This window comes from Sciurus vulgaris (genome assembly GCF_902686455.1).
Source record: "Sciurus vulgaris genome assembly, chromosome: 6".
Lineage (NCBI taxonomy): Eukaryota > Metazoa > Chordata > Mammalia > Rodentia > Sciuridae > Sciurus > Sciurus vulgaris.
This window is the reverse complement of record NC_136466.1, coordinates 30,902,748-30,974,836: the sequence shown is the minus strand read 5'-3', so window position 1 is coordinate 30,974,836 and position 72,089 is coordinate 30,902,748. Positions and strand designations below refer to the sequence as shown.

The 72,089-nt window shown below is 43.4% G+C and overlaps 1 protein-coding gene and 1 long non-coding RNA gene across 7 annotated transcripts; one reads left to right on the top strand and one right to left on the bottom strand.

Annotated features, from left to right (window-relative positions):
* Positions 1-42,862: 42,862 nt before the first annotated feature.
* Positions 42,863-67,780, bottom strand: SLC22A5 (solute carrier family 22 member 5). 6 transcript variants are annotated; one of them, XM_079146072.1, is made up of 10 exons: positions 67,114-67,780; positions 60,251-60,354; positions 53,787-53,941; positions 52,598-52,769; positions 51,338-51,464; positions 49,486-49,586; positions 47,542-47,756; positions 45,922-46,104; positions 44,582-44,636; positions 42,863-44,221 (listed from the first exon to the last, which is right to left on the bottom strand). In XM_079146072.1, the coding sequence occupies exons 1-10, from the start codon at positions 67,504-67,506 to the stop codon at positions 44,134-44,136; spliced, it is 1,593 nt and encodes a 530-aa protein (XP_079002198.1). In that variant the 5' UTR covers positions 67,507-67,780; the 3' UTR covers positions 42,863-44,133. The 6 variants fall into 6 exon arrangements, with proteins under 6 accessions (XP_079002198.1, XP_079002200.1, XP_079002197.1 ...); XM_079146071.1 differs by having other exon boundaries at positions 42,864-44,221; positions 44,582-44,717; positions 67,114-67,777; XM_079146074.1 differs by lacking the exon at positions 44,582-44,636 and having other exon boundaries at positions 67,114-67,779.
* LOC306664925 lies at positions 60,668-64,394 on the top strand. The gene is made up of 2 exons (XR_013764859.1): positions 60,668-62,448; positions 62,509-64,394. It is a non-coding gene; the product is annotated as an uncharacterized lncRNA (long non-coding RNA).
* Positions 67,781-72,089: the final 4,309 nt, after the last annotated feature.

Here is a 72,089-nt window from a genome sequence, read left to right as displayed (position 1 = left end):
TGCATCTCCTCACCCAGCTTCATGTTGGTACATGACGGTACAGTGTACAAGTCCTAACACCTTGGCTCTGTGTCACTGCTGAAGGAATGATACCTTTTCTCTTTTCTCTGGGACAGGCAGTGACCACAGTTGGCAATGAACAGTCACTAAGATATTCTCACATGACTGGTCTTAGGTAAAACCTCTGAAGTGGCACCCAGGGTCCTTGCTTATCCCCGTTCCCTGCCCTCACTATCACCTTTCCCACCTTTGCTCTCACAGGAACTTAAAACTCCAGGTAGGACCAAAGGGGTTCTTGAAATTCCCAGATGGCACACACAATTCTGGATGTTTGTGAGTTTTCCTGGGAAAAGGTTCTATCTATTTTATTAGATCCAGGAGGGGTTGTATAACCTCAAGTAGCCTAAAACCAACTGGACCAAGCCCTCTTTGAATAGAAGCACATTGGTTGGATAAAGTTCATATATTAGTGAGTTATGTATCTTTAGCTAATTGCATTTCAAAAAAAAAAATCTGGGGAAGGATAATGTTAAATCAAAAATAGATTTCAAATGACAAAATTGAGGTTTGGTTGAAACCTGAGTGGGGAAGGATAACATTACGCCTTTCTCCCCGTAGTAACACCAAGGCCACTGGAGTGGGGACGGGAATTGGTGACTAGGAAGACCTGAAGGCATTACTCAGATGAACCCAGTTCCAAGGTTTGAGAAACCCTCCAGACCCTCAAGGCTGCTAAGACTCTAAAAGATAAGGGAACGTTCCCATCATGGCTTAGGAGCCCAGCAGCACTATTTCCATTATCGTATTAGGTTGTTAAATGGGAAGAGCTTGCCTAGAGCACTTGCTTCCTCCCCAAACAGCCAAGCCCCTGGGAGACCTATGTCTGCTCCATCCTGAGTCCCCTGCTCTCTCCTGGTGACATGGACACAGCTGCCCATAGGAGGAGCAATCTGGGGCATCCTCCTCCCTCCCTCTACAGCCCTCTCCCACACACACAGCTGGGCCCTTCCTCCCCTGCACTTTCTAGAAGCCAGAGCTCCCCGCCACCCCCGCACCACTCACATTCAGGAGGAAGTGATTCTGCAAGGCCTCCCAGGAACTTCCAGGGCTGGCTCAAGGCACCAGACTGTTAAATAAGTGGGATTTTTTCAATGCTTTCAGAAACCGTTGTTTAAAAAGATATAACCATCCAAACTGTTTATGTAACCCTTGGGAAGTCTTAACAGATATGATTCCCTATTCATAATTGTGGCCAGAACTTAAAAGAAAAAAAGGAGGGGTTGTCAAAATCAGAGAGGCTGTTATATTATAGCTGTGGGCTTGCACCACTGACTTCAGTATTTTGCTCTAATTTAAGAAACCTCTTTTTATTCACTTTTCTCTTTTTCTGGGTTTCCTTTCCCTTGGTGTCCACCGCTGTGTATCATATGCTCCTGACAGTTTCTGGGAACATGAGAACTGTCTCCCTGAAATGGAGCCCAGAACTTAGGCTTGAATAAGAATTTTCAGAATGGCAGAATAATACTAAATGCTGGAATTCATTTAACCGTCTAACAATATTCGATTCTTACTGATATTCCACACCTACACCTTTAGGAGTCTGCCTCTGTGCTGTCCTCACAGGAGATGGGCGTCATTTTACTTGGTCTAACTTTTAAGGGTTCAATCTCTGCATCTGTGGCAACAGAATCCACAAGACCTCTGGAGTAGGGACAAGAGTTGGTGACTAGGATGTATCAAAAGACACGAAAGCATTACTCAGATGAACCTCAGCTCCAAGGTTTGAGAAACCCTCCAAACCATCAAGGCTAAGACTCTAAGAGAGAAGGGAACGTTCATACCACAAATCCCAATTATAGGGGTACTGCAAAGTTCCTGAGGTATAATCTTGGTATGAAGGGAGGATGTGGGTTTCTTTCTAGAATCATCTTGGGGTCTCCATTATTTAGCACAACCTGGCACTCACAGGAAAACATCCTCCTCTGTGTTAGAAAGGCTGTTATTCTTTGGAGTAACAGTGATTTGGCCCATGAACCTTTCTGGTGACAAGGGATCTGTGAGAACTATGCCTTGCCACATGCATGATTAGATAGCACCTGGGGGGAGGATCTGAAGCTTCGAAAAATGAACCTGTGTATCCAGAGATAAAAAGCCCTGGGTTACAGGTTTCTTCATACTGCAAAGTCTCTCAGAATTCCTAATCACTGCCCAGCTGGCTCCAACAGCCCAGGCCTTGCCCAGAGGTTTCCATCCTACGGTTTCTCCCTATGGAAGAAGGCGGAGGTACCGGGCCCTCATGCATGATGGACAAGGCCTGGGGTTCCCTCTGAGGGAACAGTTTGGAGGGGTAGGGAGGGCATGGTCACCCCAGCTTTAGCCTGTTCCCACTCACTGAGGGACAGTGTCAAAGGGACATCTCAGCACACTGAAAGAAGAGTGGAGATGGGGCCGCATGGGCCAGCAGTGCTGCCTCTCTGTTCTCTCCACATCTGCTCATCCCCACCAGCCTGACTCTCATCCCCCACTGTGCCTACCCCAGAGACTCTTGGCTGCTCCTCACAGGGACGTTCTTTAACTGGCAGGTATGGGAAAGAGGAAGAGGAAAAATATCATTTCTACCCTCCAACTTCCCCCACCCATGAACCTCCATGCGGACAATGGAGACATCTGACCGGAGATCCTTGCAGGCTCTTCTAATACCATAAGGAGACCAAGTCATGGGCAAATGCAAAATCTTAACTCATGGGCTGGGGCTGTAGCTCAGCGGTAGAGCACTTGCCTCACACGAGGCACTGGGTTTGATCCTCAGTGCCACATAAAAATAAACACATAAAAAGATATTGTGTCCATTTACAACTAAAAAATTTTTTTAAATGTGTGCTTTTAAAAAAAAATCTTAACTCATAAAGCTGTCGCTATAAAAGGGAAGACCCTGTTAGGTACCCACCTATTGACCTGAGACAATAGAATGATTACTTATGCTGCAACAACAACAACAACAACAACAAACACCACCAACAGCACCGCTGGTGTCCTTCCCCCTTAGGTAAGATATGGAGACATTCTCTAGTCTTAGAACTCTTACTTGGCACCATACTGGGTGATTCCCAGCAACAGGAAACACCCTCCCCCTCCCCCTTCCCAAGATTACAATTAAGGTCCCAGGCAATTCAACAAACATTTATTGACCCTTTATGGATGCTTCCAACCCATTCCAGCAGCTGGAATTCTGCATCCTGAGGTCCTTTGGGAGGAGTAGGGGAAACAGCTCAGTTAGCATTACTGTGTGCCTACACTGTGCCAGGTTTAGGTTGGAGGGGACAAAAATCCGAGGGAGAAAAATAAATAAATAAAAAGCAGCCAAGATACTCTAACCTGAAGAAATACTAATCAACAAACAGCACAGCAGGAGCAAGGACTGATTAAGTCTGTATGATGGGGTCTGTGACCCAGAGAAGGTTACAATTCAGACAAGTCTTGAAAACATTAGGAAGCAGGGCACCGTGGAACACAGCTGTAATCACAGCAATTTATGAGTCTGAGGTAGGAGGATCACAAGTTCAAGGCCAGGTTGGGCAATGTGGAGAGACTCATGTCAAAATAGAGAATAAAAAGGACTAGGATAGTATAAGTCAGTGGTAGAGCATCCCTGGATTCAGTTCCCAGTATGGGGGAAAAAAAGGGGGAGAGAGAAAGAGAGAGAAAGAAAGGAATGAAGGAAGGAAGGAATGAAAGGAAAAGAAAACTTTTTTTTTTTTTTTTTCTGGTAAGGAAAAAAAAAAAAAAGGAGTGGCATTCCAGTCAGAAATAACTGAATGTGCAAAGGTCAGGGTTAAGGGGTGGCATGGACAATTGGTCATGTAGTCAGGCCAGTTGCGTCAGGGCATGGGGTCTGGGAGCAGGGAAAGAGGAGATAAGGCTAAAAGGCAGACTGCAGTTTATGGCAGCCAAGGACACTTGCCATTCAGAGAACCTGTTGCACAGAGTACAGGAGCTTGGCAACCTGCAACTTCAGGAGCTGCAGTACCACTGAGGGCAAGGCCACATTGCCTCCTGGGCAGCTCCCAGCTAGCGGCAGAATATGGCAGGAAGGCTGGCACCAGGTTGTTTCTGCCCAAAGTGGCATTCTCTGGCCTGAGCTACCCACTGGGCTTGTTGAGATGTCCTCAGAGCTGCAGCCCAGTCTGAAGTTCTTCCACCTGATTCTCCTTCCTTCCCCTCTCCTCTCCCAGGAGCTGGACAGTGACTGCAGTCTGAAGGCTGCCCTTTTTCTCTGCCTACTTCTGCTTCCCCTTTGTCTTTCACAGGTGTTACCAGCCTCATCCCAGGAAACTCCTGCAGTTCCGCTTGCTCTCTGCTTTCCAGAGTATTTGAACTGGCTGAGAAGGAGCTGGGATGAGTGCTTAGGACTTAGCACCGAGAAGCCTTTGAAGTATTTCAAATAAAGAAAGCCACAATTAGATCTGACTTTTATCAAGGTAATTCCAGCGGCAGGGTAAGGAACAAAGAGGTGGGGGGAAGAAGAGGCAGTGAAAGTCTTGGGAATGTGGCTCAGTGGCAGAGCACTTGTCTAACATGTGCAAGGCCCTGGGTTCAAGTACCAGCACACACACAGAGCAGAAAAAGAATCATTTAAAAGGGCTTTGCACTTACTTGGTGCAAGATTTTGATGAGGGGTAACTGCTGGAAGCATGTATAACTTACTATGTACATTTCCCCCTGAACTCAACAATCCCAGTTTTAGAAATCTATTTTATAGGAACACTAGTACAAATTCATTGGAAAACCTGATGTTCTCCCATAAGGAACAAGATGAAATAATAGTACATCCACGCAGCAGAATATATACTACCCAACATTTAAAAGACTACAGTGGGCTGGGGTCGTGGTGAAGTGGTAAAGTGCTTGCCTTGTATGTGTGAGGCACTGGGTTGATTCTCAGCACTGCATATTAATAAATGAGTAAAATAAAGATCCATCAACAACTTAATGTTAAAAAAAGACTACAGTGGGTTTCTATGTACTGCCTTAGAGAAAGATGTACACAATATATTGTAATCTGTAAAAAGCCAGTTGCTGAACAAAGTATATAGTACGATCCCATTTTCATAACTAATACTATGTGTGTGTGTATTTTTTGATGTTCATTTTCCCTTTTATTTCTTATTCTGGTTATTTATTTATTTTTATGATGCTGGGATTCAAACTCAGAGCCCTATACACAGAGTTACATGCTCAATCATTGAGCTATGACCTCAGCCCATATAGTCTGTATATTTATATATATAGGCTATATACACATAAAAATATGTGTATATTGGCTGTATATACACATAAGTACATATATTCATATTTAAAAGACATTTGTATAGAGAGGTCTGGAGGGAACTATACCAACTGTTTACAGAGGTTACCTCCTGGTGGTGGTAGTTATTTTACTTTTTATTTTATATGATTTTAGACAGTTACAGTAAAGAGAATCTGGGTTTATTTTTGTGTGGTTTGGTGCTTTCTCTGTTTTCTCATTTTAAAAATGATGAACATGGTTCATTTCTCTTCCATATCAGAAACAAAATTTTAATTTAAAAAAGCTTCACAGCTACTCAGAAAGAAATATACAAATTCTTCATATTGCCTTTCCAAGAATAAAAGAAGGCTCCTGGGATCTTTGGGAGGGCTTGTCCCTAGCCTGGTCAAGGTGAACAGAAACCACTGGAATTGAACTGAACGCAGAAAGGCAAAGTTCAAAGGGCAGATGAGACCTAGAGGCAAGGTGGTGGGAGGCAGGAGGGGAGCGAGCGTGCGTGCCCAGCGTCTTCACAGTGGCTCCGCCACAATGGTGGGGCAAAACAAGAGAGGGTGCTGGCTCCTGTAACAGCTTGGGAGAGCATTTGGGACTAGAAACTCACGACCCACCAAAGATTAGACACTCGCTAACTGTATGAACCAATGAACTAAAATGCTAAGTGTAAACAGTGAAATGATTTTTAACAAAAACTAAAAAAATCAGTGAATTACTGATCTAATCTCAGTAAGAGAAAAACTTGAAATAGAAGATCAAATAGCATTCTAAGAGGCTGGAAATTTTATCTATATTGAAAATGAGCATCAAAGCTAAGTACAGTGGTGCATGACTGTATAATTCCAGTGACTTGGGAGGCTGAGGAAGGAAGATCCCAAGGATCCCAAGTTGGAGCCCAGTCTCAGCAACTTAGGAACTTAGTGAGACCTTCAGCAACTTAGCGAGATTCTGTCTCAAAATTAAAACAAACAAACAACACTCAAACAAACAAATGAAAGGGCTAGGGATGTAGCTCAGTAGTAAAACTGGCCCTGGGTTCAATCCCCAGTACAAAAAAAAAAAAGTCATAAGTTGGTATGAAGTCATCATCAGAGGTCCTGACTTCTAGCTCATCCACACCTCTCATTCTCATGGTCAATGGTGGGTGTTGAGTGCTAGGCCATCACAACCTCATTTAAGAAAGGAAGTGGGGAAAGTGTGTGGGTGAGTATTTGTTTATTTATCTTGGGGGGGGGGGGAGTACCAGGGATTGAACTCAGTCACTCGACCACTGAGTTACATCCCCAGCCCTATTTTGTATTTTATTTAGAGACAGGGTCTCACTGAGTTGCTTAGCCCTTGCTTTTGCTGAGGTTGGCTTTGAACTCGTGATCCTCTTGCCTTGGACTCCCAGTGTGCCACCATGCCCGGCCACACTTATTCCTTTTAAGGGCCATACTGAAGTCCCACATGACCTTTTTTTACTTACATCTCATTGACTAGAACACTTGATCACATGGCCATACCTAGCTGCAAAGTTGCCTGGAAAAACCGTTTTTTCACTGTAGTAATAAAGTTGGCTGGACAACTGGCTTGTTACTAGGAAAGAAGGAAAGACAAGACAATGAGCAGGTTCTAAGATACATGTGAACAGATTATCAAAAGAAAGCAAATGCAAAGATTTTAAAAGGTGGTCCTACTAAACCTTCAAATCTTATGTAAAGTACATGATCTCCCTCCAGCTGAGATCTTGAAGGGCTGGCAGGACAAGCCAGGTGGACAGTCAGGAAGTAACCTTTCTCTTAACAACCCTGAGACAGTTGCTCATGAATAGGAATTCCAGGGTTTAAAATGCCTCCATCCCACTGGGCAGCTCAGGGGCCCAAGGACAACTTCCTGGCTATTGTCCCCAAGTCTCCCCCCCAGCCCCAAGTGACACTGGATTCTAAAAGTTCTGGAAAGTAGAGAAAAGTCTACACCCAGGGATTCTTAACTAAACTATGGCTAGAATTAAATTTTAGGTGTTTTTGAAAGTTCCCAAAAAAAAAAAAAAAAAAAAAAAAAAAAAAATAGTACCCTCATGAAACTGAATCAGCAGTTTCAGAACTTAAAAAAAAAAAAAAAGTCCCTCTGTTCTGTATTAGGGCAGGTACCACAGTTAAGTATGAAAACTGGTCACAAAAATAAGAACCAGTGTTGGGAAATGGGGGCAGCATCAGGCCACCCTAAGTTGCCTCTTTTGATAAATTCAGGACTTTACTTTGACCCCCACAGACCATGATGTCAATGCTGTGTCCTTCAGAAAGCAGAGAGAAGGATCCTGGAGAGCAGAGGGCATGACAAGTGCGGGCACCCAAAGTTTCTCAAGTCCCCAGTTCTAGTTCAACAGGCATCATGCCCTTTCTTTATCTCAGACTGCCACAGGGAGTCTCATTTTTTATCTGACAGCTGACCCTTAGCTCTCACTTCTAATTTTGGCATTTTTTAAATGGGTGTGGAATGGGACACAAAATGCCAGAATAAACAGATATTTCATGGAGTCTAGAGAGGTGGTCAGCAGTTTGTGGGAAGCAATATGATCTGATGATGAAACATGAATGTACTTTCAAACCAGGATTTGAGACCCAGCTCTACTACTGACCATCTGTGTACCCCTGAACATGTCTCTGAGCCTCAGGTGTCCTTGTACTTTTTTGTTCTTTGTCTTTTTTTGGTACCTGGGTACACCAAGGGGCACTTAGGCCAACATCCCTGGCCCTTTTTTATATTTTATTTAAGGCAGGGTCTTGCTGAGTTGCTCAGGGCCTCACTAAGTTGCTGAGGCTGGCTTTGAACTCGTGGTCCTCCTGCCTCAGCCTCCCGAGCGTTGGGATTGCAGGCAGGTTCCTTGTCTTAAAGGGGGAGTTATACAGTCTTTACCTCATAAAACTATTGCATAGTAAGGTCCTGTAGGACACAGATGCCACACTCAAACTGGGGCTGTTTACAAAGATATGGGAACAGCTGAGGGCAACTAACAAGGGAGGGTGAAGCACTGTAGGCTAGGTGTGAAGGACAGGAAGAAGTAAGGGAACGCAGACATGAGAACTACTGGAGTGGACATCGGCAGGAGCCAGAACTCCAGGGGGAACATGCAATTGGCCTTCAGCAACTGGATGGGGACCTTGAGGGAATAAACTCTTTTTTTTTTTTCTTTTTTTTTTGTCAAGTGGGGTTTATTTTCTATAATCTTCTCTTATCTTTGATTTCACTGTGCTTTGTCTTCTATTTTGGTGAACTCTTAACCTCATCTTCCCATGTCCTTGGATCTCTGCTGGTGCTCACCATTGGCGAACCTGACGAGAAAGCCAGAGGCAAAGGAAGTGGGTGATGTGGCCGATCAGGTCAGCTCCCAGCACAGAGTGGGTACAGAGGTGGAAGGGTAGATCTTCAGGGGCAAATGGAAGATTAAGCAAAGTAGAGAATGTGATGAGGTTAGCATATGCTGAGAACATAGTAAGTCCACAAGTCCCTAATGCATGTTCATTTTATTTTTGGACTTTGGACTCTCTGTCTCTCCACGCCTCTTTTGCTTACTGCTTACTTCCTGGTTTTCAACAGATCACAAATGGTTGAAGTGACTTAAAGTAGCCAGGTGTTGTTTACTATATTGGAATGTTTATAAGGAGTAATGCACGTGTAAAATGGATAACCAAGGACTCCGGGGACTGGGAATGAGACAGAGTAACAAAAGAAGGGCAGTAGGGTTACAGATGGACCTAGTAGGTTAGAGTAGGTTAGAGATGAGGATGGGAGAAAAGCAGGCTGAAACGAACACACAGGATCACCTTACTTTAAAAACAACTACGCATTTACTGGGATGTGATAACATCTCCTTTACAAATGTGTAGCCCAGTGAGACTTGCCAGAAAGGGATTTTGCAAAGAAGGTCTTCTTACCCTAAATGTAAAGCCTGGGTTTACTTCTAGATTAACAGGTTTTAATTCAGGATCCCTGCCAACCCAAAGAACTAAGGAGTCCAAATGGGTTCACCTGTATATTTTACTTGCCATGCCTCTACCTGGGTGCCTGGTACAGGCCTCTCTTCTCTCTGATTTGAGAAATGAATTGCTTAGAGTGAATGGTCCTTTCATGAGAAGGTCCCTTGGAGGGAAGTGGGGTGCAGAGAGTGGCTCTGAGCTGTGGTTCATAAACTCAGTGTCCTGTCCTTAAGCCTTCACCTGCTATTGACTTGCTCCTTAGTAACCTGTCCTAACACCACAAGCTACTCTTGGGTGTCTCATTCAGTCTCCAGAGCAAAGTCTTCTGTGTCTGGTCCCAGAACTGTCATCTCCAAGACCTTCCAGTATCTTTCTCACATTCGTTTACCCTGCCCTTCAGGCCCTTTCACAGAGGCGTGAGAGAGGAATATACCCTCTGCCTTCTTCTGGCTAACCTCATTATCCCTTCAAGATGGCTCAGGTGTCATCTCCTCTGGACGGCCTTGTGGACAGCATCTCCTTCCTTCAGTGCCCACGGCGGGAAGCCATCTGCATGCTCCTGTTAGCCTCTGCAGTTCTCTTGCCCACGGCACTCACCACACTGCCTTGGTTTTATGACTAACTCTTCCAGTACGCTGACCACCCCTTGAGGAGGGGCTTCATGTTTTCACTACCCAGTAGAGTGCCCAGCACACTGAGTACCCAACGGAGGTTTACTGAATGAATGTTTAGCGCCATAATTCAGAAAACAGGAAAAGAAGTGCCATGTACTCCAAAGCACCATCTTAATGAAGCCACATGTATGAGAATCTTTTCCTCTCTTTCTGTCACCCTGGCTTTCCCACCCCTACTGCAGACAGAACAGGTGACTGGACCTCATGACTATTTCCTTGCTCTTTCTTCACTCCTCTTTCAGGTATCCCCTGAATGCCACCCAGTGCAAAGCAGTCACTTAGTCACTTGATCACACATCAGCATGTTTTAGCTTGCTAGACATCACTTATTGCTAGCAGGAACATTTTATTTGCATTTGTTTTCTACTACTAGTCTGTGGCTCCATTTGAGCAAAGACCTTGTCTGTTCACTTTCATATGCCCAGCATCTAACACAGTGAGAGGCATGGAGTGGTCACTAAATCTTTTTTAAACGAGTGCATACTACTCTCATTGCATGCCGATTTAATTTGACGTATATCTTCCACCTTTGCTGCCAGATTAGGTGCTCCAGAAAAACACAGAAGAGCTTAGACAGCTGCCTCCTCATAGTGTCAAAGGGTAGGAGAGAGACTTCGGTTCCCCTTCCCAGGCCAAGGTGGGATAATGCTGCCTGCTTGCAGCCTCCATGTGGCCTGCACTTCCCCATACCAGGCCAGATGCAGAGAAACCCAGTCCAGCTGTCTGTAGGCCACAGACACGGGGAACCTTCCTCCAGTTTTCTGCGAGAGTAGCTCAACTGCCCATTGCCCAGAGGACAGAGGAATGTGGTCCGAGTTCCAAGTTGGCTTGGAAGTCAGCAGGAGGCCAGCACAGTGGCCACTCCACAGAGGACCAACCTCTTCCTTTTCCCATTTCCCCACCCTGCAAGTGCACATAGCTGCCTGGCTGGGAGGAGCAGAAACTGGCTCCACCTCCTGCAGCTGGGCAGACAGGGTGGCTCTCTGGCTTCAGGAGCTGTGGCCTTGCTCCTGCCCTCTCACCCCTGCAGAATCTGCTCTGCCACGCAGAGGGCCAGGTCTGGAATTTTTCACTTGCCCCTGGCACTTCCTCGAAGCCCTCTCGTTTACTGGAAATCATAAACTGTGAGAGATACCCTTTATCACACCCCAAACCCGGGTACTCTTAATAGTTAATGCTGGAGGCTGAAAGACTCCAGAGACATTGGCCTCCAGGTTTACTCCCAGTGTCTGATGTTTGCACCCGATAATTGAGGTCAGGTTGGTTTCGTTTAAGTCACCTGATTTGTTTCAAGGCAGGAAGGTGTTGGGGCCCACTTGTTGCAGAGACCAGGAGGTGAGCACAGAAATGCTGCAAACCAGCTTTGGCAGCAAAGGTTGTGTTTTCACAGGCAGCCAGCTCTGGAAGTATCAGGCTCAGCTGGCAGCTCCGAAATGACCCTCCAGGGGCCAAATAAACCCCCATGTTCCACTCAGAGAAAGCTCAGGGACACCCTCTAAGACACCTGCTAAATGGAGCCACTTTGGATACTTTCTGCAGTAGGGTGGGGCATGACTTAATTAGTTAACAAATGGATTAGCACACTAAATAGCCCACCCAGAAGCACAGGTCAGTTAAGGGTCTAGGAATCATAGTGCAGGCCCCACCCTACCCAGACACCTAATCTTGTTCCAGGCTTTGCTTGATCTCAGGTATTTATCTCCTGGTTGTCATGGGAGCTGCTCAGATAAACAAGCAGCACAGCCAACCTGGCCCTGCTGCTTGCCTCAGATCTTCCTGAGCACACTGGGGCTCCCTGGTGGTCACGGGCTGCCTGGGCGCCAGGCTGCCCAGCTCACATGCTAGAGTCTCTCATGTGGTCTCTCTAGGCACACAGCTCTCATGTGTTCTCTCTAGGTACACAGTAGGTACTCAATAAATGCTTACTGTCTAAAGGATCATAAGCAAAATAAATTCTTATTGTCCTTAGCCTCAGAGGTCCCTAGATAAGCATATCCTGTCACCACAGGGACTGCAGGCCAGGACCAAGTGCTGCCAGTCACGCAGCTCATGGAGTGATCCTGTAATGGAAGACAAACCCCAGGCTTGGAAGTAAAATAAACTATAACAACACTGTCAGGAGAAGTGGTGCCTGGGGTCTGGGCTAGTGCAGTGGTAGAGCGCTTGCCTAGCACGTGTGAGGCACTGGGTTCAATTTTCAGCACCACACAGAAATAAATAAAATAAAGGCCCATTGATAATTATATATGTGTGTGTGTGTGTGTGTAAATATACATATATACATATATATATACATATATATATATATACATATATATATATATATAAATAAAAAAAAGGAACTAGTAGTGCCTGGAAAAGGGAGAGTCCCCCTCCCTTTTGTAGTCAGTCTGTCTTTAGGAAACTTCATTAACACCATTGACTCCTACCTTTTGGATTGTAAATAACTACCCCCAAGGGATCTAACTACTCCCCTTTGAAGCCCCTGTGGAGGCTTCAGGCCCAAGGATAGAGATTTATAGAAGGAGAGGAGCCAGTTCTTCCCCTTATCACACTCTGCTTCAGTAAACATGCTTCCTACTAGAAAACCTGTTCATGACCATGTATCAGGTAGACTAGAAATTTTACAGCACCAAATAGTTTATAAGTGTTGTGAAAAACTGGAGATGGGTGGTCACAATTTGGAGTCTAATCTCCTCTGGGTGCACCAGCGTAAAATAAAGTTTGAGTTCTCTCACTCTCCTAGTGCCGTTTGCCGATTCTTGCCTGATTCCCACAACAATCCCGCTGACCCACAGACCGCTTCTCCTGCTCCCAGAGTCAGACAGGAACAAACTTGTGAGGAAGGAACCAGTTGCATGCAGCTTGGCAACAGCTGGACGGCAGGCAGGGACCATGCCTGGCTTCATGCATACTGGATGACACACACCACAGTCAGAGAGGCAGCAGATCCTGCCACCCACATGCTGGTGGAACATCACCCTCTGTGTCTCCAGGTTTCCACCAGAGAACTGAGTGCACTCTCAGAATGGATCTCCTAACTCTTGAGGATGAACAGCTAGCTAGCCTCAAGGAGACACTGCAAAGGGACTCAAGGAAGAAGCTATCCCTGCAGACCCTAAAGAGAAACAGCTTGAATGCTTCTAAAGTAGGACAGTTTTTCCCCTTTGTGATGCACAGCTCAGTCAGAAAGCGACTTGGGGAGTGAGATTAGTCCAGAATACCCAGATGAACTCCCAAAGTCACAATTCAGCCACTGCAATGTTCAGGTGGCAGTAGTACAGAGACCAGTGTGGGCCCTGGAACAAGGACGTGTGAAGTTCAGGTTGGCTGCATGACTCTAGTGTGGTCCTAGGCATTACTGAACCTCTCTGTTTCGTCATCTGGACATTATGTAAATTAAAGGGGACAATCTACATACGCAACTCTTAGCATTGTAAACCTTCAAGGCATTTTTAGCTATGGGACTATTTTTTCTTTCAAGGATGCTGAACTCAAAACTGAAAATATGCAGAGAAACCAACAATATGGCATTGCACTTCTGCAAACTTAATTATCCACCCAGGGTAGCAGAATATCACTGCAAATAACAATGTAGCAAAGAGCAGTTTGAGATACTGGGTTCAGTCATTCTAGAATCCTAAGTCATAGCAAGTGCACAGCCTCCAAGAGGCTGGGCCATATATGTGAGCTGTTTTCACCCACAGACTGCAAGAGTCCACTGATATGCCTAATAATGATGATTAAAAATAGCTTCCCACGTGTGTGCACATGCTATGCAGTTCCCACAGGTTATTTTATTTAATCCACACTGCAAATATGTGAGGTAGGTATGCTTACTCCCATTTCACAGATGTGGAAACTTGGAGTTGGAGAGGCTAATTTCCTAAGCACACCCCGACACTCACCCACTCACATGCACCAAGGGGCAGAACTGAGTTTCAACCCCAGGCTTCACTGCATGTGGACTTCTCCCCTGTGATACCCTGCCTTAAGCAAAGTGAAAAGTGCTTTGGTTCCCTGGGAAAACACACGTGGGTCGTCCTTAAATCTACTTTGTCAGGAGCAAGGGCTAAGACTCCATCTAAGACTAGTGGGAACAGTTCTCAAGCAATAGTGTGACCAGGACAGCTGGAGAGATGTCTGATGCCCCTGCCCCACAGTGCAAAAGTTGGTTCCTCTTTCCAAACAGTCTGATGGGAACAACTACTTAGGGAGTCCATGCCTCTTCCCACACCCAGTTCCCTGGCCTGAGCCCAAGTCCTGGCACAGGAGGGAGGGCCTGCCCATCTGCTTGTTCCCCACTCTGGGCTCCGGGAGGTCTCTGATGCCCCAGGGAGGACTACAGATCTGGCCCACAATGGGCAGGTGTGGGGGAGAGGGGTACTTGGAGCACCCCTCAGCCCCTGCTTGCAGAAAACAAAGAGAGAGCATGCTCTGTCCTCTGTTCCTGTGGATGCCCCTCCCATAGAGGCTTTCTAGGCCCAAGACTGAGGTTCCTGCATGCTGAGGAATCCCTGTCTCCCCATCCCCTACAAAAGCTAGGACCCTAAAGCATTAGGCATACAGCTGTTGATATTAACTTTTTTCCTAGAAACCAAATTGAGTCCAGGATCCCAGGGAGAGAGCACTGGCCTGGGACTCCCTAAGCGCTGGCTCCTACCTCCAGCTTTGCCTCTGACTCTCCACATAACTGTAGCCAAGTCACTTAACCTCTGCAGTGGAAGTTCCTCCCTGTTGAGGGGGATCAGCGTGTCAACAGCATCGGAGCTGACATTCCAAGAGGTTTTACTCTGGGCCACGCGCTGCTGAAAGCACCGTCCACAGCATCATCACATCTCTCCTCACGGCACCCTTTGCAATAAGGACTGTCTTCCATCCCATTTTCAGATGAGGGAACCATGAAAAAGGGTGTTAGGGGACGCTCCCAAGGTCAGAGTTAGCAAAGGTGGATCTGGCTGTCAGAATCGCGTTTTCCTGTTCTCCACTACAGACGCGCACAGCCATTTTCAGAAGATCAAGAACAGATGTAAAAGCATTTTGAAAGCAAAAGGAAAAAAGGGGGAAGGAGGGCTTATGCAAAACAAATATAAATCATAATCCCCTGGACAAAACTCAAGGAGCTTTTCGAATCCTCTTAACACTCTGTAGTATTCACAGAATCAGAGACCTCCAAGATGGGAAAGACCCTCGATAAGTCATTTTCTTCTTCTCCCTCCCATCAGACAACAATAATACAATTAACCAAATTATATGGGTAAGACCCAAGAGGACCAGCAAGGGGTGACCAGCTTAGGTCTTAAGCTGTAGGGAGACAGAGACCCAACTTCCTGCCTCCTAGGAGGGGACAGTGGTGATGATAGAATGATAATAGAAGTCCCCCTCTGTCATCAAGGTGGAGCCTCTCCAACCAAATTTAAGTCTTTTAGTAGAATATTCAAGTATATCTTTTTTTTTTTTTTTTTTTTTTTTTGTGGTGCTGGGGATTGAACCCAGGGCCTTGTGCATGAGAGCCAAGCACTCTACCAACTGCGCTATATCCCCAGCCCCCAAGTATATCTTTTCTGGCCTGAAAGACAGATTTGATTTTATGACAAATTTGGTTAATATTGTGTTCCAAATGCGGTAACCCTCTCTCCTCCCCTCAGAGCTTCCTCTTAGCAGGGTTCCTAGCAGCAGAAAACAGAACTCCTGATGGCTTGTAGTGAGCAAAGGGCCAAATAGGAGGGTGTGGGGGACTTCAAAAGGCTCTCTGGGAGGGCGGTAGCTTTTGCGGCCAGCCAGCCAGGAGCATACCTGAAACACACTTAGGGTGTTGCTGGGGTGGTAGCTGCAAGGCAGTGTGGCCCTGCCCTCTGTCCCACAGTGCCTCCCACACCCTTCCTCACTTCCTGAGCACTGGTCTCCTCTCTGCTCCCCAGACAATCCCTTCTCAGCTCTATGAACTCGCTGGTCCCTCTGGGCTGCCTGGACTCAGAGAGCCCAGAGAGCCCGACTCCTGGCTCCCCAGCTTCAGCAGGTTTCTGCTCAAACAGCCTTCCCCAGAACAACCTACCTCCTCTCTGCCTCTCCCTGCTCTCCTCTTCCCTGATTTACTGCTCCCACTGAAACACAAGCCCCATGAGGGCAGGGATGTGGGCCCTTGTTCGTTGCTGTAAGCCTTAGAATCAGAGCCAGACCTGGTACCCTTTTGGTCTGAACTATTTGCTGAACCCTCTGAAGAAACAACAAAGGAATGGTTAGAAGACTTCAGTACAAACCCTCTCTCCCAGCACTCCTGCTGGCGCTGGAGAATCAGGGCAGTAACGGGAGGCAACTTGTGCCCTGACTGCAGCTGTACTGTCTGTCACCTTGCCCAGATCCCCATCAGCCCTGCAGCTCCCACTTCAGAAGAAAGACTTGCCCTGGGGGTGGGGGTAGGGGTGAGGGCGTTGTAGCTCCAAAGCTCCCCTGGCAAGAGTCTGCTGCTCTTGCAACTTGTCTAGGCTGTTGCTGTACAAATCATGGGGGCCTGGCCAAGTTCCTGCCTCTGCTATTCCAGAGCCTCAGATAGGCTGGGAAGTGATTTGTCCAGTCCCCTTTCACCCCATAACTATCCAGTACAGGGAATGACACTGACAAGCAAATGCAGCCACGTATAGACTCACGGGTCACACCAGGTCAGGGCTGGGTGGAGCCAAGGTCACACGCAAGCCAACCTGTGGCTGCGGATAATGCAGGCCAGCTTGTGCATGGACTCTGGGGTGTGGCAGATCCAACCTACACCAGCTGTGTGACCTTGGAGAATTATTTGAAAAGAAAGTACTACTTTTCTTGGGTGTAAAATGGTAATTAAAGTTCTTATTTTAAATAGTAAGAGATTCCCCTATTCAAAAGTCTATTATTTCCTATTTTTCTAAAATTTGTTCTAATTAGTTATACATGACAGTAGAATGCACTTTGACACATAATAAATGGAGTATAACTTCTTATGGTTTTATATGATGTAGAATCGCACCGTTCATGTAGTTATATATGTAGATAGGGTAATAATGTCCAATTCATTATACTATCCTTCCTACCCCTATGTCCCCTCCCCTTTTTTTCCTTCCCTCTGTCTAATCCAAAGTACCTCTATTTATCCCTAGCCTCCCCACCCCTTATTGTGAATTAGCATCTGCATATCAGAGAAAACATTTGGCCTTTGTTTTTTGGGACTGGCTTATTTCACTTAGTATGATACTCTCCAGCTCCATCCATTTATCTGCAAATGCTATAATTTTATTCTTCTTTAAGGCTGAGTAATATTCCATTGTGTATATATACCATGTTTTCTTAATCCATTCATCTGTTGAAGAGCACCTAGGTTGGTTCCAGTTTAGCTACAGTGAATTGAGCTGCTATAAGCACTGATGTGGCTGTGTCACTGTAGTAGGCTGATTTTAAGTCCTTTGAGTATTACTGAGGAGTGGGATAGCTGGGTCAAATGGTGGGTCTGTTCCAAGTTTTCTGAGGACTCTCCATACTGCTTTCCATAATGGTTGCACCCATTTGCAGTCCTACCAGCAACGTGCGAGTGTACCTTTTTCACTCCTGGGGTTTTTTTTTTTTTTTTCCTTGTTTTGTTTTGTTTGGTATCAAATCCAAACTCTGTGGGTTGACAGCCAAAACCTGACCAATCACCTACCCAGTACAGTCACTCTAGATTCCTCCCTACACTCCCCTCTCCTTCTCAACCTGTCTGTCTAGAACAGCTACCTGTCTTCTTTTCTCCCATCTAAATTTACTAAAGCCCCAAGAGCAGTTCTTCTCTAACTTAGGGTTTTATGGGCATTCAGTGGTGGAAATATTTCATGTAACCAACAGGCAGGAAAAAGTTTATAGTACCCAACAGAAACACAGGATCCTTGAGGGCAACTGCCCTTTCTTTATAGTGTTTACCCCCACCAGGCATTTAAAAATGCATATGGGGCTGCAGATGTAGCTCTATGGTAGGGCACTTGGCCAGCTAGTACAAAGCCCTGGATTCAATCCCCTGCACTGCAAAAATAAAATAAATAAATAAAAATGTATAAAATTCCTGCTGAGGGCTGGGGTTGTAGCTCAGTGGCAGAGTGCCTGCCTAGCACGTGCGAGGCACTGGGAGGCACTGGGTTTCATTCCCAGCACTGCATATAAATAAATAAAATAAAGGTTCATTGCCAACTTAAAAAAAAAAAAAAAAAAAAAAAAAACCTGCTGAATGGCTCACCTGAAACGACATGTTAAATTTCATTTAAAATGCCCCCAAGTTATCCCCCTACTTCCCAAGGAAAGGAAAAGAAAGTCACAGAGATTAAATTGGAGACAAACATAAGTCACTCCCATTTCTGCATGCTTGGTCTGTGTGGGAGAAAAAATTATTTCTATTTCCAACCCAGTCTTGATGATTACAGGAACTCCCCCAAAACAATGCACAGAAAGAAATCACAAGAATTAGTCTCACTTAAATATTTCAGGAAGGAAAACACAGTTAAACTGAAAACTTGTTCTTAAAAAAAAAAAAAAAAAAAATCAGCCCGGAAATGTTTTTAGGACTGTGTCTATAAAAGTCCCCTGGGGGATGATATGTCCTTCAGTACACTTCTCATAGCATTTACTTTTACTAAAAAGCAACAGCCCAACATTAGGACTTTCTAAAGTCAGAAGCAGAGTGAAACTGTGACCACGGTACACAGCACCCAGACGGCCAGCAGCAGCCTCTGCCCTGTGGACAGATTCCAGGGAAGCTGAACCAATAACAAATGGCATCCTTCATGCCCCAGCTTCTCCTCCCGCCTCATTCCTCTCTCTGGTCCACGCCTCTACTTCCCCTTCCCCTTCTGCCAAATACAAACCTAGTGGGTACTGAAATTCAGGGAGGGCCTTTGTCAGACCACTGAGTAGAATAGCAAGAAGTGGTATAGAAGCCCATGGCATGAAGGGCAGAAGGTACCCTCACTCCCAAATATGAAACCCAGAATCATTTTCTGCAGAGCACAAAGCTAACAAAATGGGATAGAAATAGAGCATAAACAAATCCCCTATTCAACTGTTCCTAATTGGGTCTTTGGATACATAAGATAGAGCTGTGAAATTAATAGGCGTGGCAGGAGGAGAGAACCAGAGAAGTCCACCAAGGGGATGGAGGGTCTGGCCAGAAGGCATACACCTGGGGATCTGCCAGGCCAGGATGGCTCTTTGGCAGTACATGAGCCTGCACCTCAAACTTGCGGCTTATCACACACTTGGTGAACTCATTTGGGTGGGCATCCCCTCCCTGGATGGCCTACGGTGTAGACGGGAGGAATGCCACACTTAGAGTGAATGCAGAGGATGCCTCCTTGTCCCGCATGCCCTCTGCAACATTCTAGGATCAATTCCGGTTTCACCACTATGCCTTTTGTTTTTGTAAACAAACTGTGGAAAGCAAACGATCTCAAAATTGAATACGTATGTTTAGACCAGTTACTATACTGAAAGACAATATAGGCCAATGAAGAGAAAAACTTGGGTCTAGCTCACACTCACTCGTGGCTGGGAGAAGGGAGTCCATTTTCTTGCTTCTCTGCTGTCCAGCCTCAGGACAGTGCAGGGAAGTCCAGGGCGTGCTGCCATCTGCAGGCAAAACAGGACGAAAACATAAGTGATGGCCCCAGTCGCTCTCCTGAAGCCCCCGCCTGTCTTCAGGAAGCGGAAGACCTGGGCCCAGCCCTGGAGGAAGACCAGGAGCATTTACCCAGTGCCAGAATCAGCAGAACCAACCACAGTTTGTGCTTGGGACCCCACCAGGTGTAGCACAGTCAGTCAAAACTCTCAAACAGCACGGATTTAAGTATTTCTTAGCAGCAGCACATGCTCACACAGGGCCACGGCTGCCAGATACTACTCTGAATCACTTACTTTTATTAATTTATTTAATCCTCCCAGCAACAGGTGAGGGTTTAAGTTACCTGCCAAACTGACTGATTGTTGAATGAGGCTGACTAATTAAAATGAAGAACTTGATAACACCTGATTCTCAAGAGAGGTCAACAATGAAAACTGAGGGAGATTCTGAATGTCCTGCAGATCATTTATTCTTAAATATTTATCGAGTGCCTGTTATGAACCAGATGCTGCCCTGGGACCTGAGGAGAGCTGTGCACACACCAGATAGAGTCCTCACTTTGAGAGGGAGTGTCCACTCTAGTGGAGGGAGGTGACAAAATAAAAGGCAATGGATGATGGGCAGAAGAAAAAGTGAGGTGAAGGGGACAGAGAGTGATGGCAATGCTGTTAACATTCATTCATTTCCTCATTCGTTCCAGGTACTTACTAACCATATCATTTCTGGCCCACTGCAACATGCCAGGCACCTTGCCAGGGATGCAATTGCGGGCAAGAAATAGACTGGTCCCGGCCCGTATGGAATACTTATGTAAGAGCAGCATTCGATTAATCAAGTAATCAGGGTTCTTGCCCGCACGGAGGATTTACACAAGAGGAACATTTGATGTTAACTAAATAAACCCCTAAACACATGCAAAGATGTTCAACTATGGTAAGTGTGAGGGCAGAATGGCACAGAGTTCCCATGAGAGTGTCCTAGGGAGGGGATGCGCTTGGGTCCGAGGGAAGGCCTGGGACGGAACGTGTAGAGAAGCAGCAAGGTGGTAAAAAGTATGCCAGGCACACAGGCTGGGTCAGGGACAGTAAGTGTGGACAGGGGGTAGGATGAGGCTGGACAAGGGGTGAGGCTGGAGAAGGGGTGTGGGTAGCCCTTGAAAGGCACTCCCAGCCACAAGAGTAGCAGGAGCTGCATCCTCTGTGAACTGAAGCTCCACACAGGGTCTTATGCAGAGGAGTAATGTGATTGGATGTGTGTTTTTAAAAGATTATGCTAGGTGGAAGGCTGAAAAATGGCCCCGCCAAAGAAAGAGATGTCTGCATGCCTGGAGGCTGTGCATGTGACCCTTTACAGGGCAGAAGGGCAGTGCGGATGTGACTAAGTTAGGAGTCTGGAGATGGGGAGATTATCCAGGTATATAATCACAAGAGTCCTTGAAGAGGGAGGTGGAGGGACATTGGACAACAGAATGTCATGTGAAAAGGACTTGTTGGCTTTAAAAAAATTTTTTTTAGTTGTACATGGACACGATACATTTATTGTATTTGTTTATTTTTATATTGTGCTGAGGACTGAACCCAGTGCCTCAGGTATGTTAGGCAAGTGCTCTACCACTGAGCCAAAATCCCAGCCTGGATTCCCTGGCTTTGAAGACAGGGAAAGGGGCTATGAGCCAAGGAATGCAGGTCGCTTCCAGAAGCTGGAAAGGATAACAAAATGATTCTCCTCTAGAGCTTCTAGAAAGCAAGTGGCTCTGCTGAAACTTGATTTCAGAATTTCTGACCTCCAGAATCATAAAATAATTAATTTTTATGGTTTTTAAGTCACTGATTTTGTGGTAACTTGTTACAGCACCAGTAAGGAGACTTTGTTACAGAGTGCTACTGATTTTTGTGAAAAAACAAGACTAGAAGTAAGGGGTAAGGGGAGGCAGGAGCAATCGCAGGCCACTGCAGCATCCAGGCAAGAGGTGTGAGGGCTAGTGGCACGGAGGTGGGAGAGAAGAAGAAGAGTGGTGGAGTTGAAGGACCCAGGAAGGGGAGAGGTGACCAGTCAAGGTGTTAATGGAAGCCACAGCAGGCCTCCTCCAGGCTTGGCACTTGGCCACTTACCTGGAAGGGGCCCAACACCTCTACTGAAGGAAGAAGCAGAGAACCAGGGCTACAGGACCACATCATTTACTTACTCACCTGTCAACCCCATTTCCACAAAAGAGCCTGGGAGTCTCCAGGAACAGATCTAAGAAGTAATATGTGTAGAATTTTTTACTAGGCAAAAGGTAGCAATTATTCCTGCCAGCCATCAGGCCCTGTAGTAAACTCTTTTTTGTTTTTCCCCCTTTTCCTGAACAGGGAATTTGTAATTCTGTAAAGGAGGTATTTAATTTTAAATAGACACATCTTCAACACAGGTGTTGCAGCAACACAATTATATACAACAACTGGAAAAATCATGGTCAGTGGGATAATAGAGAAATTAAAGAAAAACAAACAAGAAACTGGGAGGCCTTCTCTCAGCATCTACTCCATTTCTAATCTAATGAGCCACCTACTTAAAAAGTAGGCTCCTAATTTGGTCCTGTTTATAAACAAAAAGCAATAATAATGATTTAAGAAAATTTTGGAAATACTCTCTCTATTCCATTCCTGAAGCTTAAATATACACCCACCAAAACCAAGTACCTTGGAATGTACTGAGAGCTGACAAGGGAGTCTTGGGGTACTGTTCCCCTGTGGCCATAGAGACCTAACTAGAGCATGAAAGGACCAAGGAGCACCTTCAGATGGCCAAATGCCAGGCGCTCCTGCTAGGAAGGACTACCTTTGCTAGTAAAGTAACTAAAAAATAGATGTACGTATTTTTTACTTTTTTCTAGTGACAATACTGACATATGAATATTACTGGAAAATGTAAAAATCCTCACTGATCCCAGCCATCCTGGGCTAACCCATTTGGAATATTTTCTTCTAGTCTTTCTTTTACTAATGATTTAAAATATGTGTGTGTGTGTGTGTGTGTGTGTGCGCGTGTGTGTGCATGTGTGTATGTGTGAACAAAAATTTTTTGGTTAACAAAGTATGTATATGCATATATATATACATATCTATATATATACTTTATTTTTAACAAACTTGGGACACTGTGTATCCTTTTCTTTTGTAAACAGTTTATAAATGAAATGAATATGTCATTAAATATGCTTTATAATATTTTGTAATATTCCATCACATGACAATATCAAAATCACTTAACCAATCCCGTAGTGAATAGTTTCTAACTTTACAATAACATAAATTACATTGGGAGCAACATCCCATATGTAGGAACATTCCTGATGTAAGTCTGTGTCTCTGGCTAATTTTTTCCTATGGGTCACGGTTCCCACAACCATGCATTGCCATTACTATTTTGTCATAATTAAATACCATCAGTTTAACATTTTTCTTTAAATCAAATAATTTCTGCCCTTAACTAAATATATTTTAAAGTAAATCTTATTGTAAATGGAAAACCAGCATTTTCCGCGCCCAAAAAATGCAATCGTGAAAACAAATACGATTTATCAGAATCAAAACACCGTGGTTAAAACAGAGTTAAAATACTGCTACCCCTTTTTGCTTATTCTTTTATTTCAGATGGAAGATTAGGCAGGCTTGGAGAGGCCTAATTATAGACACACTGGCACCAAGCCGAGGTTTGTCTCCTTCCCTTGATCAGAAGATTCAGAAGGAACCGAGCAGGAGAATGACCTTCTCTCTGTGCAAGCCAGTGATGGACCTGTGACACACATGTCCCACATAGAATTAACCTGCAGCACCTGCACATGGGACATGTGCCTTAAGAGACATCCCTGGAAACAGAATTGGGATAAAAGGTATGAAAACCTTAAAACTGAGCCCAAACTCTATCTACAGTGTTTACCATAGTTTTATGTGGGAATGCTCGTTTTACTTCATCTTCAAAAATGCCAAGTTTTATAAACAAAATGTTCAAATAGTTAAAGCTTCTATTAAAATAGTTTAAGCTTTTTTAGTGTAAGGTAGTCAGCAAAGGAATATTCAAGGGCTATTTTCATCTTTCTCTAGCCAGTCCCTGATCCTAGGGCAAGGTTATTATATGAACCTTCTGTTAGTAGTCAGTTTACACAAACTGATATTGTGCTTGGTTTATATAAACGGAACTAAATTTGGTATAACATGAGGAAGTGACTTCAGCATTTGCAAATATTTCAGCATGTCTTTGTGCCAGCAAAGGTCAACTGAGGATCAGAACAGCATGAATTCCAAGGAATACCTTTGAGAAATAAGAGCCCCAGCAAAGCATTACTCATAAGATATAATTTACTATGAATCTTCTGTAAGTCAATGAAAATGCTAAAAGAAACACATTTAAACTTTCCAATCCTGCTGCAATATGCAATCATACGAGGTTATAGATTACTCAAATTTCTAGAACAGAAAAAGAAAAGCATATTTTGAAGCATAGAGAATTAATAACAATTGGAAGCTCCCAGATTATTTTTAAAAATGGGGAAAGATGAGGAAGAAGAGAGGTTAAAATGTTGCTAAAAGGTTTCTTATGTTTGGAAGGAGGTTATAGATTCTGGTTAATTTTTGCTACTTTGATCTTTGTCAGATCCAGGGCTTCTAAATCTCTAAAGAAAAAGAAGGAAAGTAAAAACAGGAAGGACAAGACACCTTGATGAATTTGGAGACACAAAGAAAAAGAACTCATAGTAAATAAATGGCAAAACAAGATGCCAGAAATAAGACCACAGTTACCAGTGATCAAAATAAAAGACCAAGTCTTGAGAGTCTTGGGTTGAAACCTGAATGTCCATGAATGGAAAATGGATAAATTATGACATTCCATTTTAGAAGTATATGTGTTTGTGTGGGGTGTAGACCACAGAAAGAGGCCCGTGACTTACATAATTTGGAAAGCTGTAGAACAATGTTTGTACAAGAAAGGAAAGGGTCCATAGAAACACAAAAATATTATAACTGTGGTTGCCTATGGAGAGTGAGTTCACAGGTGGCAGGAATGGGCTTTCCTATCTCACTTTACAAATGCCTACACCACTTAAATCTACTAAAAAACTCATGTAACCAAAGAAACGTGAAGGAATGAATAATAACTACAAGAGGAGAATCAGCCAAACAGGGGATGTAGAGGACAAAAAGTAAAGCTGGTTAACAAAACCCAAAGTATTTATTTGAAAATGGATAAAGCTTTAGGGAGACTATCAAGGACTACTGACTAAAGATTAAAAAAAAAAAAAAAAAAAAAAAAAAGACTTGAAAAAGGAGGAAATGACAAATATAAGAGACATTTAAAAACTTAAAAATGACTATGATGATACATTTTAAAATACAGATGAAATGAATGAATTTCTAGAAAACAAAAATTGCCAAAGTTGGCACAAAAAATGACAGGAAATGTGAATCCATCTAATAAGTTAAGATAATTTAAAAATCTGATCCCCAGAAAGTCTCAGGCCCAGGTTTTATAAATGTAACCTGCCAACTTTCAAGGAGCAAATGATCTCTCTCTTAAAAGAGTTGTATCCAGAAATAGAAAAAAAGAGGAAACGTCATCCAACTTAAGGTTACTATAAATTGGAGGAGGAGGAATCACATCATCATCTTGCCATACACAGAATGAGCATTTGAAAAAGTTCAATGCTAATTCATGATTAAAACATGAAACACAAAGGAAAACAGAAACAGAGATAGAGAATAAGGACAAGCCCCTAAATTCCCTGCCACCTTCTTTGTTTTATAGCTTGATTATTCATGGGCTTAGTCACCACATGTAATAAACTTAGTTATTACATTTTTATTAAAAGTAATGCTTGGGATTTTCTTTCTTTCCCCTGGGATCTCAGGTCCTCAGGAAAGGACTTCCTTTACTTGATAAAGGCTATTTTCTACAAACCCATAGCTAACATCCTATTTCTCAGAGAAACTGTGTATTCTCTTTAAGAAATGGAAGAAGATGAGGATGTCTGCTGTCACTACCACCATGTCATAGAGTTATAGAGACAGCAGCCACTCTGAGGAGATAATAAAAAGGAAAACAAGTATCAAATTGGAAGGGGCAAAAGTTGTCAATGTTTGCAGCTGGCATAATTATTTACATAGGAATCTCCAGAAAACCCACAGAAAAAACATCAGAGTCCAGAAAGGGTGGACACTGGGGTGCAGGCCCGAAATCCCAGCAACTCAGGAGGCTGAGGCAGGAGGATCACAAGTTCAAAGTCAGCCTCAGCAATTTATCAAGGCCCTGAGCAACTCAGCAACACCCTGTCTCTAAGTAAAATATAAACAAAGGTTGGGGATGTGGCTCAGTGGTTGAGGGCCCTTGGGTTCAATTCCCAGTACAAAAAAAAAAAAAAAAAAAAAAAAAAAAAAAAAAAAAAAAATCCGGAAAGGTAGCTGGATATAAGAACAAACTGAAAACAACTGCATTTCTCAGAACTGACCCACTAAAAAGAGAGAGAAATATGTATACAAAATAAAATATCACATAGCAATATTACTTAATGTAACAATTATCTTAAAGAGTAAGTAAAAGCTCTGTAGAGAAAATTTTAAAACACCATGAAGTACACAAAGGAAAACATGAATAAATAAAAAGAAAATGTGGATGAGAGGATGAGATTATTTGTCATTTAAAGGTATTGATTCTTCCCAGATCAACCTATGATTACAATTCAACTCCAGTCAAAATTGCAGGAAGACTTATCTTAATAGAATTTAAAATGTTTCAGGAAGAACAGAAGTCCATGATATGCTAAGAAAAGTGGAAGAACAAAAAAGTTGAAGTATTATTACAAAGGCATAGTCATAAACACAAAATCCAATTGGATTAAAAATCTACATGTGGAAGAGAAAAAACAAAGTTAGTAGAAGAAAATGTAGAAAAAAAATTTTATGATCTTTAGTCAGGCAAGGATTTATTCAATAAGACACAAATAAAACAAGCTAAATGGGGCAAGTGATAGCTATGACCACATACAGATTACTGGTGTTTTGATTTGTTTTGTTTTGTTTTCTTTCAATAAGTGGATCACAGCCTTAAAAGTAAGAGTTTAAATTATGAAGCACTTGGATTCACAGGCCTTACTTTGGTTAGGTGAGGACTGGCAATTCATACATATGATAAGAGATATGAAGAACTCTTATAACTTAATAAAGATAATCCAATTTTAAAAGTGGATCTGAATAGACATTTCTGCAAAGAAAATACACAAATGGCTAATAAGTGCATGAAAAGATTCAACACAATTAGCCATCAGGGAAGCACACACACAAAAAATCATCCATGAGCCACAACTTCACACTTACCAGGATGGGTATAATAGACAGCCAATAACCATCGCTGATGAGAATGTGGAGAAACTAGAGCTCTCACGCACTGGTGGTACAATTGTTCCATGGTGTAGCTGCTTTAGAAAATAATCCGGAAGTTCCTCGGAGTTTATTTTTATTTTTTTAAAAAATATGGAACACATTGGTCACAGTGGCACACACCTACAATCCTGGTGACTCAGGAGGCTGAGACAGGAGGACGAGTTTGAGGCCAGCAACTTAGTGAGGCCTTTGGAAACTTAGTGAGACCATCTTAAAATAAAAACTAAAAGGGTTGGGCACATAGCTCAGTGGTAAATTGCCCCTGGGTTAAATCCCAAGTACTCCCCAGTCAAAAAAAAAAAAAAAAAATATATATATATATATACACACACACAATACTTCACTAATTTGCATGTCATGCTTGCATAGGACCATGATAATCTTCTTGGTATTGTTCCAATTTTAGCATATGTGCTTCTGAAGTGAGCATTTCTTCAGAGTTTAAACAGAGGTACCATATGACCCAAGAATTCCACTTCTATGTAAATAACCAAGAGAAATAAAAATAAAGGCTTTCAGTAGAAACTGTCAGTAATGCATCCAAATGTTGAAAATTGTTGAACACAAAGGGAAAGAGGAGAGGCACCCCATAAATGTTTTCTAGGCCTTTTAGAAAACATGGGGTTGGTTATTCCTTTGGCTATATACAGGTGAATCTACAAGAAAATGACATTACGGACATCAGGGTAATGGGTATTATTCAATAAGGAATGGCCCACAAATGTTACCATAGCAAAACTAGAAGAGTACAATGTTACCCAGCATGCTGTTGGCATTGTTATAAAAAAAACAAAAAGCAAAACAAAACAAAAACAAGCTGAAGGTAAGATTCTTGCCATCTAGAGAATTAATGTGCACACTGAGCATATTAAGTAGCCTAAGAGCCATTATAGCTTCTTGAAACTTGAGAGGTAGCTGAAGAGAAAGGTGCCTGAACTGAAGCACCAGCCTGCTCCATCCAGAGAGGCACAATTCATGAGAACCAGTGGAAAGGAGACTGAGCTGCTGGAACCTACTCGCCATGAATTCATGGCATAATAGGTATAAAAACAACAATAACAAAAGACCTCTGGGTTCTAAGAGAAAAAAGAAAGAAGAAAGTATATGTCCACATAAATACTTGTATGTGAATATTCATAGCAGCCAAAAAGTAGAGACAACACAAATGTTCAGTAAGGAATGGCCTTATTGAACTAATGAATGGATAAACAAAATGTAGTGTATCCAGATGATGAAATAATATTGGGCAATAGAAAGGAACAAACTAATACATGTTATGATGTAAATAAATCTCAAAACCATATGGCTAAGTCACAACAGACCACACACTGTATAATTATATTTATATGAAATTCCCAGAAATATGTAGATCTATAGAGACAGAAAGTCCAGTAATAGCTGCACAGGGCTGGGGAGGGGGACACTAAGGGACATTGGACAGTGACTGATAATGGGTACAGGGCTACTTTTTGGAGTAATGAAAATGTTTTAAAATTGGATGATGGTGATGGTTACATAAATCTGTAAATACCACCATAAAAACCACTGAATCACTGTATACTATAAATAGGTGAATTTATGGTATATAAATCACATCTGAGTAAAACTCTTAAAAGTAATAATAATAAAAGGGAGAATAAAAGGAAGTTAACAGATGGATGACAGGATGAGGAGAAAACTTACAAAACCTACACTTGACAGAGGACTACCATTTTCATACACAAAGATGTCAATATGCAAAATGCAAACCAGATAGAAAAATATCGGAAACCTAAAAGCAAAGAAGCACAAATAAGATAAACAGGCAATTCACCAATGGCAAAATGATACAAAGAGATACTCAATTAAAACAAAAAAGAACATACCAGATTTAAAAAATGAGTAAATGAGATAATAGTAAATGAGTAAATGAGATAATAGTAAATACAGGCAGATGCTGGAAAAGGGACACTTCATGTGATGCTGGTGGGATGAAACTGATGAAGCCATTCAGCAGCACGAAGTGGACATTTTTAGTAAGTTAACATGCAGGTGTCCTAGAAATCAGCTACGTCTGTCTGTCCATCCATCCATCCATACATGCTTCCTTCCTTCCAGACATACATACATACATACATACATCTATCTATCCATCCATCCATCCATCCAGAGAATCTCTTATAACAATGAGGAGGAAAGAACTAGATTTAAATGTAGTGAAATGGATTGACCAAAACACATAAGGTTGAGGGGGAAAAATGCAATTTATAGTACAATGGTGTTTATTCAGGCAAGTACAATGACCAAGCAAAATTTAACTCATCTTTCAAAGATACACATATTTCTAAAGCATGTATAATGAAAGGTGGTTTGGAAGGACAAACAGCAAGTATGCCCATTTAGTATGGCTGCCTCAGCTGGGGGAGGAAGTGTTGGGAGAGAAGTGGAGGATAAAGGGAGAAAATAACAAAATAAAACAAAAGGAAAGAAGGATTCTAAATGGTCCAAGGATTATAGTATGCAATAAACTGAGGAATGTGGCAATTCAATTCTCTGGGTCTGAGAGCCTAAGGAAAATAAGTAGAATCCCACACATTATTTCCTAATGAAAATTAATAAAAGTAAACTGCAGCACATGCTGGTGACTAAATCAATGAATAATCAAGCTATGGAGAAAATAAGGGTGGGAAAATGGGTTTGGTCTTCAGCCCAGTCATTCCGTCTTCAGGAAGATGGAAGCAAGAACCCAGGATGGTAAAAAGTGGTGGATACTGTCCAGGACACCACCTGCTCCTCCCACCTGCTCACCCACACAGAAGATAAGAAAGAGAAACAACCGGCCTCACACTTTAAATTTAGTTAAAAGGAGATAAACAGAAGAGAGTACAGGAGAAAAGGAATATCTTGTTGATAGCAAGTCACAAAATTAGAGACAAAACCTAATGGGGCTGAGAGGGGACCCCTTGTTTTTACAAATTAGGACCACGGAAATCTTCTGTTTCAGTCAAGGGTCTTTGATCAGATCCATGTGATTAGGTTACTTTTTTGGTCCTGGAACCCTGGTAACATTACCAGTGAGCTACATCCCCAGTTTTTTTGATTTTTTTATTTTGAGACAGGGTCTGGCTAAGTTGCTTAGGGCCTAAGTTGCTGAGGCTGGTCTAGAACTTTCAATCCTCCTGCCTCAACCTCCTGAGTCCTTGGGATTTACAGGCGAGTGCCACTGCACCCAAAGGCTGTCTGTTGAATTCATTTTTGTTGAGACAGAAGTTGAGTAGAAGGCGGTTCTTGGTATTGACACACCAAAAGTGTCATCACTCCAACATGTCAAAAGCCTGAAGTTTTATTTTACTTTTAGCACTTAGTGCCTTCAACTTCTATTCTTGTCCTACAAAGTCCTGCCCTGTGGATAACTTGCCATGGATAAGGAGCACTCTAAAGGGCAGACTGTCTTCACCGTTTGTGATGGACTACAATTCTCACAAATGAGTTGTGTATATCTGGTCAAGGGCAAAGCCCAGGCAGTCCTCATCCCCCACACTTCTGCGGGACTTCAGTGAGCAGATCCTTTCCTGGTCTGGGGAGGGCTCAGACTCTGAGTGCACTCGTCTATGCCATCTATGCCATCCTCAGAGTCGGGGCTCCTTGACTTCACATGGGCAGTGGGGGATGGGGCCCAATCCTGGCCTGCCTGCTCTGCTCTCTTGTTTGCTACCTGGGAAACCAAGAAAGGCAGAACTACACAGGGGATGCGGCTGAATCTGATAGGTAGCGGGGTAGAAGGGATGCCCTTCGTCAAGTTCAGGTTAAGCACTCTGTTAGATATTTTACATGCACCCTTCCACTTTAATTTTTACGGAACCCCGGCAAGGTCTGTGTTCTACCAAAGGAAATGTGTGCTCAGGTGGTGTGTCTTGCCATGGTCCCACCTCGACCCCAGACTACTAGATCCTTCGCGCGCTCCTCTGAGGCCTCCCAGGTCTCCAGCCCGGCCCGGAGGCTCTAAGTCACTTAGACCCAAACAGCGTCGCGCCTCCGGACCCTCCCGGCCCCACCCCGGGAGCCCCCGGCCCAGCCCTCGTCGAGCCGCTGCCTGCTGTCCGGCCCACCGGGTCCGCAAGGAGGAGCCCGCGAGGCGGCCGCGAAGGGGCTGTGCTTACCTCGCCCGGCGCGGGCAGCAAGGACCCGGGTCCCAGGCCAGCCGCGCCGCCGCGCTCTGCGCCCCTGGCCCGGAACGGCATCTGCGCCAGCCTGGCCACGGCAGCTTAATTTTCCCCAACGACATCGGCGGGAAAGCGAAAGCGAAAACCACGGGGAGGCGGGACCCGGGGCCGAGCGCGCAGAGCTCCAGGCACGCGGCGGGAGCGGGCCGGCCGCCAGAGGCGGGGGGCGGGGAGCAGGGCCCCGGGGATGCGCGCGGCCGGGGGAGCCGGGCCCACCGAGTGCGCGCTACTCGGCGGGTCCGCCCGCCAGCCTCGGTGCCGGCAGGGGCGGATCGGGCCGGTTTCCCCTCTGCCCTCCATGCAGGGCCTACTTGGGCCTGGTGGCTGGGGGCGGGCCAGGTGATCGAGGGGCCCCTCCGGGGGCCCTCTGTTGTGATGACCTGGGTGGTGGAACCATTGGAGGAGACCTTACCATAAGGCACTTCATCCTGGGTCAGCAGAGAAATAAAAAGCTAGTGATGTTAGTGCAATAGGGGACCCGTCATCTGATAAGAAAAACTGGCACTGCAAGCCTACGGTTTGTCGCTGGTATAAGTGGTGCCCATCGATACCCTACGAATCAGGCCCTGGCCTTATATTATTGACTGATTTGGGGCAAAATATTTAGCCCTTAGTTTCTTCCGCTGGAAGGTGGAGGTAATAATCATATCTACCTCCGTGATTTTAGGAAGGAAATAAAACAATGTAAGGAAAAAAAAACACTTGGTATAGTATTTCCTGTCAGCCTTTAGGTGGGTCCCTTGAGGGCAGCCACCAAGTCCTTTGTCTGGATACTTGATGATATACATTCTTTGTCAGTTTAAATTGGAGGTGTCTCCATAATAACAGGTTAGTTTTTAAGTTTGGAAATGAGACTGAGAAGTAATTAGAAGGACTGAGGAGGCACTACAGTCTTTTGAAAGGTACCTCAAACTTAGTCTGGCAATTAACCCCTATAATTAGGCCACTGGACTAGGTGTTTACCTCAGGGGAGCATTGAGGTTGAGTTTGATGGAATTCCCTACAAGATCTAGCTCTGTCCAGCACAGGCCACTGAGATCTGAAAATACTTTTGCAAGCATTTCTACCTACTAGCTTTTGCAATACACTGTAAGACTCCATATCAAAATACAATTGTGTGTGTGTGTGTGTGTGTGTGTGTGTGTGTGTGTGTGAGAGAGAGAGAGAGAGAGAGAGAGAGAGAGAGAGAGAGAGAGAGAGAGAGAGAGAGAGAGAGAAACTGGAACAGAAAAACAAACTTTAATCTGCCTAGTCAATTTGATTATCTTGTTTGTGATTTGAGCATATCTTCCCAGCATGATGGAGATCTCTGCCAGTGACTGATATAGGGAATTTCAGTATTTCCCTCAAGGGCAGTTGGGGAATGAGGCAGACCAAATAACGACCTTAGCAAAACAACCTGTTTCCTTCTTCAGAAGACGATGCTTTTATATTATGAAGGAGGAAAAGAAATCCTTGCCTTAGAGCAAGACTTTCTCCTTGTAGGGCAGTTCTCGACTCCATGAGAACAAAATGGACCTAAATCTGTTCTGCAAGAGGAAGGCCAGGAAGAAAGAAGGAGACAACCGAAGGTAAGCCAAATCCTGCTTTTCTGAGCTGAATTGTAGCTCAATGGCAGATCACTTGCCTAGCATGTGTGAGGCCCTGGGTTTGATCCTCAGCACCATATATAAATAAGTAAAATAAAGGTCCATTGACTATGTGTATATATATATATATATACACACACACACACATATATAAATACATTTTAAATATATATATAAAATATATATATATATATAAAATATATATATATTTAAAAAATAAACAAATGCTGCTTTTCCTTTTACAGACATTACACATGTGAACAGTGTCAGGAGGCAAACGCTGGCCTAGAGTCCCATCTGGGTGATTCCTCAATGTCAGGATTTGGTCCTTTACCTTGTGGAATCAAAAATTTCATCTGACTTTCATTGTTCCCGAGTTGATTAATACTGTTGTATAAAATCAGAAGCCTAACTTTACTTTTTATGCAAATAAAAATGAAAAAAAAAATCAGTAACTTTTTTTTTTCACTCAACAAATATTCTGTGCAACTACAAAGGGTGGTCACTGCTAAGGCTGGGGATTCAATATTGAGTAAAAAAAAAGGTGGTCTCTGCTCTCAGAAAACACCTTAGTGAGGAAATGAGACAAATAATCAGTCCAGTATATAATTCCATCCTAATGCCCCAAAGAGGACTTGATTCCGTAAGAGGGACTAACAGGCGAACTTCCCTAAGAGATGATCTCAGACTTCCAGTCAGCTTGGGCAGCACTTTCTCAGAACTGCCCTGTGGGTTGAGGCTTTTCCTACCCAACTCTCCTTCCTTCCCTCTGGCCAGAGTCATTCTCTGCTTAGTTCTGCTTCTGCTCCTCTTTCCCTTCCTGTTTCCCCCAGTAAACTCTTAAACATTGTTTTAAAAATATTTTTTTTTAGTTGTAGATGGACACAAGACCTTTATTTTATTCATTTACTTATATGTGGTACTGAGGATCAAACCCAGTGCCTCACACGTGCTAGGCAAGTGCTCTACCACTGAGCCATAACCCCAGCCCCAGTAAACTCTTAAACACTTAATCTGTCTTGGTGTCTTCTCCAGGAGGACCTACACTGACACAGTGATACCCTGCATGGAGCTGGAGAACCCTGGAAGGAGACAGAATTTTGGAGGGTTTCAATTCTGCACATGTTGGTTGTCCACCTGGGTGTCAGGTGGGCAAGGAACCTCCATGTCTACTTTCCCACTTCAAAGATATGCTTGTGCATGGGTCCTGAGCTATTGACTGTGTCCTCTCTATGAGTCAGGGTCTGCTCTTATTTTCAAAATTCTTATTTCTGGGATGACCTCCAGTCCCCCGTTTAGAGCTCAATACTAGAACTATTTTCCCCTAGAAAAATACAACCTAGCAATAGCAAAAGATGTCCTTTAACTTCCTTGAGGAGGAGTTAAAAAAAATCAAAAGGGAACAAGTAATTGTTCCTCAGTTGTCAATAGCAAATAATTTTGCTGGGGGGTGCCAGGTTTTCTGGGAAAGGGGAGTCATCATTTTTTGCGTGTTTCTGAGGATGGGTCTTACCTATTTGCCTACTTGGCAGCATGGTTGGAAATCTTTATCATTGTGTAATAAAAAGAAGCTAGCATTCCAAAAGGCACTCCTTTTTGAGTTCAGCCTCTCTGCCCAAGGTCTCCTTGGAGAGTTGGGTGGCAGTTAATGGCTCTGTCATTGAGGTTCAGTTGCCACCAGTCTGAACAAATCGCCTGGGTGCAAGCAGAGCTCTTTAGGTCCACTACGGGCTTTTCCTACTGTAGGATTGAACACAAACCTTGACTCCTACAGGAGTATTTGAATAGCAGCTCTTTAGGAGGTCAAGTGTAACATTTCTTTCACCAACTGCATACTCCAGGTAGCCCATTCTCATCTCAAGGTGAAGTCTAGAGGCTGACAGGTGAGTGTTATGGTTTGGATCTGGAGTGTCCCCAAAGGCTCATGTGTTGAAGTCTCAGTCCCCAAAGCACCAACATTCAGAAGTAGGGCTTTTAGGAAGTGATTGGATCATGAGGGCTTTGGTCTCATCCATGTGTTAATCCGGCAATGGCTTTATAATTCAATGGGCTATTGAGAGATGGTGGGAGCAGGAAGAGGTGGAGCCTAGTTGGAGGAAGTAGGTCACTGGGAGCATGCACTGGAAGGGTATATCTTGTCCCTGGCCCCTTCTTCTCTCCTGTCATTGCTTCCCAGCTGCTATGAGATAAGCACCTCAGCTCCACTATGTGCTCCCCACCAATGAATGTTCTGCCTCACCAAAGACCCAAAGCAGTGGGGCCAAGTGACCCATGACTGAAACCTTTGACACTGTAAGCCAATATAAATCTTTGCTCTTTTAAATGGATTTTCTCAGGTATTTGTCACAGGGATGAAAGCTGACTAACACAGTGAGTTCATATGCTTTATGATCAGGCTTTCAGGAAGCCCAGAGGCCATTTGTCTGCTGGGACTGATAAGAGAAAGGAGATTTGGGCTTCATGAAGAATGTTTTTCTGAGAGCTCTCTCTTTAAAGGATAGGTGACAGCATTTGTTAACCTAAAAGAATACTACCAAATGTAAAGTGAGTGTATTACTTAAGCGCCTTAGAAGTAAAAGGTCTATCTTTACTCCCAAGGGTAGCTACAACTTCCTTCACGGAATAAGACAGAATATAATAATTTCTTGTAGAGTCAATAATTACATTATGGAGTTCTACAGAAGGAGAAGAAGGATTAGCAATTTTATTATGTCAACACACATTTAGTGTTATTAAGCATTTTATTTGCATGATGTAATTTAATCTTTATCAAAACTCAATGAGATAGGTCAAGTTTCAGAAAAGTTAAGTAACTTGCTCAAAGTTTTAGAGCTAGTCTCTATTTTGGACTACATGATCTATCTACTTTAGGTCTGGATACAACCTAAGCTATAGTGCCTTTCAGGAAGAGAATATCCTTGTCAGTTTTGAACATGGGTAGAATTGGGATAATCAAAGATAAAGCGGGGGACAGATGGATGGAGGCAAGAATGACAAAGAGAAATAGAAAACCAGAAGTGTGTAATGTTAGTAGTTGAAATGCATTCAAAATATGTGCAAATTGGGAGGCAGCTAAAGCAGTTCTAGAAAATAATACAAAGTACACAGAACAAAATAATTTCCCAGGCTCAGTGGTACATGCCTGTAATCCCAGCGACCTGGCAGGCTGAAGTAGGAGGACCCAAGTTTGAGGCAAGCCTTGGCAATTTAGGAAGACCCCATCTGGAGATAAAAAATAAGGATTGGGGATGTAGCTCAGTGGTAGAATGAGCCTGGGTGTTTAATCCCCAGTACCACCACCACTAACACACACACACACACACACACACACACACAAGAATCCCTGTTCTTAAAATCAGTCATTATATGTACAATACAGGTACAAGATACATACATTTTATGTATCTTGTGTAATTGTTTCATTGTATTTATTTTTATTTTTTTGGTACTGGTGATTGAGCCCAGGTCTTTGTGCTTGCCAAGTACACATACTACTACTGAGCTACACTCCCATGTACTCCAGATTTATTTTTAAACTAAGAATCACTTTACAATTTAACATGCTTATTAAAAGCCATATAAATACTATAAAAAAGTTTGGCAATAACTGCTTTAAAAGGTCCCCCATATCTTACCATTAAAAAAGTACTATTATTGCTGGGTGTGGTGACACATGCCTGTAATCCCAGAGGCTCAGCAGGCTGAGGCAGGAGGATTGCATGTTCAAGGTCAGCCTCAGAAACTTATCAAGGACCTAAGCAACTCAGTAAGACTCTGTCTCAAAATAAATATATATAAAAAAGGGCTGAGCATGTGGCTTAGTGGTTAAGCATTCCTGGGTTCAATCCTTGGTACCCAAAAAATTACTATTATTAACATTAGGAAAATAGTATTAGATATCTGATTCTTTGCATTTATACTGAGAGAAGGATGGATGACTAATGAATGATGGTATTTCAGTATAATTTTCATATGCATTTCTTTCATTAGGAGTGAGGTCCATAATCTTGTCATATGTTCAGAAATCATCTGTATTTCATTTTTTGTGGACTGTTTATAGTTGTATACTGTTTTATATCTCTTCCCCATCTTTCTTATGAGGTTGTTGATTTTTTTCTCACTTATTTATATGAGATATGTTTATGTTAGGCAAATTAGTTCTTTTTATGGATTAAAATGTTTTTATTCATTAATTGATTAGATTTTTTAGTTTCTTTCAAAAAGGATTCATTGGTAACTTGAATTTAATGTTTAAGAACATATGTTTAGCTGAGGATATAGCTCAGTTGGTAGAGTGCTTGCCTCACATGCACAAGACCCTGGGTTCAAATCCCCAGCACCACAAATAAAAAAAAAAAAAAAAGCATTAAAAAAAAAAAAGAACATATGTTTATCACTCTTGTACTTTTTTTTTTGGGGGGGGGGGGACCAGGGATTGAACCCAGGGATGCTTAACCACTGAGCCACATCCCCAGCCCTTTTTGTTTTTATTTTTATTTTGAGACAGGTTCTCATTAAGTTAGGGCCTTGCTAGGTTGCTAGGCTGGCTTTGAACTTGGATCCTATTGTCTCAGTGTCCCAAGCTGCTGGGATTACAGGTGTGTGCCACTGTGCCTAGACGAGTCAACTTTTAAATTAATTATTGTGGTAAAAGATACTTCACATAAATTTACCATTTTAACCATTTACAGGTATACAGTTTCAATGGCCTTACGGACATTCACATTTCTGTAACATGCATTCATCACAGAATCTTTTCATCACAAACTGAAACTCTGTGCCCATTAAACAGTAACTCATTACTTTCTCCCTCCAACCGGTGGTCACCACTGTTCTATTTTCTAACTCTATGAATTTGACTACTCTGGTTGCCACATTTAAGTGGAATCATGCCATATTTGTCCTTTTGTGTCTGGCTTATTTCACTTAGCATGATGTTTTCAAAGTTCATCTGTGTTGAAACATGTAACAGAATTTAATCCGTTTTTATCACCAAATAATATTCCATTGTGGTGTGTGTGTGTCTTATTTGCTCATCAGTCAGTGGACACTTGATGTTGTTTTTACCTCTTGTCTACTGTGAATAATGCTGTCATGAACATTAGATCTAACTTGAATTACTGATTGAGCCTCTGCTTTCTCTTCTTTTGAACAAACACCTAGAAGTGCAGTTGCTGGGTTATATGGTAATACTGTGTTTAGCTTTTTGAGTAAGTACCAGCTGTTTTCCAGTGTTTGCACCATTTCACATTCCCACGGGTAGTGCACAAGGGTTTCAGTTTCTCCACACCCATGCAAGTGCTTATTATTTTCTGAGTTTTTTGTTTGTTTGGAGGGGCTTATTGGCCATTTGCCTGTTTTCTTCAGAGAAATGTCTATTGCTTTTTTGCCCATTTACAAGTGAGTTTTCTTTTGGTTGATAGTGTTATCAAGTTACAGGAGTTCTTCATATATTGTGGATACTAACTCCTTATCAGATACATGATTTGCAAGTAATTTCTCCCATTCCACGGGTTATCTTTTCACTATGCTGTGTCTTATTATGCACACAGGTTCTTAATTTTAATGAAGTTCAAGTTATCTATTTTCTCTTTTGTTCCTTGTGATTTTAATGTTAGTCAAGAAATCATTGCCAAATACAATGATTTCCTTCTCTTTTCTCCCTAGTCTTCTAATTTTAGCTTTTATGTTTAGCTCTTTGATTCGTTTTGAGTTAATGGTTTATATGGAGTAAGATAGGGGTCCAACATTATTGTTTTAATGTATGAATACCAGGTTTTCCCAGCATCGTTAAAAATTTTTTAAAAAATTTTTAGTTGCAGATGGACACAATACCTTTATTTTATATATTTTGTTTATTTATGTGGTGCTGAGGATCGAACTCAGTGCCCCACACATTTGAGGCAAGGGCTCTCCCACTGAGCCACAACCCCAGTGCCCCAGTGCCCCAGCATCATTTATTGAAGAGACTCTTTCCCCATTAAATGATCCTGTTATCTTTTGTTTTTAAAGTTATTTGACCATATGTGTGAAGTTTTATTTTTGAACCTCTCTTACCTCATTAGTCTGCATGTCTGTTTTAAGGCTAGTATCACACTGTCTTGATTATTGTAGTCTTATTTCTTCCTTCCTAATTTGGATTCCTTTTTAAAAAATATTTATTCATTTATTTATATTAGTTTTTTTGGATATACATGACAGTAGAGTGTATTTTGACATATTATACATACATGGAGTATAACTTCCCACTCTTGTGGTTGAACATGATGTGGAGTTACAGGGGGTATATATTCATATATGAACACAGGAAAGTTATGTCCGATTCATTCTACTGTCTTTCCTATTCCCATTTCCCTCCCTTCTTTTCATTCCCCTCTGTCTAATCCAATTAACTTTCCTCCGCCCCCCACCTTATTGTGTGTTAACAGCCACATTTGGCCTTTGGTTTTTTGGGAGTGGCTTATTTTGCTTAGAATGATATTCTCTAGCTTTATCCATTTACAGGCAAATGCCATAATTTCATTCTTCTTCATGGCTGAGTAATATTCCATTGTGTATATATATACCACATTTTCTTTATCCATTCATCTGTTGAAGGGCACCTAGTTTGGTTCCATAACTTAGCTATTATGAAGTGAGATGCTATAAACATTGGTGTGGCTAAATCACTATAATATGCTGATTTTAAGTCCTTTGGGTATATATCCAGGAATGAGGTAACTGGGTCAAATGGTGGTTCCATTCCAAGTTTTCTGAGGAATTTCCATACTGCTTTCCAGAGCGGTTGCACCTATCTGCAGTCTCACCAGCAATGTATGAGTGTCCAGTTTGGATATCTTTTATTCTTTGACTTACCTAATTGTTGTGGCTTGAACTTTCAGCACAGTGTCCAATACAAGTAGCAAGAGCAAGCATCTTTGTCTTGTTATTGATTATTACACAATGATCAGCTTCATCATTGACTGTGATGTGGGTTTTTCATAGATGCTGTTTATCAGGTTGAGGAAATCTTCTTTTTCTCGTTTGCTAGGTGTTTTTTATTGTGAATGAGTATTGGATATTGTCAAATGATTCTTTTGCATTCTACTAATGTAGTGTGTTATGTGGATTTTTGTACATTGAGCCATGCTTATATTCCTGAGATAAATCTCATTTGGTCATGATATATAATCCTTTTTATATGCTACTGGATTTGGTTTGCTAGTATTTTAGCATCTAGTGCTCATAAAGGATATTAGCCTAAAGATTTGTTTTCTTTTAATGTTTTCACCTAGCCTTGGTCTCAGGGAGATGTTTGCTACATAGAATAAGTTAGAAAGTGTTCTCCCCTTTTTTTGCTTTTTGGAAGAGTTTCAGAAGGATGGGTGTTAATTCTTTAAATAGTTGGTGGTATTCACTAGAGAAGCTATCTGGCTCTGAGCTTTTTAAAAAAATTATTATTGTAAATTCCATCCTTTTTTTCTTGTTACAAGTCTCCTCAGATTGAATTTGGTTACATTTTTCTTGAGTAAGTTTTGATAAATTTTATATTTTCGGAAATTTTCCCATTTCATCTGTTACCTGGTTTGCTGGCATTTAGTTGGTATCCTTTAATAGCCTTTTTTTTTCTGAAAGGTCAGTAGTAATTTCCTTGCTTTCATTCCTTTCTTTTTCACAGTCTGTGTCTTCTTTTTTTATTGGTGAGTCTAATTTAAAGGTTTGTGAATTTTGTTGATCTTTTCAAAGAACCAACTTTTGGTTGATTTTCTCTATTATTTGACACTCTTCCTGTGTTTTCTTCCATTTATTGTTAAAGAGTATATTCTTTAATTTCCACATAATTGTGAATTTAGTTCACAATTAAATTCTTCTGTCATGGATTTTGTTTCATTTTATTGTGCTCAGAGAAGATACACTGTATAATCTTTTAAAAATCAAGATTTGTTTTGTAGCCGAACATGTTCTCTTGAGAAGAATGTGCAATTCTGTGATTTTGGGTAGATTTCCTTATATTCCTAGTAAGTCTAGTTGGTGTATAGTGTCCTTCAAATCTTCTCTTCTTTGATCTTTTGTCCAGTTGTTTTATCTGTCATCATTGAAAGTGGGGTGTGTAAGTCTCCTGTTATTAACTGTATTTTCCTCTTCAATCCTGTTGGTTTTTGTTTCATGTATTTAGAGGCTCTGCGGGTTTATTAGGTAATCATTATGTTTATAATTCTTATATCTTATTGATGGATTGACTCTTCTTTAATACAGTGGCTTTTGTCATTCTAACAATTTTTGCGTTAAAGTTTACTTGCCTGACAGCACAGTCATGTAAGCTGTTTTGGTTACTGTTATGTGGAATATCTTTTCCCATTTATTTTCAACTTGTTCATGTTTTTGAATCTAAATTGAATCTCTTATAGATATCATATAGCTAATCTCCACTCACATCTACAAAAAGAGTTTCTTTTACCATTTTGTGGGTAAAGAGCCAGTCAGGCACCTGGCTGCTTTTGGAGATCATGTCCCAGTGTCCTCGATGGCTTCTTGTAGAACTGTCTCTGGGATAAAGTCCTTTTTTTCATGAAATAAATCTTCAAGGCTCTGCCTAAGGACTCTAGGAAGACAAGTGGTTTTTGCTGAAAAACGTGATTCTGCCATCCTGGCTATCCTCTAGCAATTTCATGAGATTTCTGTGAGAATTAAATGAGAAAATAGGTGTATTTTCCCAAAATGCTTTCACAGCAGAGCATACACCATAAGGTACTGCTAACGTATAACATGGAGCTTCTTTCTATCAGCCTCAAAGTCCTTTAGGAAAGTAATTGAAGATAATCACCTAAAGTTTTGTTGTTCTTCTTACTGTTCTCAAGACTAGGAAGATAATGGGGTAAACCCTTGCCTTTGCTTTGATCTATGGTGAAGAACTTTTTCTTTTTTAATCTGAGTTGTTCCACCACCTTCGTTTCTTGTTCCTTCTATTTCTACGAGGGTATGCTGGTTTCTAGCTATTACGGGTATTAACTGAGTACCTCATCACTCTCTGGATCTATCCCTGTGACTATGTGTTATATGTGCCTCTCTGATAGATCTCTGGTCAAGATAATCCCATCAGCCTTCCCAGGGTCTTCCCAGTATCATGGCCTTGATGGAAACAAGCACACAGAGTCCAACAGGTTAAAAAACTGGGGTTGGATGCCATGAATGACCAGAATCAGAGTAAGTGGAGAAACGGTTCATTCATGCAGCAGGAGAAAGGGCAGACAGGGCTGTAATTCAGAAGCTGGAGCCCCTGCAATGTGAATTAACCAGGAACCCAGCACAGAACCAGGTCTGAGCGGGGAGAAGCCAACAGTGTTCCAGAAGATGGGCTAAGCTTCCCTCCAACCTCAGCCTGATGCTGCTGCTTATGTGACATGTCCTTGAGTTGTCTGTCAAACTTTTTACCCAGGTCCATCCATACTTTCTAGTGCAAACTGCCCTTTGGCAAACTGTATACAGACATCAGCCAACTTTCTGCCCTAGCTACTAGCTACTGCTGCAGGAACCTGTTCACACAGGCTCTGACCAGCTTCACGGGGGTGCAGCAGGATGGGGCCTCACTTCACCCTATGATGCAACACCTCTTGCTTTCTACCCAATGGACAGAATCTGTTTGTGACTCACACCTGGAAATGTGGGGAGCCGACACCTGTGGGGTGGCCTTTGACAGATGGGTGCCAAAAGGTAAATTATTCCTCCTTTTGTCCATGGTACAGGTGGTTTTTAGGTGCATTTCATAGGCCTCCTCAAGTTCCGGCTGACTGCAGCACCCCTGCCCTTGGTACTGGTCAACCTGATCATACAGCCCAGTGTTAGGTCTACATCTCTCCCTGATCTCCCCTGTCTTTAATCCTGTTCCCTGGAATCTTGTTCCCAGACAGGCTATCTAACTGCACAGACAGGCTGGTCTCAGGGGAACCCAGGCTAAGATACTTGTACAAGAAGGCTGGTGCAGTTCATAGTTGGTTAATCAAGTACAGATTTCTAGAACAAAGGGATTAAATCTTAACCTTATGGTCTAATCCTGAACCATTATTAATAGCCCAAAATGACAGAAAGAAGGGTCAGGTGTGGATGTGGCAAGGGCTCACCAAATTCTGGAAATAAAGATTGTAGGCAGTTGCTATTATTTTAAAAACTCATTTTATTTATTAAAACTTTCTCATTTCCCAAGGCACTTCAGGAGCTTTCACAAAAATACATTTTTTTTTTTAAAACCAGGTGAAGCATATGCTTTAGGAGTACCATGGTAACATAATTAGAAAAGACAATTACACTGAACACAAAATATCTCCCAATAATGTTACGTGACTGAAGTGAGCAACTCTGAAAGATTATGAACATGATTTACAATTCTTTCTTGTAATTTTCCCTATGATTAGGTACCAGAAGAGGAACACACACAATGACATCAGTTTTTGGCACTCAGAGAAGTGCTAGTGGCTAAGGCTGGTAAGGCCTGTACAGACCATTGCCAGAGCAAGTCTGCGTTGAAAAAAGCAGGGTACAAACCAGGAAGCTAAGAAACTAGCCTTTCCCAGGTCTTTGCTGAAGGGCAAATAACTTAAGGAGGGGACACAACAAACAAACAAAAACAACAACAAAAACCCTCAATACAGTTTTGAGAGGAGAGACAATGTCTCACTGATATACTTCCTTCAAACCACAGATAAGAAGCTCTAGGAGGTTTGATTTACACAGCAGTGGAAAACATGAAGAGCAGGCTTGTGGGCCTGGACAAGCCCAGTGCTTTGATCAAATGTAAACAAGCCTGCCCGGCAGTCATAGAGTGGTCACAAGTCAACACACCTGCCCATGTTCTGCAGCTGCTTAGACCTCTTCATCTTAATCACCTTTAGGTTTCCTGTGATCCCTGCAGTGGGGATGCAACATCCCAGTGAATGTCCTGTAACTGAGAAAAGGTGAGAAATCAAACTCCCCTGTGGAATATATATATATATTTTTTCCTCTGAAGTTCACCATGTAGAGAAAGAAGGGAGAAAACTCAGACCTCCATTTTTATCAGGGGTCTTTTCAGGTAGTCCAAGATTAAAGTATGTGTTAGCAGATGCCTCTTGTATTCTTCCAAGTCCCACTGGTTCTAGTGAGCCATCGACTTCTTAGGAGAGTGCCACGTCCACCACTGTAATAATTAGGACATATATAAGTTGTCTGTAGGTAGCCACAGTGTCCCTGGAGGAATCATATATATCCAGGATCGTATATGTGCATCCTGTGAGTGTGGATGCTCATCCGTGAGCAAATCAGACACAGGGTCAACAGGATAAACAGCAAGGCCTTTGTCACTCAGAGTCTACACAGTCATTTCTGACAAGGTGCAGTCTTTCCTTTTCAGCTCCTCTCTGACTGGAGGTTGTGTTAAAAGGCTGTGCTCTTCAGGATTGTGGGGCTTTCTTCACCATCCTTTAATATTCTTGTGTGGCTTGGGGTTTGCCTATCTTTTATTCTATTAAAATAAGCAAAACAAATGTTAGGAACAAACAAACAAAAAGATGCCTACCAGTCCCAAAAACAAACACATCAGAAATAAGGATAACCTCACAGGGAAAGAAAAATCATACAGCAGATTCTGAGAAGTTTTCTCCTGGCCTCTGTACTATCCCAGAGCTGCTGTTGCCCTGGCAATGTACATGGAGACTCGTCCACACAGGATCAGACTACTGCCATTCATAACCCTCTGATGGCTTATCTAGTCCAAGGCATTTATGAGAGAGACTCTGCAGGGGGCTCTACTTCAAGGGGCTCCTAAGACCTGGCCAGGCCCAGACCCAGTGCATCCACACTGTGAGGAAGGAGATCTCCTTACCCTTTGACCCTTAACATCTGGTCAATGGTGTCTGGGAGAGGGGTACCGAAGCTTTCTGGGAAGAACAAGGTGAGGATGGCTGTCAGGATGGTCAGACTTCCCATGAGAATGTAGGGCAGGAAGCGATCATAGGCACCTGTGCAGAGCAGACAGAAGCCCCAGCCCCAGGCTGCAGTGAGACTTGGTCTTCCTCTATTCCTTCACATTTCCAGGACTCTATAAAGGGTCCTTGCTGGTCTCAGCACTTCCCACAGGCTGAGATGCCAGATTGGAATCTTGTACCTAAACACTCACAGAACCCACAGCTGGCACAGGCATGCCCAGAGAGCCAGCCATGCCCCCATGGTGCCAGGGAGGGATGCAGGGGAGCAGAAGAGCCGAGCCATGATGATGAGTCTATTTCTCAATGCTGGGTTTCCAAGGAACACAAGGTACTTGTCCAGGGATAGGAATAACTTCCACCTCTGCAGATGTGTCACAACCTGTTTGATTTGCCTTCAGGTGAAGCAAAAGGAATTTCTGCTTATTAGATCTATGTCACATGCTCACAGAGCGCTCTGGGTATTCTCAGGGTAGATGCCAGTCCTCTCTAAAGATGTGCTGGCTAGGGATGTTCAGGGAAACAGCAGCTGCCATGAGGAAATATTTCTGAGGAAGAGAAAACTGGTGCACGGCCACATAAAGTGACACAAGGTTGTATTAAGCGCTCCCCAAGCTACAATGATCCTCAGTGTGTCAGACTCCTTTTAGGAGTGAGTAACAGTACATCCTATTTCTACATCCTGTTTAAAGTAATCACAGTATTTTTCCTTCGACTGATTTTAATCCTCTGGTCCTCTTGTTTTTTTATCTTACCATGGGTTACTTCCTGGAGAAAAGATTCTGAGACTATCATAACTATTTTTCCCCCTTAGTACATGGGCTTGAACCCAGGGTTTCATACTTGCCAGACTCCTTAAATGAACATCTTTCCCTCATCTTTCCAGATCCCAAGAGGAAACATCTCCATAAGTACTCTGGCTCCCTAAACATTTCTGACATTTCTTAGAATAAAGAAATCATGCTCTCTGGTGGAGGGCCTGTGGTGGCCAAAAGAGAAGCAAACTCCTCTTTCTCATCCACTTCTAGCTACTCTAGACGTAGTTTTCTAATGGGAAGTGAGAGCCTCCCCCATGGTGCACTGGGACAAGACCCCTCCCCAACCACAGATTCAGTACTGGATGGATCCCATGTGCTCTATGTGCTGGTTTTCCTATGAACAAGCCATCTCGCACTCACATTAAAGCCAATTAGTGCTTCTGTCCCATCACTCCAGTGTGCTGTTGGCCCAGGGAACTTACCAAGGTAAACAAAGTAGGGAGATAGGATGCTGCCCAGGCGTGATGCTGTGGAGCTGACTCCCACACCCATGTTTCTGACCACTGTGGGGTACAGCTCAGCCGTGTACACGTAGACCATGGAGAAGGCAGCAGTGATGCCAAACTTGCCCATCATCACCAGGACTGTAGCCAAGTAATACAAGTCTGGAGGGGTGAAGGAAAGAAAGTAGACACCAACTCAGGCTATGCTGCTGAGGAGTGTTCCATTTCCTTTTTTTGCCTGAAACAAACACCTGCCCATTTTAGAGGGCAGGTGTTTTGGGTTCAGTTTCTAAAATTTCCTGAGATAAGGGGCCATATCCAAGATTTTCCTCCAAGTTGGTTACTGAAAGGAGACTGGGGACCTACAACTATGTGCACATATATTGTCCTCAACTTAGAAGCCATTAGAGTACGCTCTCCACAGCCCAATCAACCCGTCTTCCAGTCCAGAAGTCACTATGGACATGTCTGTTGGGGAGCTGGCTTGTCATTCCAGAACTTCAGACTGCAGGCACTGCAGAATTAACTAATGACTTTAGATGAGTGGAGAACTTAACCCTAACTCACTTCATGATTCCATTCTACTCAGGCTTCAAAAAAAAAAATTAAAAAACCATCTGAATTCTGAGATGATTCTACAATCTATCTTTCTCATTGTTCAAATAAGGAAAACTGAGGGTCCCTCTGGGCTCAGGTGTGAACCTCTACATCCATTCCTGGGCTCCACAATACATGCTCTGCTCCTATGCAGAGGGTTCCCAGCCTGATGGGACCCAAAGTGACTACCAGAGGATCCCAAACTTGTGGGTGCATTGAGGACTGTGAGCACAGTGATGGACAGATGAGGGCCTGCTGACTCTCCCAAAAAGGGTCAGAAAGGGGTCCTCCCATCAACCTGTGGGATATGAACTCAATTTAAGAAAGAAATTCCTGCCAGTGGCCTCTGGGACCTCCCCATCCTCTCTCCCTCTCAGTTCTTACTAGTTCCCTCAAGCATGCCAGACTCACTTCCTAACCCGTCTTTGCTGTCTCTTCCTGAAATGTTCTTCCGGACTTTCTCATGACTACTCTTGTGTGAACTAGCTCCCAACTGTCCTTTATTTTTATTCATAGGAAGTAAGACAATCTGAAGAATAATGAGCATTTTATGTTTTCTCAACTAGAATGTGGGCTTCATGAGGACCTGGGATTATGCCTGACTCGTTTACTTCTGTATCATTAGCACCAAGCCCTGTGCCTAGCCCACAGTATGTGCTTCACAGCTATAAGGCAGGGTTGGGAAAAAGTAATGGGGATGGTCCACTTTTTCCCTCTGCTCATTCTGGAGAAGAAAATGAATATGAACACATTAACCTGGATTTAGAGTAAAATTAACCAACAGCTTCAATGGGTGTTCCTTCCCACCCCTTCAAGTCCCTGGCCATAAAGAATGTTCTGGTCTCACAAGGTACTTTCTCTTGATTTTCAGGTTAAGAATGCATATATGCAGGAGATCTGTGATGGCTTAATTTTATTCTCTTTATTAATTAAGGAAGATAGCCTGGTCGAGAGTGAGTGACTCAATGGAGACCCAAGACTACTAATGCACACGGTCCCTACCTGGGGGTACCAGCTGCACGAAGAGAAGGACACTGCCACCCAGGAAGAGAGCAGTGGCCATGGAATAGCGCCGGGGCACATGTTGCAGCAGCAGCCAGGCCAACACATATGCTGGGACTTCAACCACTGCCGAAAGGAAGCAGTTCACATAGATGTCCCCATGCAAGTTAGGAGTATCCAGGGAAAGTCCAAAATAGCCAACTGCAATGGTCAACCTGCAATGGAGCACAAAAGAAAGCTGGAGAAGCAGCTTGAAAAATGCAATTACATCAGGAAGTTCCAAGCTACTCTAGGCAGAGACTAGGAAGGCAGCAGTAGATTTAACCCCATGCCTTACTTAATGGAACAAAAGAGAACTCCCCCCAGCCCAAGGGGTACAATGTTAAATTCTTGGTTGTGCTCTTTCAAAGCATGCCAAATATCAAGTGTCCCAGACAAAGGATTAGATCTACCTCACTAAAAGAAATATTCCAGCGTGAATTTCGGCTTCAAAAACCCTAAGATGAACCCTTTCCAGAAGCCTTCTTCCTTACTCTATGAACCTCCTTAAACCTAGCAACTGCAGAAGGAACTAGGGAATGAGTAAGGCAGCAGACACCGTCAGGTGTGACAGGATTAGAAGAATAATATAAATAAGGTGCATTGTCAGATAAAACATTTGGAGAAAGACCCCCCAGCAGATGATTGGTGGTGACCAGCCAGTAAGGGGCTGGTCAGAGGCAACTGACACCACCCCACTATACTGTGGAGATGAGAGGGAGCTCCCAATGGGGGATGGCACACTGTCTCTCATCTGCATGTCCCCCACTGTTCCCTGTGTCCTTACTGGGCAGTGTCCTCAGTAAGCATTCTCTGTTGACAACCCAGACCTTTATGCTGTTACCATAAAGGAAACGAGTATGTCCACAAGTCCCTGGGAAATTTAGAGCAGGGAGGAGTGGCTGGGTGAACCACAAAGTGGGTGACTCATCACAGGCTGGCATGTCTAAGGTGCGGACTACACGCTAGTCCTGTCTTGAGGCAGACCTGGGGAGCAGTTCCCTGCCCCGGGCAACCATGGCCCATTCCTTGGAAATGGGTGACTCACAGTATGTCCCAGTGAGCAAAATGGCTGGCTGCCCCAAAGCTGGTTGGTAATAAGGGCTCTGAAACGAAGTCTGCCTGTCCTCCTCACGCATCTTACCACCATTCACCGGGCAGGCTTGGAGTTTTCTACAGTTCCAAGGTCTGGATATGAGAAAAAGCTATCCAGGCTTTCAGATGTGTTCCTTCTCTCTGGTAACTCACACATTCCTTCCTGACACCTCGTGAAATGCCTGGTTAGAAGGGACCTGGTGAGGACGTCTAGGCCATGGATCTGACTCCAGGATAGTCTCCGAACATCCCAGAAAGAGCATGTCCCACTTCCACATTTCCAGAAAGTCTTAGAAGTCTCTGTAGCCTAAAGGACAATGTGTCTTCACTCAGACCCTTCTTAGAAGCTCCACCTGTCCTGCTCAGACATTATCTGTGAATAGGTAGAAGGGAGCAGGGGACAGGAACAACTAAGCAAGAACCCAAAGTAAGCAATGATTCAACCTGGGACCTGGGGAGATCCCCAAAGATCCCTATTTCTCCAACAGCCTCCACTATAGTTTTCATTCTCTTTTTCTGAGGTTCTATTACATAAAGAATTTCTTCTGCTGTGGTGACAATATAGCCCATCGCTTAGAGTGCCTGCCTCGCATGCACAAGACCTGGGTTCAAATCCTCAGCACTGTGGGATTGCAGAAATAACAAAAAATTTCTTCCATCCATCACAAGACTCATCCCTTTCATTTTCTGATGACACAGTCTCAGTTTGGAACTGAGGCATGTCTTCAAATAAGAGGCCCAAGAGCCAGCTCCAGAAGCTGGTCGTCGTCCTTTCTGGTAGCCTCAGGTAGGTCTGTCTCACTTACGCACCACAGGATTATGGACATGATGGTGACTATTCGAATATTCCGGGTTCTGAGCAGATCCAGGATGCGGTGGGATTGCTGCTTCTTGGAACACAGGTCTTGTAACTGCAGGGATGATATGATTGAGGGCATGGGAAGGAAAGAAGGTTGAAGACTCAGAACATACAGTAACATAACCCAAACCTGGTACTTTAGCTTTCTGCTTCTCAGAGTTAGGGAATATGTTATGTTTCTTTCTTGAACAGCTCAGTAGCATAGTGATTATTTGGGTCTGCTAAGCCCATGAAAATGAGGAGTAAAGGTAGGTGGCCAGTTCCTCAAAGGGCACAGGGAAGGCCCAAGCTGACAGTTCCCTTGCTGCACCATCCCCAGCCACTCATCAGTGGCCACATTCCAGGGAGGCCTGTAAGCATTCCTTCCTTAGCCTGGCTCCCTGCCCTCTGGGTCAGAGAGAGAAACTGGCTGTGCAGTTTATTGATATGACATTTAAAAAGGATTCATGTTTTGAGTCCTCATACCATGTAGTTACTGGTCTGCTTCCAGGGGGTAAAAATTCAAATTGAAAAACAGGAAAATTGACCTGAGCTTCACCCAGAGTAACTTCCTATGAAATTCAGCACAGCCAAGGCCATTAATAAACCACATGTCTAAACATACTGATGTTGCTTTCTTAAGCAAGCCCAGCTTTGGAGCTTGTTTTTCCCAAGTTAGCAGTTCACCAAAAGGTCAACTTTGGACTTAAAGGATCCCCTGAAATAGCCTCATTTCCTCAGAGATGCCAGTGGGCTCATGGGTTCACAGAGACTGGCTCCTCACTTAAAAGTCACCAAAGCTAACTCATTTAAAAACCCTCTGTGCAACACTCCTATCATGACCTCTGCTCCAGAGCCCTTTCCAGTACATGCTGATGAGAGCTGTTGCTAAGCCACCACTTAAGTGGGACACCATCAAGGCTGCTATTCGCCACTGGCCTCTTATAACTGGTTCCTCTTGAGCCCAGAGTCTGCATCCTGAGCCCCCAGCATCTCTAATACGCCTGCAGCTCCCAGTTCAGCATGACTGCTTGAGGCTGTTCCCACAGCCAGTCCCTAGTCTTCCTGTCAGACCACAGACAAATTCCAGAACCATATCAGCCAGCATTTATAGCTCCTAATGTCTTCTTGTAGTCATGAGTCTGAGGGAAATGTCTGCTGCAGAGGGGAAGGAGGAGAGGGAACAGGAAGGAAAAGCAAAAACCAGGAACAAGGCAGAGCCAAGAAGCACTCATGGGGTGTGAGAACAGGGTTTGGAGGGAAGTACAGAAGGAAGAGATGGACTTCAGAAGGGACCTGGTTCCAAAATGATATGCAGCAACTAAGCACTGGAGGGTGAAAAGAGGCTGAACATTGGTAATGACAAACCTATTTGTGTTTTATATGCTATGTACTGGATTATCTTTTTTTGTTTTTTGTTTTGTTTCTTTTTGTTTTTCTGGGGCTGGGGATTTGAACCCAGAGCCTTGTGCTTTCGAGGCAAGCACTCTATCAGTTGAGGTATATCCCCAACCCCTAGATTATCTTTTTAAGATGACAAATCACCTTAGGTATAAGAAACAATGATTTCCTGAAATGCTGACATTGTGAAAGGTCTATTTCTCATAAAGGACGTATTTTATTTATTTTATTATATGATTGCCTAGAAAGAAAGTAAAATATATGAAAACCTAAGAACCATGGGAAAGGAGAAACGTGTTAGGCAGTTTACTTTACTTCTGAGTATTAAAACAGGGCCTGCTCAGGTAGAGGTTGGCCTCAGGTAGGGCTGTGTGCTGCCATCATGACCGGGGTAGCCCCCACCAGTTTCCAGATGGTGCTTACCTCACTAGGGTCAAAGATGGTGGTGGGTGCAACAATTCCATTGATTTTGGCAGCCCTGCGAATGATCACCTCTGCTTCTGTGTACCGTCCCTGAGAGATGAGCCATCGGGGGGACTCAGGGATGAACCTAGAAATACAAATATAATCTCAGTGAAGCTTCCTGCCCAACAGCTGCCCAACAGACCAGTATGGCATATCTGGAAGTGGGGAATGAGGTTTCAGATCCAAAGCTAGGTTTGTAGAGTGTTAAATTTTCATAAGCCAGAAATAAAGAGATGGTCCACACCCAGTAATAACCTTAGGTGTGAACTCTGGGGTAGGCTATAGTGTATAAAACTTGGGGGGCCCTGCATAGGCTGAGGGGATTCCTACACTGGCTGGCTGCTCCATTTATGAAGAGTAGTGGTGCCCCCTGCTGGTTCTAGAGAGACAGGTACAAGATGGGATCTTGAAGCCTGGCTTCTGTTGAGGGCTCAGCCGCCTAGACCCTACTATACTCCCTCCCTGACCCTAGCATCCACAGAATCTTCTGTACTGGCCCATTGATCTCTATTTTCTTCTCACCCTTCCTCTAACTTATCCAACAGACATGTCGGCCTCTGTACCTAGAGCAGCCTAGCCAGCAAGACACTTGAGTGCCTGGTGCCTTGGCACTCACTGTGATCAGGTAGTCCTAAGGACATAACTAGGTTCCATGGTGAAGTGTTTCCTTTCTCAGTATGTACTGAAACGTTGTCCACTCCTGGTGGGCCAGTGAGCTCATCTTCCCCAATTCTAAGGGCTGATTCCTGCCTCACTCTTCTGCCAAATGACCTCTTCTCTGCCTGTCCAATTAGTCTATATTGCATTGCCTCTACACAACCACCCTGAGGAGATCACCTTTGGAGCACTCTCTTGTCTCCCCATGCCTGAGAATGAGGCCTCAGCAACACATAGCCAGAACCAGGGCCTTGCTGTAGCCCTGGGGTCTGAGAACTGCCTGGAGGTCACAGTGGAACACGGCTTCTCACAGCTACTTCTTCTCTCTATACTTAGATCAACCCAGAGCAGGTCTGAGAACAAGTCTGATGATGTCTTGGTATTCTGTTTTGTTTTGACTCTTCCAAGCATGAAGAGAGACTCTGAAACAATTTATAAAAAAATCACACTTCCTGTCTCTGGGAGCCCAAATGGAGATTTGAGGGCTGCTGCTGCCCTCTAGTGAAGTCAGAAGGAAGCCACCCTGCTGGAAGGCAGCACTGGGTACAGGGCCACACTCACCACCAGAGCGCAGCGCACAGCACCCCAGGCACTGTCAGTGCCAGCAGCAGCATCCGCCAGTCTCTGATGAAGTAAGCAAACAGTGGCAGCACCATGTAGCCAAAGGCATAAAATATGCACACTCCTAATGTGGAGAATATAATACGAATTGACTTGCCAAGAATTTCAGTTCCTGTTCAAAACAAGGGAGGAGTCAAGTTAGCACTTTAATTTGGGTTATTTCCTTATTAATCTTTCATGGTATCGTTTTCAACATAGAGACAAGGAGTCAGCCAAAATTATTTCTATGTTCCCAAGCTGTAGGGAGGAGATGAATCTGAAAACCCAGTCCCGTCTGACTAACTCTTGGGGGTGCCTCACTGAGGCCTCACAGCTCCTCAGCCATAGTTCTATTGTGGAAATGTCACCACTTTCCTCAGCCATATGCTAAAGATACCATGTTAGTGCCCTTTAATTCCTCACATGAGGAAGAAATCATTAAAGGCAAAGTCATTACTTAGTCCACACGTGCTGACTATTATCCTTCTAGGAAAAAATATTCTATTACATGTGAAAAGAAAAAATAATCCTTTCAACAATACAACCCAAGGAACTCAAAGACTTTATTAGCTAGAGTCAGAGTTCTCCATTTTTCCAAACAGTGAAACTTTTTCAGTGAGAACAGGTTGGACTGTCTGAGCAAAAGCCCTGCAATGTGTCCTCTGAATCAAAACCTGAAGGTGACTACAGCCCATTTATTCTCATTTGCAGACATCCTTGGCCACGGCACTCTGCAGAGGTGGCAGTTCTCTTCCCCAGCAAGCCTGCCCATCACAGCACTTACTCCCTCAGCATGCTTCCATCTTGCCCAGCTACCTCAGCTAGCAGTGGCAGGCTTTCTAAAAAGGATGCTTTCTGGTGAGTTCTAGCAAAATGGCAAAAAGTACTAGCAAGACCAAGGTGATATCCCTTGGAGGTCAGCAAAGAACCAGAAATCAGAAGTCAGGCTATTGTGCTACTGGGGATCCAAGGCTGGTTATTTGTCTGGTTCAGTTTCCTTGCTGATAAACTGGGTTCACCTGGAAGCTATGGCTAGTGTTGTTAAAGACCACTTCCCCTGAGGGACATCAGAGCTGTCTCCAGAAAGGCAGGTGGTGGGATGACAGTAAAACACAGGATCAAGTACTCAACTCCAACTTGATGGCCATACCCAGGACAAATGCTGCTACATAGTTGGAGATCTGGCCCATGCCTACAAGCACAAACAGCACGGTAAACATCTCGAAGTTTTTTGAGAAGACCTGTAGGAAGCTGAAGCCTGTCTGCATGCCCATGGTCACAAACAGCACGTTCTTTCGACCGAACCTGGAAAGGAAGGGACAGTCAGAGAAAACCAGCAGGGAAAGGCAGCATAAAGGGGTTCCATCAAGAGGAGGGGCTGTGGGCAGTGTTGCCAGGGCACCCAGTCCCCATGCTGTTACTCCTCCTCAGTCCCCAGAACTAACGTGCAGCCTGGACACCGAGTCAGTCAAAAGGCAGTGCCACAATTATGATAATGACTGCAGGGGATTGAAACACATCAATCATGCTGAAATCCATACATTCATAATGATATTTTAAAAAGAAGTATATCATCTGCAAACAGTGATGATTTGACTTCTTTCCTTCCTATTTTTATTTCCTTCTCTTGCCCAATTTCTCTGGCTAGAATTTCTAGCACTATATAGAATGAGAGGAGAATGTTTCCTTGTCTTGTTCTAGATTTTAAAGGAAATGCTTTCAGTTTTTTCCCATTCACTATGATGTTGGCTTTGGGTTTGTCATATATAGCCCTTATATGTTGAAGTAAGTACCTTCTATCTCTAGTTTCTTGGGTGTTTTTTTTTTTTTTTTTTTTTTTTTTTAATGAATGGATGCTGAAGTCCGTCAAAGGCTTTCTCTGCATATATTGAGATGACTGCATATATTGAGATTCTATTTATATTCTATAAATAGAATCCTTGTCCTGTTTATATGATGAATTACACTTACTGATTTGCATATGTTAAACTATCCTTGCATCCCTGGAATAAAACTAATGTGGCTATGATGTATAGTCTTCTCAATATGTTGTTGAATACAATTTGCTAATATTTCATTAAGGATTTTTACACCTAAGTTTATCAGGGATATTGGGCTGTAGTTTTCTTTCCTTGATGAATCCTTATTTGGTTTAGGTATCAGGGTGATAGTAGCTTCATAGAATGAATTTGGAAGTGATCCGCCCCTTTCTATTTCTAATAATTTCAGGAATATTGGCATTAGTTCCTCTTTAAAGTTCTAGGAGGATGTATATGAGAGTTCATCTTGTCTTGGGCTTTTCTTTGTTGTAAGGTTTTTTATTATTGTTTCTATCTCATTGCTTGTTATTGATCTATTGAGATTATAAACAATCCTTTTGGTTCAATTTTGGTAGGTTGTACTCATCTATAAATGTATCCTTTCTTCTAGATTTTCTAATTTATTGGAGTTTTAAATTTCAAAATAGCCCCCAATGGTGGATCTCTTTCTTAGCTTGCTCAGACTCCCACATTAATATTTGGGAAACACTTTCACAGATACAGCTGAAATAATGCTTCACCAAGTTTCTGGTCATTCATTCTACCCAATGTGATGCAGTTATCTTGAGTAAAACACCAACACACTGATCCCTTCCCTAGGATTAGCTTTCTACTCCTCTTACATAATCTATATTTTAATGGGAATCTTGGTTTGGGGGATTTCTGTTTTCAGGATTTCAACATTCAGGATTTTAATCTTAGAATTGTAATTTTCAGGATTTTAGACTTTAGGGATTATGGCATTTGGGATTGTATCTTTAGGGATTCTGATTGGCACCCATAAGGAAGTGGTTATTTTAAAAGTCACACTAATTGGTGGTTACTTATGGGTGAGGGAAAGTGCTGTAACAGAGATGGGGTACCTGGACAGGACTTCTTGGTAGATAACAAAGTTCTACTGCTTGCTTTGGTGTGGATTGCAAGATTATTTTCTTGGAATAATTCCTCAAGTCACACATTTGTTCTGTGTAGTTTTCTGTATCTCTACTCATTTTAAAATTAAAAATACAAGTTGGTGTTTTGTTTTGTTTCAGATGGGTTCACTTTGTATAGAGTACCACAAACAGGAGGAACAGTTGATCCAGTGGGAAGCTATAAATTCAGCTTACATCTGGCCAGCACTAGCTGACACCCACCTTTATTCAGTGAGTGTACTGAGTATCTATTGTTCTAGGCACTGAGGACACTGCTTTAAAAAAAGACAAATTGTCTCTACCCTCAAGGAGTTTACAGTCTAGTTGATGAGATAAACATTAGTTATACTTTCATCAGTCAGGGTGCTGAATCACAATTATATCCCCAGACAAGTATGCTGAAGAAATGGCTCTCGGGCGTGCAGAAGCTCAACAAAGGAACCCATCCAGAACTGTGGTGGGGCTGGGGACTGGACACTGGGGGAGGGTTTCCCTGACCAAAGGATAGTGATGAGGCCCAAAGGGAAAGTAGCTGTTGAAAACAGGGGATCAAGGGTTTAGGAACCAAACTTTGAAAGATCAGTCTAGTTAAAGGGAGACCAACATAAATCCCATGACCACACTTCATCTACTAACTTTTGATAGGTGCTATGAAGGAAAGTCACGGGAACTAGAGTAATGTAACCCCACTATTCTGAGGCGCCCTAGGGGTGGGGTGGGGAACATTTTAGACTCTGAGGACACACCACTGTGGCTGGAAGAACTCGTGGGGTTGGCATCATCTATATACAGACTTCAGAGGGATGTTGGAGCCAGCCTGCATGAGGCCTTGCAGCCATGTGAGAGGATATGGTGTTTTCCTCAATGCAATAGTTTTTGATGTTTGCTTTAGATTTTCACAACTCAGGCAGAGGGTGCTACTAGCATCTAATGGGTAGAGGCCAAAGATGTTGCTAAATATTCTAAAAAGCCTAGGATAGCCTCCAAAATGTTAACAAGGCTGAGAATGAGAACCTTGATGGCGAAGGAAACTCCAGTTCCACCTGCATTGTTCTGTAACAAGGTTGCTCTACACACCAATCAAAGAGGAGGTGCCTCACTACACAGCAGACTGGTATAACCTCTGCCCCACTTCCCTTTCCAAAGGTTCCCTACAATGGCAGAGAAAAGGTGGTCCAGGAAGCCCTATGCAGCACCAGTCCTTGGCATTTGGGGGCTGGGACTAGAAAAGCTTGCTTTTAAGTTTGCATGCAAAGTGGTAAACACTCACATTTCTACAAAAACCAGGAAATATGAGTGCTTCTCAGCAGTGTGCCTCTCATGATTCATTAAGATAACTGAATAACACCAGATAAAAGGCTTTGGCAAACCAGGATTATTTTAATTGCTCTTGAACTTCAGACTTAATATGCCAGAAAGGATAAACCTTTATCCCATATCAAGAGCTATTGTTGATCCTAGACAACCAGTTGAAGGCATAAGTATTGTTCTTAGGTAATTTTTTTGCTGACTTAGAGGTGTTGAGATCAGAAGTTGTCAATCTCACAGAGTACTAGGACTTCTCTGGGGGTACAGACAGGCTTGAAGGGTGGTATTAGGAGCTGAAGGCAGGGGCTACAGTTAGATTAGCCACACTAACTATTTCATTTCCTGGACTTAACTGAGTCTACTTAAAAGAAAGTTCTGCTACCAAAATTTTAAAAAGGATTTGAAATGTAGTATGTTAGCCCTTTTGTAGACTAAGGTGATCCTCAACATACTCATGAATTTTGTTTCCCTTGTTTCCTTGGATGCAGACCTTTTGGAAACGTAATACTTTCCCCAGGTGACCATGGTGTTACATGGTAAGCAGATTCTTAAGCTGACCCACAAAGATCCACTTAACCCATGACACAGGTGATCCAGAAAAAGACATTGATTTTCCACTGTGAATTTGGGGTACCTCCTCCCTGTTTTTCACGTCAATGCAATTCCTTTGAGCCTCAATTGCCACTCCACCCCCAGAGTTTTCCCCCATCTCCTAAACTTGGTCCTGACTCTCCCCTTCTTATTCTGCACTCTCCTCTGGCCATTTTATCCATGTATAGGGCTCTGATAAGGGAACTATATGTGACAAATTCCCACATACATTTCTCTAGCCTGAACCTCTCTTATGGAGCGCCATACCCATACATCCAAACACATACTCAATTTCTCCACTTAGGGGTCTCATAGTCATCCCAAATTTTGAATGTTTTGATTAACCTCAACATCTCCTGCAGATATGATTCTCTTCCAGCATTCTCTGTCTTAAAGAAGGGTGCCGTCTTTCACCGAGTTAGGCAGGCCAGAAACCTTCCTCCCCTCACTTTCTACTCAGCCCATCAGCCAAGTCCTACTGACTTTACCCCAACCCCCAACACTTCTCTCCATTTCTACCAGCCTCACCCTAGGTCAAGCCACCACCATCTTTTGCATGGACTACCGTGAAAATCTCTTAGTTTATCTTTCCGCAATCCCTCCTGCTTACCTTCAATCCTTCCTCCACAAGGCTCTCGTAGGTTTTCTTTTTTAAGCATTTTTTTTTTAGTTGTTGATGGATCTTTATTTATTTCTATGTGGTGCTGAGAATTGAACCCGGTGCCTCACACATGCTAGGCAAGCGCTCTAACACTGAGCTACAACCCCAGCCCGGCTGTCACATTTTTAAAAACTACAAATCTGCTTGTCACACTCCTTCAATAGCTCCCCTCTGCTCTGTCACTGGAACCCAAACTCCTCATCATGGTGTGCTAAGCTTTGCTTGTTCTCTACCTGCCTGGTGGCCCTCATTTCTATACCACTCTCTGTATCCCTACCATACTGAACTTTTAAAAAATTTTCTGTTCCTAAGCCTCTTGTCTAGGCTTCACTACATGCTGTCCTTCCTGCCCAAAATGCTCTTTCCTCTCTCTACCTTTTCAGTGAGCTAATTTCTACTCATCTTTCAACTCCCAGCTCATGCTTCACTTTGCAGGGAATCCTCCCATGCCTCCTATTTAGGCACTCCATAGCACCTTGTACTTCTCTGTATCACTCCCCACGGCCAAGGATAACAATCATTTCCTCATTAGTATAAGAATACATCCTGCCTTGCTATAAGGTAAGTTCTAGGAGTGCAGGGCCTTGGACCAGTAGTCCACACAAACTGGAGGAGCAAGACTATCTGGGTCTAAACCCTAACTCTGATCTTGCTGCTGAGTCCTTAGGCATATGCATTATTTAACCCATGTTTTACTCCCCCACTTATAAAGTGGGAATAATGATAGTTCTACTTCCTAGGCTTATGAGGACACAATTATTTGGTTTTCTAAAAAATCCATACAGTACTTATAACAGGGTGTGGCATGTATTAGACACGTTTGTTAAACCAATAAACAATTAGCCAATGCTTATTACTAGATAAAAAACCTAGAGAAGTGAAGGCCTTCTCTGAATAAGGGCAAGTGTCTTTGACCCAGCTAGAATCATCAGACAGTGGAAAAGATAGGTTTAGTGAGAAATTCACATAAATTCTTCATGAGGAAAGATTTGACAATAATCCATAGATACAAATTATGCCAAAATATCACCCTCAGTTTGTGCCACAAAATAAAGCAGCTCTGTCCCTAAGGGAGGATGTTCTCATTCTTAATTTCTCTATGAGAGCCCAACCAGCCAGGAGGAGGCTGGTTCACCTTTTTCTTGGGTGACACACTGATTCTGTGGGCATCCCCTTTGTGCCACTGTGGCCAAGGACTTGCTGAAGGCCACTCTTTTCAACTTGAGGCTTCTGTGACAGACCCTGAAACTCCAGAGAAGTAAATACAACAAAATGGACCCCTCTGGGGCCAGGGGTAGGGGAGCTTATATTCAGAATACAGTCCCTAATGTTTTGCACATAATTTCAAGGGCTTTTGGATACCCTAAGCCATGAATGGACCTTGAGTTAAAAGTTTTTAGAATTGGGCTGGGGTTGTAGCTCAGTGGTAGAGCGTTTGCCCCATACATGTGAGGCACTGGGTTTGATTTTTTTATGTATCACATAGAAAAACAAAATAAAGTTATTATGTTCATTTACAACTAAAAATATTTTTTAAAAAGTTTTAGAATAATGCCAATACCCTGCTTATGAAAAATGGGTAAAGAAAATATTTGTTCTTTTTGTTTTATAGTAAGTGCCATAACCACAGACCTCTTAGGTAAGGGGCCTCAGCCTTGTGAACATAAAAGAGTTCTGTACTTCACACTTCTGCTGGCTTGTGAGATCTCTCGCCTTGTATAGAGAATGCTGGTGTTCTTGAGAATAGAGGTAGCCACCATGGTACCACCTAAAGAGCTCCAAGACAGTACATGTGCCTGGAATTAGCCTCTCCCTTCTCAGGGCATCACAGTTCCAAAGCACCCAAAGAAGGTATACAGAAGTGAATCATGTCATAAAAGCTGGTCACTGCATCATGGATACACCTGGCTTAGAAAGCTCAGGTTTCTTTACTTGGCAAGAGTTAGGGAGTGGGGATGAGGAATGTTAGCCCATTCCACTTGGTATGGAGTATATACCAGATACAACTTCCTGTTTTTTTTAAATATAAGGCCCTAGGCTGAGAGAACACTACAAACTGAAGTCAAGGTCAGACATGTGCTGCTTGCTTGGTACACCTTACCTGTCAGAGAGCTGCCCAGAAATGAAGGAGCCCAGCAGCACACCCACAAAAAATAAGGAGATGGTAAGTGGGGGCTTCCAGTCATCTTCACACACCAGGTTCCACTGAAAGAGGAGCAAAGGGATGTATCACTCACCTCTTTGATAAAAGGTATGAAATTCAAGGATTTTTGGAAAATGAAATCAGGATATCCTATATCCCTGCATGCTCTGGTGTAGAAACTCACATAGGCAATGGCTTACCTGAGCAGAAAAGCAGAAAGCAGGTGACCTCTCCCTCCCCATCTTGTCTTTCATAGTTTGGGCCCCATTATCTTGCTTCCATTGAGGAGGAAAGACAAGCAGGGAGTAGCATTCTGCTCAGATGCCAACTTCGTGTGAGCAACATCTCTTATGCTTATGCCTAAGATCTGGACAGAGCTGTGGAAGAGGCAGGGTATCCTTACTCAGTGGGCTTCAAGACACTGGAGCGGTGAGGGAGTGGTGAGCCTACGGGTCAAAGCATCCTACAAGGGACTGAGCAGAGAACACCATCTGGACCTGCTCCTTTAGCTCTGCTCACACTCCCAATCTGGGATAATGACCTCTGCCCTTCTTTTGACTTGGGGAGCTGGGATCCAAATGCTGCATACTAACAATACTAGGTCCAACTACAGTTGAAAGCTCTGAGCTGGGAGTTAGGAAACCCAGTTTCAACTTTCACTCTAGTGTTAGCTGCTTGTCTGACCTCAGAAAGCCCCCTACCCACAACATACACACACATACCATGCCTAAACTTCCCTGTTGTAAGACAAGAGATTGAGAAAGGGAACAGGCTATACCGCTCAAGTTTCCACACACACTGTGTGACTCCCTCTATATAGTTACCATGAACAGGAAAAGGGTTCTGCAGGCAGGAAGAGGGCACATGGAGATTCAGCTAGACACAGACATTAGGTTCCCTGGTCTAATGAGTCAAAAGAAGAAAGCAAGCTGAAACAGGAAACTTTGGTTCCAAGAAAAATGTTTTCAGAACAGAGATGATGGAGCATAGTAACCTTTGCAGACGTCTCACATGCACAGCCACCCTCCTGGGAATTTAGACCCTTGCTGCCTTGGCACCAGGTGACTGCCTGCCTTCCGTAGCGCCTGCTGGTTCCCCAGTAACCAACAAAGACAGGGAGAGGATGTAGATCCCTAGAACAGAGCATCTCTTATAGGTCAGCAACAGAAGATGAAACAAGTCTGCTTCTCTGCCCTGGTGGGCGGTGTGTGCACATAGCCTCTGGGCACCTTGAGAGGGGTTGGAGGTCTGGGCGCAAAGAACCCTGCAGTTGACAAGGTTCACTCAGGTGCTGCTGTCTCTTCATTTTGGAATAAGCACATACCTGGATAGGTTGAATGTGGTGATGATCCCCAACCCAGGGAAGAATTGGGGGCAGTCAACACCCAAATCTGGAGGAAGCCCACACTAGCAGGAGTCAAGGACACTGAGCACCTAGACTTGAATGCTCAGGCTGCTGCAGCCTTCCCAACTGCACACCTCAGTGATATCATCTCTCTGGCAGGTGGATAAGTGTCCTAGGGCAGGCCACATCACCCATGGTTGCTAAAGCCAAGACTGGGACTAGTGGGCAGACAAACTGAGGGAGTCATGATGGGGTGCCAGCCTCTGAACTTCAGGAGTCTAATTATGGATATTGAGTATGATGGGATGTTACTTTTGAAACAAACAAAAAATAAGATGGATAAAGCCAGCAGCTATTTCTCACGGGTCTACCACAAGGGCTGGGGACTGATATAGCTAAGCTAGACTAGAGATCCTCATGAGCTTCTACAGTGAGTTCTGGTGTTGTAGATCACAGTTGGGTCTCCACAAAACAGGTTTCCTAGGAATCCAAGACTAGCAAGGCTGGGTGCCACTCAAATCCAGGACAGACGGCTTTCAAAAGACAGGATGACCATAGTCACTTGGGACAGGCCTGGAGCATCTCTCGGGCTCCTCATTCCCCCTCCTCCCCTTGGTACAGCCTGTCCTTGGTCCAGGCAAGTGTGTAAGTTACAGTGCCTTCTACCCACTTCTGACTGCCCTTGACAACTTTCAGGACCTGGCTTTGGGCCCTCTGGAAGCCAACTTGTATCAAGACGTTTTTCTTAGTGGCCACAGGGGTTCTGTGAGTAGGGTCAGGAAAGGTGATAGGTCTTAAAAATGAACATAAGGCCCTATGTAAATTTATGATTTTTAATTTAAAAAAAAAGTGAAAAAAAAATGAACATAAGGGCAGGCATGAAGCGGGTCCCACCAACCAGCTAATGAATCCATTCACTTACCTGACAACCATCAGACAAACTGCAGTGGGCTCCAGGATATGGCCTGAATCCTCCTGGGGGTAGGGTAGCAGGTGAGAAGCCCACAGAGTCCAGGCTAAGTACTCTCCACGTAACTGTCTGTGAAGGAACCTAGTATTCTGTACTGAGCTCCTAACTACCTAAACCAGCTATAGAACACCTTATTGATGTCTCTACTTGTCTCATGGGATGGGCTGTACTGGCTGACAGAACAGGTGTCAATGTTAAAACTGAATGTGTGGGCTTGAGATTTAATACCCAACTTCAGCATCATTACCCCTCAGCTGGGTGAGCTGGGAAAGCAGGTTCAACTTGAAAGAATCTGGGAGAAATTCTGGTGAGGAGCCTAGACTTGCTGTTCTTCCTGGTCAGAACTCTGCCTTTCCAGTAATGATGGCTCCAAGGGAATATAGATGTTATGTGTCCAAGTCTTTCAAATTGTGAACTATAGCTATTTCATTTTCTTTATATCATTTATGCCTCAAAAAGCTGTTAAACTTTTTATGAAGAGGGAGAACTGCATCTCTGTACCTTGTATGTAACTGGCACTGCTTTTCAGTTATGGGATGTAGATAAATGACAAAGTTAGTTCCCTGGGACTGAATGTTCTTACCTGTGAACTGTCGGAAGGGAAAAGAGATAGGGTCTGTGCCCATAAGGTGAAAATTCTTCCCTGAGATGGACCCAGTCTGAGTATATCAATGGTCAAGCACACTGATATGTACCACATGTTACCGAAGACCATGTATTCTTGTCCTGCCTCCCACTGCAATTAATGGTATATCCTTGCCAGGCATAGCACAAGCCTGTAGTCCCAGCTATTTAGGACACTGAGGCAGGAGGATGATTTGGGTCCAGGGGTTTGAGACCAGCCTGGGAAACGTATTGAGACTTTGTTTAAAAAAATATATAATACTACTAGACCCTTGCTCCAAGGCTATCAGGGCAAAGACAAAAAAATATGTGCTACCATATTCTCTACAATGCCTGGCAGTGACTGCCCTCTATGGAGGAGTAACTCATGAACTGTTTGGTACATGAGTGAGTGAGTAAATGGACAAGTAAAAGGGCTGCCAACCTTCAACATCATAGTATTCTTTGGGCTTGGTCCTTGGTCTTAACTCCTCAAAGTCCAAACAAAGCCTGTACTTCAATCTCTACAATAAATCTTTTTCTTTGTTTCCTGATTCCCTTGCCTTGTCAACTGTCAGAACTTGGACCCAGTGTGACAGTTCTGAGCTAGCTAGAGAAAGGGCTCAATCTGACCACTCATGGCCAGATGTGTCTACTAGGATTATGTGCGCTGGGGGATGGAGGGAGCATGGGGCCTAGCAAGGGGCTTCTTTGGTTTCTCATGCAGCTGCAAAGGCATGGATAAGGTTCTGTGCTTCCCCTAAGAGAGTTCAGCAGAGGCACATCAGTGAGGCCAGCGAGGCACAGGTTCCAGGTCTCTTTGGTCTTTCCAGCCTAGAATCAACCCTGGCTCAGCTTCCCAGGGTGCTGGGCTTTTTGTCCACATAGGCTTGTGGATAACAGTTGGAGCTCTCCCATCTCCCAAGACTATCTAGGCATGAAACAAGACTGACAGAAAAGCTAATTCAGGACAAAAGTCAGTGAGTCAGAATCCTGCTAAGAACTGGGCCCTGGGGTTTCTGGAGAGGTGGGATGTACAGGGAACAAGGTGATGCAGAGCACTGCCAGGTCTCAGCTGAAGGAGCCCCAGCTTGTAGGTGCCAGAGGCTTAGAAGTTTCTCAAGGACTTTCTGCCTGCAGGTTGGTTTGGGCTATGCTGAAATCAAAGAACAGGTGGCCTAGCAGTCTGAAAAATTACCCTACTTCCCAGAGGAAGGGGACAGCCCCGGACCCAGAAGCACTGAAAGGTGAGTTGGATGATTGAGGGGTTAGAGGAAGGGTCTGCCTGGAAGCATGTGGATCACTAAATCATTCTGGGAACATGAGTGCATAAATCTCTTTCACCTCATAACATTCCCTTCTCTCTGCCAATCCTAATGTCTTGATCCAGATACACATAGCACCAAACTCTAGTCAATGGGGTAGAGAATCACATTTCCTTTAAAACATTCCAGTCAATCCTTTTTGGCTACTTCCAAGTTTCCCTTCTATGAATTAAACTAGCCATTTTTCTTAGTTCTTAAACTTCAGAGATTTCTTAAATTATTTATTAAACCATTCTGTAAAAACTTTCCTGATGGGAAATTTCCCCTGCATCCAATACTGTGTCAGGAGGTTAGGGAGATGCAAAGTTTAGTACCACACATATGAACTTTAACTTGAAAAAAAGAAAAAAACAAAAAACAAAACTGAAGAGCTGAGTTTTTAGTCATCTATCAAAAATATGAATAGATACTCAATACTAGTGTATTACAAACCCCTCTATATTTCCTTTGGGACAGAGGTCAGACTTGGAGATATTTTGCAAGCATCGGACTAGCTGCAGTGGTCATCAGGCCAGATCTGGGTTGAAAGAAAATGAGCCTTAGAACAAGTCATCAGAATGTTGATGCAGCAGCTTCCAATAGTGACTATTCACTTGAGAGGAACCAGTAGCCTTGAACTTCAAGTCAGGCATTCCAGCATCCCAAAACAAAGGGTTAGGTAAAGCATTAATCTTGCCTCTCTGCAAAGACTGACCTGTAAGTAGGTAAAAGGGCACACAGCTCTTACGAAACTGCTAAGACAGCTAAATGAAGTCTAAGCATACATATATAAAAAAGACAGACTGACACTGGCAGCAAGGTAGGGTCAGAAGGGTCAGGACAATTTCATACAGCTGGCCTTTGAGAGCGAGCTCAGCTCATCAGTGATATCACCACTCTGGGGAGAAGGCAGGATGGGGACAACAAAGCAGGAACAAACGACTTGAGTAAGCACGGGACCCTTATGGTCAGGAGAAAACCCCAAGAAGTACCATGAGCTGCTTCTGACTTCAGGTCTCCCCCTTTTTTGGGCAACCACAAGAAGAATTTGTAGGGACTCCTGGATCATGGAGCCTGTGACTTTTAATTCTAACCCAGGTGCTCTTTCTTCCCCCCTCTGTGGCCTCTGCCTGCAACCACAGGTACAGACTCTGCTTTCACAGTTCTCATTGTCTTCCAAGGAGGTAACAGACTCACTTGTGAATACAGATCCCAGAATTTGGGACAACTGAAAATTCTGATTCCTTGTGGACTTATGGGTCACAAAGCAGTAGGCTGTTTCCACTCAGTGTCTCTTTTGTCAAGTAGTGATGCTTCAGGACACTGGAAAGCTATCACCACTAGGTGGGAAATCCAGTGGGGCTTAGGTCACATTCCTACTACTTTTATATGGCATAAGCGGACACAGGTGCTGGTGATATCAAACTTTCACATATATACCAAAAACACATACAGGCACACAGTGAGTCTCCTGGGCAACTCTCAGACTCCACCCTTGAAGGGCGACAGCTCCCAGAAGCAACAGACCTACACCTCCAGAGCCCCTCTAAGGCTCTTTGATGCTCTAGTAATGTCAGTGCCCATCTCCAGCAGGGTTTGATGCCATGCCAGGACCCATGACTTCTGACCATCATTCCTTTCCCTCTGCCCTCCTGCTACAGTTTCCTGATATTGTCATCTTGAATGCCCTGAACTCATTCAGAAGCAACCTTCTCCAGGAAGCCTTCCTTAATTCCTAATCCTGACATGCAGTGAACCTAATGGCCCAACACCTATCAAGGAGGGCTCTTTTCACTGACCTGCTTACTCAGTTCTACTGAGACTCCAGGGAATTCATGTAATTACCTTAGTAAGTCCCAAAGTACATCCACGTGTGCCATTACCATCAAATGACTATGGGTTCATTGGGGGACAGATAAAGCTACCCAAGAAGGAAAATCCAAGGGGCTAGAGAATAAGAAAGGCCCTGCTCACCTTCGGTCCCTATGAACCAAGGTTATTTATATGCTTTCATGAAATCTGAACAATTATTTTTGCCTGAATACATCTTTAGGTGCATGGGTCTTAAAAAAGGGACAACTATCCACAGGCCAAAAGAAAACAATTCTTCACAGGGTATGACCTGTTGTTTTGGGGTGAAGATGGGAGGGAGAAGGAGTAACTACAGAAAGGAGGGAAGAGAATTTTCTACATGCTTCCTTTAACCTTAAAAGTTCTGAAAAGAGTAGTTATTTCCTTTCTCTGAACAGATGCCAAATTGACTCCGCTCCTCATCAATTCCACTACCATCTAGAGAAAAGTTGGACCACTCAGCGTCTTAGAGCATCTCCCAAGGGCTGCCAGGGCCTTCTTGGCTCCATCTCCAATGTGGCCATCAGGATGCCAGGCCAGCCTGACACTTGTGAGGGTCGTGCTCTGGCTGGAAGTCAACTCCCAAGTAATTCCTAAGCCACCTGGCTGGAGGATGCCCATCACCAGGGTGTCCTGTGTTGGAGAAGGGAAGGTGACAGCGTCCTGTGCACACCTGGGGATGGGAGGGTTCAAAGACCACCTCTGTCTCCTCTACGTCATCAGACCCTGGTGGGGGGCTGCCACCCACCTCGGTCACGATGGTGGACAGGTAGACGTCCTGGCTGAATTCCCAGCCATCCAGGCAGCTCTCCTGCTCCAGCTGCTCCAGGTCTACATCGCGCACCGGTTCCAACCCGAGCGACGAGAAGTTGGCGATGGTGGCCAGGCGGTAGCGGCGGCAGCTGTGGGGCACCTGGCGGTTGTCCTGCAGCAGCAGCGGGATACTGTGGTTGCGCCACGCGCTGCTCAGGTTCGCGGTGTCCGGCACCCGGCAGTGGTGCTCCGGGGTACCGGTCAGAAACACTACTGACATACCATTAAAGCCATTGGGGATGATGCTGGCGCTGAGCAGGAAGAAGATGAGGCGCTGGAAGGGCCCCCACTCGCCCAGGAAGGCGGTCACCTCCTCGTAGTCCCGCATGTCGTCCTCAGGGCCCTGCAGCGCTCGGCCGGGGGTCTGGGGACACCGCGGCGCGCGGGGGCGGGGCGCGGCGGGCGTGAGAGCACCCGCTGCCCGAGCGAACGAGCGAGCAAGGAAAGCACCCGCGACCGCCCTCCTACTCGGGAGGCTCGCGAGCTCCCGCTGCCGCCGCCGCCGCGGCCCCGGCGCCGCGACCTGTCTTACATAGGGCACGAGGCCGGGGCGGGCTCCGAGCCTGGGCCGCAGGGCCCGCCCTTCCCCCGCCGGCCGACAGTGCTGCACGGCGGGGGCGGGCGTGACGCGGTGGGCGGCCTCGCGCTGCGTGCGCCCGAGGCGGGGGCGGGGCTTCCGCGGTCCAGCCACCGGCCGGTAGCGGCTGGCAGAGGCACGGAGTGTCTTGGTCTTAGTTGCCTGGCATGCCCTGCTCCCAACTTTTTGCCTAGGTCCAGAGAGAGAATGTCACTGGCCTAGCACCTCATGGACACCCCTGCCCATGACATGGTCTATCCTTATAAGAGTGACAGATTATTTTCAAATTGGGGCATTAACTACAGCAATAGTGAGGCTAGAGCAATGACTTTTAATTCTAACTCAGGTGCTCTTTTTCATTCCTCCTTTCCTTTTTCTTTCCCTTCCATTCCCTTCTTCCCCTTCTCCTTTCCCGGATGCCTCCTGCATACTAAGCAAGGGCTCTACCAGCCCTCCACATGCCCTTTCTATGTTTTTGTTCTGTAAGAAGTTCTTTTGTTGAAAGCGGTAATACTGGGGAATGACATTGGCCAAATTACATTTGTTACATTGTGGGCATATATGAATATGTAACAACAAATCCCACTGTTATGTATAACTATAAAGCACCAATAAAAATATGGAAAAAAGAACACACCTTTTAAAAAGTCATTTTGTTGTTCTTTAACTTGTTCAAGCAAAGTAAAAATTTAACTACAAGATCATTAAGGATCCCAGCCCTAGAGTAAATGTTCCTCCTTCAGATTAGTTATTCTTGCAAGTTAACTCAGGAGCTGACTGGTAATTTGGAAAAAAAAAAAAAAAAAAAGCAAGTATGTGACTGTAAAGCAGCATTGTCTAACAGAGTAAGGAGCTGCATTTCTAATTTTATTTTTATATTTTTGAAATGGGTTCTTAAACTCCTGGCTGGAGTGATACTCCTACCCCTAACCTCCCCAGTAGCTGAGACTGCTGCAGGCATGAACCACTGCACCTGGCTACTTTTGTAATTTAAAGTTTTCTAGTAATAATATTAGTAGTTTTCCAGATTTAGCCAATGCCTAGCTAAATTAGAATTTCAGATAGAGAAAAATAATACTTTAGTAAAAGTACATCCTATACAGGTATATGTGGAATTTAAAAGTGAGTATGCTGTTTTTCAAATTTGACAATGCTGCATATTTTAATTTTTGAAAGTGAAATTAATTTTAATAATATATTTAATATAGTGTATCCAGAGCATTATAATTTCATCATACATTCAATATGGAAATTACTGAGATGCTTCACATTATTCCATAAAAATTATTGATCCACCCTCTTAAGAATCCAGTGTGTGTTGTATGGCACATTTCAATTCATTCTAGCTAGCCACACTTTTTAAGTGCTCAGTAGCCAGATGTAGCAAGTTATCTTATTAGATGGCATTGTTCTAAGGTCTTTAAGAATTTGAGCTGCTAAATCCAACATTGTAAGATATTCCTCTTTTACGAAGATTTTTTTTTTTTTTTTTTTCTGGTGCTGGGGATTAAAACCAGAGCCTCATGCATGCCAGGCAGCTCTTTTATAATAGAGTGACTTAGTGATAGAAAAAGAACTAAGTATACATTTGTAAAATGTAATCTGTTGGATAAGCAGTGTTCAGCAGAGACTATGTTCTGAATTGAAAATAAAAATACAGATGGGGAAGCTACTGTCACCAGCAAGTTTTACACAAGGAAATATAAACATTTCCATAAAGCATAGTAGATTTTTAAAAAATGATGATAAAAACATTATCACAAGTACTGGCCATTTCTTTATGTTACTGTTCACTCTTCCTGCTTCCTTTGGGAATAGCTGTGCCTCCAGAAGTATACTTAACACTTTCTAACATCTTAAATAAGATTGCTTATCTGGAACTAACAGAAAATGAAAGTGAAGCTTCTTGAAAATAAACTTCTTTCTTGTATTCTAAAATATTATTTTAACGTTTCAAAATAATTGAAAGCTTCATATGAATGTTGACTCCTATCCAGACTAAACAAGGCGAAAGTCTTATTTTAACTTAGGAAAATATCAGTTGAGCATCAGAAAACACTCCTGAAAGGGTCTGAAAACAATTCAGTGAGAATACCAAAGAAGTTGCAAACTTTGGGAAAATAAACAATTTGCCATAAATGGCTTGTTTACATGCACAAAGTAAAGACCCACCCAAGGCGGTGATTAATATCTGAATGTTACTGCATCTTTTAAAAGAACAAGACAACTCAGAATCTAAATCAGTTACTTGAGGCCCTTTCCCTCAAGATTCTACATTAGGGTGTTCCTTCCTTTATTTTATTTAGCAGTGGGGAAACCCAGAACCTCCTGTGTGCGAGGCAAGGGTTCTACCAGTAAGCTACACTCACAACCCAGGATGTTGCTATTCTATATGTATGTAAGAGAAACTAAAACATTTATATGGCAGAGAACAGATTCAGGGTTAGAACCCTAGATTAAATGGATTCAAATGCTAGAATGTGGCATCAGGACTCCAAGATGATCCTTACCTCCTGATATTTGTGTCATTTGTAGTTCTCTCCCACTTTGCCAGGTTGGTCTTTGTGCCCAATAGCATAGCGTAGAAGTGGTGGAATTTCTAGCACTTTAATGATTACATTGTGAAAGATTTCACTCTGGGGTGCTACTCCTCTCCTTCTCTGGGAGAAGCCAGCTGCCATTTTGTGTGCAACCTTTTGAGGAGCCTCTGGGATGGTAAAGAATGAAATCTGCCAACAGCCAGTGAGGCACTGGGGCACTCAATCTTGGGAAGTGGTTCCTTCAGCATCAGTCTCCTCATCAGTCGAGAGTCTCAAGATGATCCCAACAACTTGACTGTGACTCATGAGAGGCCCTGAAGCAGATCCGCATGGTTAAGTGACTCCTGGTTCTTTGACACGCCCCCCCACATCGATATCTATTACACGGATTATTTGAATTAAACAATATGTTAAAGTCCAGAAGAATAAAACATCTGTAATCCTTGATTTGTTTTACCTTCTATTCCAAAAGAGTAGAATATTACAGATGAACCTTACATTCACTTCCAAAATAAGAGACAGTAGAGTGTATTGTTTAAGAGCATCATCTCTGGATATAATGGGAAGACTAAAATTCAACTGCTGACCTCTTCAACTTCTAACTTGTGAGCTTGGGAAAGTTTTTAAAGTTTTCTCTACCTCTGTTTCCCAGGACAATAGTGCTTAGCTGACGTACCTAGCACACATTAAGTGCAAAATACATATTAGCTATAATTATTAATTTTATTCTGAATTATTGAGTGTAAAGAAGCACCTTAAAAACCGTGTGTTCGCCATAGATTTGTTATGCCTGAAGTTCATTTGGGCTGCAGGTATCAGCAATTACTTGCCTGATGAAGGGAGAGCATCCAAAGAAAGAACTCCCCTGAGAAAGAGGAACTCTTCTACATTTATGGTGATTATGTAAGTTAGTATAGCTAATATGGAGAATAGTATGGAGGTTTCTCAAAAGAACTAAAAATAGAACTGTCATAAGACCCAGCAATCCTATCACTGGGTATATATCCAAAGGCAATTAAATCAACATGTTAAAAAGACACCTGGGCTGGGGATATAGCTCAGTTGGTAAAGTGCTTAGCTTGTAAGCACAAGGTCCTGGGTTCAATCTCCAGCCCTGCAAAAAGGTGGGGGTTGGGGGGGAGGAGGAGACAACTGCCATCCCTGTTCTTTGCAGCACCATTCAAAAGAGCCAGATACGAAATCAACCTAAATGTTCATCAGCAGATGAATGGATAAAGACAATGTCTCTCTCTCACACATGCACATACAATGGAAAACTATTCAGCCATTAAAAAGCATTTGCAACCTGACAGGATTGGATGGACCTGGAGGACATTATGTAAAGTAAAATAGGTCAGGTACAGAAAGACCAACAGTATGATCTCATACTCACAAGCAAAATCTTAAAAAAAAAAAAAAAATTGATCTATAGAAGTTGAGAGCAGAATAATGGTTACCAGAGACTGGGGAAAATAGAAAGGATGAGAGAGGGGAAAGGTCCATCAACAGATACAATGCTATTAATAGGAGAAATAAATTTTAATGTTCTATGGCACAGTGGATGAATATAATTATCAATAATGCACTGTAGGGCTGGGGTTGTGGCTCAGTTGTAGAGCGCTTGCCTAGCATGTGTGAGGCACTGGGTTAGATTCTCAGCACCGAATATAAATAAATAAAAATAAAGGTCCATCGACAACCAAAAAAAAAAATTTTTTAAATGAATTGTATATCTCAGAATGCTTAGAAGAAAGAAATTTGGATACAGTCACCATAAAGAAATGATAAAAAAAA

Bases quoted from the DNA above. Each gene is read 5' to 3' on its own strand.
- SLC22A5 (XM_079146071.1), bottom strand. From the start codon at position 67,506: ATGCGGGACTACGAGGAGGTGACCGCCTTCCTGGGCGAGTGGGGGCCC. The intron at 60,355-67,113 runs GTGGGTGGCAGC...CTCCTCTTTCAG, and splicing joins TGTCCACCATCGTGACCGAG to TGGAACCTGGTGTGTGAAGA. The intron at 53,942-60,250 runs GTAAGGTGTACC...CTTCCTTTCCAG, and splicing joins TCTGGGCAGCTCTCTGACAG to GTTCGGTCGAAAGAACGTGC.